General features: G+C 41.3%; 2 protein-coding genes and 3 pseudogenes across 2 annotated transcripts; 1 reads left to right on the forward strand and 4 right to left on the reverse strand.

The window, feature by feature from the left end:
- Nucleotides 1,065-1,997, reverse strand: LOC102169678 (olfactory receptor 1L8-like). Its single transcript, XM_005687104.2, has one exon. It carries the CDS (start codon nt 1,995-1,997, stop codon nt 1,065-1,067), a length of 933 nt encoding a protein of 310 aa, XP_005687161.2.
- Nucleotides 15,086-16,018, reverse strand: LOC102169970 (olfactory receptor 1L8-like). The gene has a single exon (XM_018054779.1). The coding sequence runs from the start codon at nt 16,016-16,018 to the stop codon at nt 15,086-15,088; it is 933 nt and encodes a 310-aa protein (XP_017910268.1).
- LOC102170244 lies at nt 26,053-44,832 on the reverse strand (annotated as a pseudogene).
- LOC102170527 lies at nt 46,269-47,196 on the reverse strand (annotated as a pseudogene).
- LOC102170794 lies at nt 58,289-59,229 on the forward strand (annotated as a pseudogene).

Consider the following 72,089-nt stretch of genomic DNA (forward strand, 5'->3'; position numbering starts at 1 on the left):
CAGATATAAAATAAAGTATAAAATCACTGAGTAATAATAGAGAATAAAGGAAGAAACAGAAGTGAACAGTATAAAGTCCTTGCCTAGCTGACTCTACTTCTCAGAGCACTCAGTATGTCTCTGAATGGTTCCAGAAGTTCCTAGTTATATCTGCCTTTAATGTTCACATGTGAGTTTTTATACTCTCCTTGGAGTCATTAATTCTAAGTACATAGAATTAATGTATGTACTTTCTCTGGGAAGCAGACAGATCTGGATGATTATGATGGTGGCAATAGGGGAATCTCTAAGGGGAACTAAAGCTAAGAGAGGGAACAAGACCAGTGCCTTGAGGCATATTTGAGGGACCAGATGACCAGGGTAGAGACCCAGAAGCAACTCAGCCTCATGCATACTGGCCTGATAATCAGGGCAGTTGTGTGCTGAACTACTAGGTCACCTGGCTAAGCGGGGCTAAGAGCTGGGCTTTTGTTCACTACAGAGCCTAGAACATTGTGCTGTCAAAAATATGGAAGAAGGAAGAGGCACAATTCCTGGATAACTGTTGCACTAGACACACTCCTCGCTTGGTGGAAGTTTCAGTTTCTTAAGAGTCTCAATCCTGTCACTCTCTCTCTGCTTCTCCTTTTCTGAACAACTGCAATGACTTTCAGAAAGCTAGTTTATTACAGAAACTACAATGAGAGCCAAATTATATTAAGGGAATCAAAAGTTATTGAACAGATATATGTTAAGTTCTAGGAAATTTTGTGGAAAACAAAGGTTTCAACAGCATTTGGAGCAATGAAAATGATGTGGTTTCCTGGAAAAGAGGAAGACAGGAAGAGAGATGCTCATACATGAAAACTGGAAGCCAAGACTTTGGTAGACCTGGAGCCTATTCCTGAATCATCATAAAGTCTGCATGGTTAATAGTTGTATGTGTAAAGAAATGGACACTATCCAACATCTGTGACACATGTGAGTCATTTCTGTTGACCAACAAGAGTTTATTATGTGTATCAGGAACTAGCAGAAACAGCATCTAGAGCCTCAGAGAAACCCATGAACATATCCCCAAAAGGCTAGGATTTCCTCCTGGCCATCAGCTTCCCCAGACCTCTCTTCATGTCTTTGTTTCTCAGACTGTAAATGAAAGGGTTGAGCATGGAGGACAGAACCGTGTAGACAAGTGTAGCCACTCGGTCCTGAACAGTGTAGCTGGACAAGGGCTGTAAATAGACATAAAAGATGCTTCCGTAAAACAGGATCACCACAGTAAAGTGGGAGCCACAGGTGGAGAAGGCTTTGCGTTTCCCTGCAGCTGAGGGGATCCTGAGAACTGCTACGAGGATTTGCACATACGAGAAAACAATGCATAGGAAGGGGGTCACCCAAAACACCAGCCCTTCTGTCTTTAATGTGAGATCATTGACAAATATGGAGGAGCAGGACAATTTCAGCAGAGGGTTGATGTCGCAGAGGAAGTGGTGGACAACATTGGAGTCACAGAAGGTGAGCTGATTCAGCAGAAGTATGTGTAGGAGTGAGTGGAGGTGAGGCAATGAGAAAGAGATGGCCACTAGCAGGACACAGCGGTGGTGGCTCATGATGGTGACATAGTGGAAGGGATCACAGATGGCCACATAGCGGTCATAGGCCATGACTGCCAGAAGGCAATTATCAGTGTTGCCCAAGGCATATATGAAATACATCTGGGTCAGACATCCAGCATAGGAGATGGTCTTCTTCTCTGACAAGAAGTTCACTAGCATCCTGGGGACAATGGTTGTTGTATACCAAATGTCAGTGAAAGACAGGACACTCAAGAAGACATACATGGGGGTGTGCAGTTGGGGGTCAGAGCGGATGGCCAGGATGATGAGCAGGTTCCCTGTTATGGTGACCAGGTATATGATGAGGAAGAGGATGAAGAGTGGCTTCTGGTCCTCAGGCCGGTAGGAGAGTCCCAAGAGGATGAACTCAGAGACACTGCTGGTTTGGTTGAGTCTTTCCATTGACTTGGGTCTAGTTAGATACAAGAAGGTTTGTTATTTATCATGCTTCAGTTCCACAGCCCAAATCACAAGAACCCAGCAAGTCTTTGTTTCCTCTGTTTGGTCGCTATTGGCAGCTGTGCTGGGAAAGCTTGTTACCCTCGTGGTCTTTGATGTGGTCCTCTGTTCCCAAATCCATGTTATCATAAGCGTCTTATGTTGAAACCAGGAGGAAGAGAAGAAGAATTTTCGTTTAGAAACCTCTAATTCAAGTTCCTTAGTTCCTAGTCTGGGAAATCTAGGAAGTTCCTATTGCTGGGAATACAGCAATAGAACAGAAATTCTTGCCTTTATGTAATTCATGTAGCTTGGCTGATAGGTCAGATTATTACAGTGTATGTAATATAATATCAAATAATAATACATTTGTTAAAAAATAGGCTATTAATAGTGTAAGAGATCATTGAGGGTGGGGAGTATTTTAGATACTGAAGTCATAGGACCCTCATTCTTTATCAAAGCAAATTCAGTTGTTATAAAATTAAACTTTATCTTTGCATGTCTTCAATAGAAATAAGCATTTGCCAAAATAATCAGCAGGGAATATCTGAGAGGAATGTTGAACCCAGTTCAACACTGTTTCTTTCCTTGTCTGGACACAGAATGAGAGGTTCACCCTCCTTATCTCACGGCATGCCGTCATCAGTCTGTGCAAGGCTCCCCTCTTTTGTAAATCGTTTTTCCTTTCATTAATCCCCTGTCCTAAACCACATTTGTACAGAAGGGCATCCGTTGTTAACTATTCAATTCATGTTTTAAAATTTCTTCTCTCACATATTTATTCAAAGATATCTTTGAGAAACATGTAAGTATGTGTTTTGCAGTCATACCCAGTTACCTAATAATGGACATCAAAATTGCCTCTCTTTCTTGCTACTACAAAATACTCTATAATGATAGATCTTACATCAGCAAATGTTCTTTAAAGAAATTTTTTAGAGCCAGCATATTCATCCATACTATGTGAATTACATATTACATCGGAAGTTTCAAACATTTTGAGACATTGGTTATTTATAAATTCTTGGTTACCACAAAAATCCCTACAATGAATATACTTATATCATTAAAGTGTTTAAACTAATTTTCAGAGGCAGTGCATTCTCTAATACATTTTAAATGGACATATTGCACTGGAACTTTAAGGCATTTTAAAGCCTTATGTGCGTGTGTGTGCTCAGTCGTTCAGTCATGTCCAACTCATTGAGGCCCCATGGACTACAGCCGGCCAGGTTCCTCTACCCATGGGATTTTCCAGGCAAGAATATTGGAGTGAGGTGCTATTCCCTTCTCTGGGAGATCTTCCCAGGGATTAAATCCACGTCTCTTACACCTCCTGCACTCACAGGCAGATCCTTTACCACTAGCAAAACCTGGGAAGCCCTAAAAGTCTTATATATTAATTTATTTAACATTGTTAAATTAATATGTTGCTTCATTTACAATTAACTGCTCTTATTCTAAGTTATCAAACATCTTTAAACTTAAAATACTTCATGTATAACATTGGACTCAAATATTCACATTCTCACGAAGATTTAGTGAAATAACACATGAAAACACTTAGAAGAGAGACAAGCATATTGTCAGCATGCAGGAGAAGCTCTTGATCCTCATCAGTCCCTGTGTCACCTTGCTTTATCTTCTATTTCTTGATGTTCTCAAAATCAATTAATTTATGTACATAAAGTATCACATCTCTCACTGCCAAATTGTCTGGCTAATTTCAGGATTTTGCAAGTTTTTAATGGAAGGAATATTTGTTTATGCATTGAATAATTGGATTAATTGGTAATTAAAGTTAATAATAATGACCAATATTTGTGAGTAAGTATTATGTACCAAGTTTATATTAAGTAACCTACTAAATCCTAAGGAATTATGAAGCATTTTAAGAGACTGAGGCTTACAGCGTTGAAGTGGTTTGCTGAAGTTCACTAAGGACATTAAGGCTCCCCTGATAGCTCAGTTGGTAAAGAATCCACCTGCAATGTGGGAGACCTGGGTTCAATCTCTGGATTGGGAAGATCCTCTGGAGAAGGGAAAGTCTACCCACTCCAGTATTCTGGCCTGGAGAATTCCATGGACTGTACAGGGTTGCAAAGAGTCAGACATGACTGAGCGAATTTCATTTTCACTTTCAAGGATGTGAAGAGCAATCAGTATTTGAACTCCAAGCTGGCTCACTGTAGGTTTATGCTCTCCAGTATTATGCCACCCCTCCTCTAGGTTTGATATGCAAATTGTCTATAACAATCAACATAGGCACCATTTTAATTGTTTGACAATTTCCTACACAGTTTGCCCTTCTATCCTCCTTATCTGACACACTTTCTTCTCCCATATTCAGAATTTATCCTTGTATTTGCTAGAGAGGTGGCCTATCTTTCTGTGTTGTAGTGTAATTTGAAAATAAGAATATCCATGATTAACTAGCCAAATCGGGTGGAAAAAATTGGCCATGTATGACTGGGGCATGTCTGGTGTGTGGAGCTGGTGTCGTGCAGTGGACAGTGCCCTCTGGTGAAGACAAAAAGTGAGGGGTTTGATTCATCCTGCATCACCTGCTCATAAGCTGGTTCCTGATGTTTTATGAATAACAAGGGAGACACTATGCCTGTAAAGCAGTACATCACACACAGATCAATATTCAAAAGTGAGTCATTTGTGAAAGGGCTGCCTGGGGAATGTGCAATACAAAAATTAGCGGAGATTTGGTGAATTAATGGGATTGGTTGCTGTAGGTCAGAGAAGTGAGGAGCACCCAGGTTGAAGACAAGAAAAGAGGAGGAAAGTTTTTGACTTGAATATTCTAAAAGCAGAGGGTGAGTGGATCAGGCTGAGACTTCAATCTTTTTTTTTTTCTCTTTCTACTGCTGAGGTTTTGTTTTCATAAAAACGAATGGTATATATGGCCTAGAAGTCCAAATGGATTGACTTAAAACCAAATTCCAGAAGGGAGTTTTACCTCCCTGGACCTATGACTTCTCAATCCATGAAATATTTGGAAGTATCAGGGAGAAAAGAGTAAGGTACCAAACTGGGCTGGAGTAGCCAAGGGAGTGGCCGGCTTCTGAAGCTCACCTCCACATCCCGATGCTTTTGTTTCCTTCCCAGCCTCTGCAGAAGATGATGTGCACCACGTCTGTTAATCAGGTCAAGTCTGCTTCTCAGCCAAAGTTCAGCTTCCTCATAAGTCTCCCATGAACTTCTGGACTGATTGACAAGGAGACAAGCAGAGATGGAGGAGGATATTATATACTACTCCAAAGGGGTAACATGTTTTCCTTCCCTGACCTCAACCCCCACTTCTTTCCTAACACTTGGTCCCTAGCTCGCTATTGCTTCTGCCAGCTCCAGATCTCAGAAGGCAGAGATGCTCTGACTCAAGTGGGAGGACTCTCCTGATTGAGGAAGCCCAGCCAGCTTCTCATGAGTCTGAGGTCTACTCTGCTGGCCTCTGGGGTGCTTGTTAGGCTGAGGGAGCTGAGGTGTGATGACCTCTCTGGAGAGTTTGTCCTGGGATCTCTGTAGGCAGAGAAAGCAGAATGGTAATCACAGCCAGCACTGCTGACTCCAAGGGGACGCGGGACCTTTGAGATTTCCTGTTCAGATGTTGGGACTAATCTCAGATCTTCTGAACCTCAGTGCACTATTTCATGGGCCTGTTTCAGTTTCCCCAACTGATATGCTTTATCAAGGATGGACAACTACTCATTGGGGTGAATATTTATTTGTTTTAATTGGAGGCTAATTACTTTACAATATTGTATTGGTTTTGCCATACATCAACATTCAAATGTGGACCAAAGTGTATTCTAGATCCTGGCAGGTCATAGGTTAATATATTGGAAGGTTAATGCTTTTGCGGAATGCACTGGTAGATCTATGTGCTTTCAGTGTCTGTGCTTTCCAATATCTGGGTTGGCATGTGGACTAGACATTTTTCCATGTGGTATGCAGTTAATATTTATGTATGTTTAAAACCCAGAGCCATGCAAAGGATATTGTCATATGTAGCAAATGGATGTTGGATAAAAATGCATGTGTTTTCAGAGTTTAGTCTCAGAGCACTGTTTGAAGTTTAGTGTTGAGGAAAATAGATATTTATTAGAATACTGCCCTTTTCTCTTAGTTGTTACATTTAAAAAGTTACTTAGCCTTTTGAAGCCTCAGGTTCTTCCTTTACTAAACGAGGGAAAAACTGCTTCTTGGCATGAAAATTGAAGAGAAAATTAACTTTTGAATTTTATTCAGAAAATATTGTGTATTTTGGTAAACATCATCCACAGTAAAGTTATAGGAAAGAAGGTACGAAAAAAAAAAAAAAAAAAGAAGAAGGTACATTTGGCTACCACCCTCAAAATAAGCTGCTGCCTCAGGCAATACCCATGGGTCCTTTTCCTTTGTGGTGAATTTATTTTTAAACTTTCGTCTACATATCAAGAATAAATAATGTAGAGACAGAAACTCCTGGCTTTGGATTTTGTCTCCTCCACTTACTATTCATGTGTCTGTCTTTCTATTCATTCATCCTCTTGACAAGTGTTATTTATTTATTCCAGCTTTATTGAGATATAATGGACATACGACACTGTTTAAGGTGTCCAACACAATGATTTGATAGATGTTTTTTATTACAAAATGATTACCACAATAATGATAGTTAACATGCATAAGAGTTGGGTTTTTGTTCACTACAGAGCCTAGAACATTCTGCTGTCAAAAATATGGAAGAAGAGAGGGGAGGGAAATATGGCGGAGGAATAGGACGGGAAGACCACTTTCTCCCTCACAAATTCCTCAAAAGAACATTTCAACGCCGAGCAAACTCCACGAAACAACTTCTGTAGGCTGGCAGAGGACATCAGGCAACCAGAAAAGCAGACCATTGTCTTCAAAAACAGGTAGGAAAAAATATAAAAGACGAGAAAGGAGACAAAGGAGGTGGGGAGGGAGCTCCTTCCTGGGAAGGGAATCCCTTCCCGGGAAGGGAATTTTAAGAAGAGAGATTTCCAAACACCGGGAAACACTCTCCCTGCCGAGTCTGTGGTGAGCCTTGGAAACACAGAGGGCAATATAACAGGAAGGAAAAATAGATAAATAATTAAAACCAACAGATTACAAGCCCAACAGTAACTCCCCCAGTGGAAAAGCAGCACAGACGCCTGCATCTGCCATTGGGAAGTGGGGGCAGGGCAGGGAGGCGTGGGAGGCGCGGGCTGCAGAGCTTTGGAAGAATCGGGCAGGAACGCCCCACGCGCAACCAGAACGATCTAACTTGGGCTAGCAAACCAGACTGTGGGATAGCTACCACGTGGAAAGCTCGAACATAAGACATCGCCAGGACTGAGCACAGAACAAAGGATGGAATGGAAAAAGCCGGCTGCAGACCATCCCCCGCTGGGGACAGGCAGCCAGAGCCGCAAGGACTGGAAAGGGGCAATTGCAGACCGGGAGAGACTTTACGTACCTAACTGCAAGCAGGCTCCTTTGCTAAGACTTCTGGGGGTGCTGGACAGTCACAATCTGCCTCACGGGGTGGGCCAGCAGTCCACCCAGAAAGCTGAGCAGCAGCGGCAGAAAAGGTGACAAGCCGCGGCGATCGCGCTCGCCAAACTCCTGAGCTACTCGGACCTGGGAAGGGCACAAAGCGCAGTTCCAGCCGAATCTGTGCCTCTGAGGGCTGCCTGAGCGCCGAACCTGAGCGGCTTGGACCGGGGAAGTGCACGCAGCCTAGGGCCGGCCCCAGACGGTTCCCGGCTGAGCATCCTAGAGCCGGAGCGGTTTGTGCGCTGTGAGAAAGGACAGGTCAAGCGGGGCTGAGACACTGTGTGCACATGACAGTGCTATTTGTTTGCAGCATCCCCCCTCCCCACAGCGCGACTGAATTAGTGAGCCTAAAAAACCAGCAAACAGAAGAAGTTAAACAGAGGGAACCACCTTGGAAGTGATCCCACACGGCCCATAACATCAGAGAAGGGCCAGATATATTTTTAATATTTTTAAGATCATTCCTTTTTTTTTGTTTTTTTGTTTTTTGCTTTTTTTTGTTTTTTTTTTCTTTATTCTTTTTTTTCTAACTTTTTTTTAATTGTTAAGTCTTCTATTTCTCCTCTAATTTTTATTTCTATAACCTATTATTACTATTTAAAAAAATACTTTTTTTTTTTTAAGGCAAACACCATATATAGTCTTTGGATGGTTGTTGGTGTTTTTTTTGTTTGTTTGTTTTTGTTTTTTAATAATTCTTTTTTTTCTTTCTTTGTTCCTTTTTCCTTCTGCTTTTCTTTAATATTGTATCTTTGAAAATCCAACCTCTACTCTAGATTTTTAATCTTTGCTCTTAGGTTTTTGTTGTCAATTTTGTACATTTAAAAACCCAAACTTCACTACCCAAGTTTACCTGAGAGCGAGATTACTGGCTTGACCACTCTCTCCTCCTCTGGACTCTCCTTTTTCTCCACCAGGTGGCCTCTGTCTCTTTTCTCCCCCATCTCTTCTCTATCCAACTCTGTGAATCTCTGTGTGTTCCAGACAGTGGAGAACACCTAAGGAACTGGTTACTGGCAGGACTTGTCTCTCTCCTACTCATTCCTCTCTCTTATCCTCCTGGTCACCTCTGTCTACTTCCTCCCTCTCCTCTGCCCCGTATAACTCTGTAAATACCTCTGAGCGGTCCAGACTATAGAGCGCACATAAGGAAGTGACTACTGGCTAGCTTGCTCTCTCCTCTTTTGATCTCACCGCATCTCATTCCAGTTACCTCTAACTACCCCCTCCATCTTCTCTTCTCCTTGTAACTCAGTGAACCTCTCTGTGTCCCTCAATGTGGAGAAACTTTTCATCTTTAACCTAGATGTTTTATCATCGGTGCTGTATAGATGGAGAAGTCTAGAGGCTACTGTAAAAATAAAACTGAAAATCAGAAGCAGGAGGCTTAAATCCAAAGCCTGAAAACATTAGAGAACTCTTGAATTCAGGGAACATTAAGCAATAGGAGCTCATCAAATGCCTTCATACCTACACCGAAACCAAGCTCCACCCAAGGGCCAACAAGTTCCAAAACAAGACATACCACGCAAATTCTCCAGCAACATAGGAACACTCCCCTGAGCTTCAATATACAGGCAGCTCAAAATTATCCCAAAACCTTTGATGTCTCATAACCCATTACGGGTCACTCCACTGCACTCCAGAGAGAAGAAACCCAGCTCCACCCACCAAAACTCCAACACAAGCCTCTCTAACCATGAAGCCTTGACAAGCCACTGATAGAACCTCACCCAAAGTGAGGAAGCTCCATAATAAAGAGAACTCCACAAACTACCAGAATATAAAAAGGCCACCCCAAACGCAGCAATATAACCAAGATGAAGAGACAGAGGAATACTCAGCAGGTAAAGGAACAGGAGAGTTGCCCACCAAACCAAACAAAAGAGGAAGAAGTAAGGAATCTACCGGAGAAGGAATTCTGAATATTGATAGTGAAAATGATCCAAAATCTTGAAATCAAAATGGAATCACAGATAAATAGCCTAGAGACAAGGATTGAGAAGATGCAAGAAAGGTTTAACAAGGACCTAGAAGAAATAAAAAAGAGTCAAAATATAATGAATAACACAATAAATGAGATCAGAAACACTCTGGAGGCAACAAATAGTAGAATAACGGAGGCAGAAGATAGGATTAGTGAAATAGAAGATAGAATGGTAGAAATAAATGAATCAGAGAGGAAACAAGAAAAACGAATTAAAAGAAACGAGGACAATCTCAGAGACCTCCAGGACAATATGAAACGCTCCAACATTCGAATTATAGGAGTCCCAGAAGAAGAAGACAGAAAGAAAGATCATGAGAAAATCCTTGAGGAGATAATAGTTGAAAACTTCCCTAAAATGGGGAAGGAAATAATCACCCAAGTCCAAGAAACCCAGAGAGTTCCAAATAGGATAAACCCAAGGCGAAACACCCCAAGACACATATTAATCAAATTAACAAAGATCAAACACAAAGAACAAATATTACAAGCAGCAAGGGGAAAACAACAAATAACACACAAGGGGATTCCCATAAGAATAACAGCTGATCTTTCAATAGAAACTCTTCAGGCCAGGAGGGAATGGCAAGACATACTTAAAGTGATGAAAGAAAATAACCTACAGCCCAGATTACTGTACCCAGCAAGGATCTCATTCAAATACGAAGGAGAAATCAAAAGCTTTACAGACAAGCAAAAGCTGAGAGAATTCAGCACCACCAAACCAGCTCTCCAACAAATTCTAAAGGATACTCTCTAGACAGGAAACACGAAAAGGGTGTATAAACCTGAACCCCAAACAATAAAGTAAATGGTAACGGGATCATACTTATCAATAATTACCTTAAACGTAAATGGGTTGAACACCCCAACCAAAAGACAAAGACTGGCCGAATGGATACAAAAACAAGACCCCTCTATATGCTGCTTACAAGAGACCCACCTCAAAACAAGGGACACATACAGACTGAAAGTGAAGGGCTGGAAAAATATATACCACGCAAATAGACACCAAAAGAAAGCAGGAGTGGCAATACTCATATCCGATAAAATAGACTTTAAAACAAAGGCTGTGAAAAGAGACAAAGAAGGCCACTACATAATGATCAAAGGAACAATCCAAGAAGAAGATATAACAATTATAAATATATATGCACCCAATATAGGAGCACCGCAATATGTAAGACAAATGCTAACAAGTATAAAAGGGGAAATCAACAATAACACAATAATAGTGGGAGACTTTAATACCCCACTCACACCTATGGACAGATCAACTAAACAGAAAATTAACAAAGAAACGCAAACTTTAAATGATACATTAGATCAGTTAGACCTAATTGACATCTATAGGACATTTCACCCCAAAACAATGAATTTCACCTTCTTTTCAAGTGCTCATGGAACCTTCTCCAGGATAGATCACATCCTGGGCCATAAATCTAAACTTGATAAATTCAAAAAAATCGAAATCATTCCAAGCATCTTTTCTGACCATAATGCATTAAGATTAGATCTCAATTACAGGAGAAAAACTATTAAAAATTCCAACATATGGAGGATGAACAACACACTTCTGAATAACCAACAAATCACAGAAGAAATCAAAAAAGAAATCAAAATATGCATAGAAACGAATGAAAATGAAAACACAACAACCCAAAACCTGTGGGACACTATAAAAGCAGTGCTAAGAGGAAAGTTCATAGCAATACAGGCATACCTCAAGAAACAAGAAAAAAGTCAAATAAATAACCTAACTCTACAACTAAAGCAACTAGAAAAGGAAGAATTGGAGAACCCCAGAGTTAGTAGAAGGAAAGAAATCTTAAAAATTAGGGCAGAAATAAATGCAAAAGAAACAAAAGAGACCATAGCAAAAATCAACAAAGCCAAAAGCTGGTTCTTTGAAAGGATAAATAAAATTGACAAACCATTAGCCAGACTCATCAAGAAGCAAAGAGAGAAAAATCAAATCAATAAAATTAGAAATGAAAATGGAGAGATCACAACAGACAACACAGAAATACAAAGGATCATAAGAGACTACTATCAGCAGTTGTATGCCAATAAAATGGACAACGTGGAAGAAATGGGCAAATTCTTAGAAAAGTACAACTTTCCAAAACTGAACCAGGAAGAAATAGAAAATCTTAACAGACCCATCACAAGCACGGAAATTGAAACTGTAATCAGAAATCTTCCACCAAACAAAAGCCCAGGTCCAGACGGCTTCACAGCTGAATTCTACCAAAAATTTCGAGAAGAGCTAACACCTATCCTCCTCAAACTCATCCAGAAAATTGCAGAGGAAGGTAAACTTCCAAACTCATTCTATGAGGCCACTATCACCCTAATACCAAAACCTGACAAAGATGTCACAAAAAAAGAAAACTACAGGCCAATATCACTGATGAACTTAGATGCAAAAATCCTCAACAAAATTCTAGCAATCAGAATCCAACAACACATTAAAAAGATCATACACCATGACCAAGTGGGCTTTATCCCAGGGATGCAAGGATTCTTCAATATCCGAGAATCAATCAATGTAATTCACCACATTAACAAATTGAAAAATAAAAACCATATGATTATCTCAATAGATGCAGAGAAGGCCTTTGACAAAATTCAACATCCATTTATGATAAAAACTCTCCAGAAAGCAGGAATAGAAGGAACATACTTCAACATAATAAAAGCTATATATGACAAACCCACAGCAAACATTATCCTCAATGGTGAAAAATTGAAAGCATTTCCCCTAAAGTCAGGAACAAGACAAGGGTGTCCACTTTCACCGCTACTATTCAACATAGTTCTGGAAGTTTTGGCCACAGCAATCAGAGCAGAAAAAGAAATAAAAGGAATCCAAATTGGAAAAGAAGAAGTAAAACTCTCACTGTTTGCAGATGACATGATCCTCTACATAGAAAACCCTAAAGACTCCACCAGAAAATTACTACAGCTCATCAATGAATATAGTAAAGTTGCAGGATATAAAATAAACATACAGAAATCACTTGCATTCCTATACACGAATAATGAGAAAGTAGAAAAAGAAATTAAGGAAACAATTCCATTCACCATTGCAACGAAAAGAATAAAATACTTAGGAATATATCTACCTAAAGAAACTAAAGACCTATATATAGAAAACTATAAAACACTGATGAAAGAAATCAAAGAGGACACTAATAGATGGAGAAATAGACCATGTTCATGGATTGGAAGAATCAATATAGTGAAAATGAGTATATTACCCAAAGCAATTTACAAATTCAATGCAATCCCTATCAAGCTACCAGCCACATTTTTCACAGAACTAGAACAAATAATTTCAAGATTTGTATGGAAATACAAAAAACCTCGAGTAGCCAAAGCAATCTTGAGAAAGAAGAATGGAGCTGGAGGAATCAACTTGCCTGACTTCAGGCTCTACTACAAAGCCACATTCATCAAGACAGTATGGTACTTGCACAAAGACAGACATATAGATCAATGGAACAAAATAGAAAGCCCAGAGATAAATCCACACACATATGGACACCTTATCTTTGACAAAGGAGGCAAGAATATACAATGGAGTAAAGACAATCTCTTTAACAAGTGGTGCTGGGAAAACTGATCAACCACTTGTAAAAGAATGAAACTAGATCACTTTCTAACACCCCACACAAAAATAAACTCAAAATGGATTAAAGATCTAAATGTAAGATCAGAAACTATAAAACTCCTAGAGGAGAACATAGGCAAAACACTCTCAGACATAAATCACAGCAGGATCCTCTATGATCCACCTCCCAGAATTCTGGAAATAAAAGCAAAAATAAACAAATGGGATCTAATTAAAATTAAAAGCTTCTGCACAACAAAGGAAAATGTAAGCAAGGTGAAAAGACAGCCTTCTGAATGGGAGAAAATAATAGCAAATGAAGCAACTGACAAACAACTAATCTCAAAAATATACAAGCAACTTATGCAGCTCAAATCCAGAAAAATAAACGACCCAATCAAAAAATGGGCCAAAGAACTGAATAGACATTTCTCCAAAGAAGACATATGGATGGCTAACAAACACATGAAAAGATGCTCAACATCACTCATTATTAGAGAAATGCAAATCAAAACCACAATGAGGTACCACTTCACACCAGTCAGAATGGCTGCGATCCAAAAATCTGCAAGCAATAAATGCTGGAGAGGGTGTGGAGAAAAGGGAACCCTCCTACACTGTTGGTGGGAATGCAAACTAGTACAGCCACTATGGAGAACAGTGTGGAGATTCCTTAAAAAATTACAAATAGAACTACCTTATGACCCAGCAATCCCACTTCTGGGCATACACACCGAGGAAGCCAGAATTGAATGAGACACATGTACCCCAATGTTCATCGCAGCACTGTTTATAATAGCCAGGACATGGAAACAACCTAGATGTCCATCAGCAGATGAATGGATAAGAAAGCTGTGGTACATATACACAATGGAGTATCACTCAGCCGTAAAAAAGTATTCATTTGAATCAGTTCTGATGAGATGGATGAAACTGGAGCCGATTATACAGAGTGAAGTAAGCCAGAAAGAAAAACACCAATACAGTATACTAACACATATATATGGAATTTAGGAAGATGGCAATGACAGCCCTGTATGCAAGACAGGAAAAAAGACACAGATGTGTATAACTGACTTTTGTACTCAGAGGGAGATGGAGAGGGTGGGATGATATGGGAGAATGGCATTCTAACATGTATACTATCATGTAAGAATTGAATCGCCAGTCTATGTCTGATGCAGGATACAGCATGCCTGGCGCTGATGCATGGGGATGACCCAGAGAGATGTTATGGGGAGGGAGGTGGGAGGGCGGTTCATGTTTGGGAACGCATGTAAGAATTAAAGATTTTAAAATTTTAAAAATAAAAAACTAAAAAAAAATAAAATTAAAAAAAATATGGAAGAAGGAAGAGGCACAATCTCTGTATAACTGTTGCAATAGACACGCTCCTCGCTTGGTGGAAATTTCAGTTTTTTAAGTCTCTGTCTTGTCACTGTCTCTTTAATTACTGCAACGATTTTCAAAAAGCTAGTTCATTAAAGAAATTACATTGAAACCCAAATTATATTAAGAGAATCAAAAGTTATCGAACAGATGTATGTTCTAGGAAATTTTGTGGAAAACAAAGGTTTCAACAGCATTTGGAGCAATGAAAAATTGTGGTTTCATGGAGAAGAGGAAGGCAGAAAGAGAGTTGCAGATATATGAAAACTGGAAGCCAAGGTTTTGGTAGACCTGGAGCCTATTACTGAATCATCATAAAGTCTCCACGGTTAGTAGTTGCATGTGTAAAGAAGTGGGTGCAACCGAACATCCATGACCCTTTGAGTCATATCTACTGACCTACAAGAGTTTATTATGTGTATCAAGAACCAGCAGAAACAGGATATAGAGCCTCAGAGAAACCCTTGAACATATCCCCAAAAGGCTAGGATTTCCTCCTTCTAGCTAGGATTTCCTCCTGCCCATCAGCTTCCCCAGGCCCCTCTTCATGTCTTTGTTTCTCAGACTGTAAATGAAAGGGTTGAACATGGAGGACAGGACTGTGTAGACAAGTGTTGCCACTCGGTCCTGAACAGTGTAGCTAGACAGGGGCTGTAAATAAACATAAAAGATGCTTCCATAAAACAGGATCACCACAGTAAAGTGGGAGCCACAGGTGGAGAAGGCTTTGCGTTTCCCTGTAGCTGAGGGGATCCTGAGAACTGCTACGAGGATTCGCACATATGAGAAAACAATGCATAGGAAGGGGGTCACCCAAAACACCAGCCCTTCTGTCTTTATTGTGAGATCATTGACAAATATGGAGGAGCAGGACAATTTCAGCAGAGGGTTGATGTCACAGAAAAAGTGGTGGACAACATTGGAGTCACAGAAGGTGAGCTGATTCAGCAGAAGTATGTGCAGGAGTGAGTGAAGGTGAGGCAATGAGCAGGAGAAGGCCACCAGCAGGACACAGGGGCGGTGGCTCATGATGGTGACATAGTGGAAGGGGTCACAGATGGCCACATAGCGGTCATAGGCCATGGCTGCCAGAAGATAACTATCAGTGTTGCCCAAGGCATATGTAAAATACATCTGGGTCAGACATCCAGCATAGGAGATGGTTTTCTTCTCTGACAGGAAATTCACCAGCATCCTGGGGACAATGGTTGTTGAGAAGCAAATGTCAATGAAAGACAGGAAACTCAAGAAGAAATACATGGGGGTGTGCAGTTGGGGGTCAGAACGGATGGCCAGGATGATGAGCAGGTTCCCTGTTATGGTGACCAGGTATATGATGAGGAAGAGGATAAAGAGTGGCTTCTGGTCCTCTGGCCGCGAGGAAAGTCCCAGGAGAATGAACTCAGAGACACTGCTGGTTTGATTGAGTCTTTCCATTGATTTTGGTCTAGTTAGATACAAGAAGGTTTGTTACTTATCATGCTTCAATTCCACAGCCCAAAGTACAAGATCCCAGCAAGTCTTTGTTGTCCTCTATTTGGGCACTATTAGCAGCTGTGCTGGGAAAGCTTGTTACCCTCTTGGTCCCTTGATGTGGTCCTCCCTTCCCAAATCCATGTCATCACAAGGGCCTTATGATGAAACCTGAAGGAAGAGAAGAAGGGTTTTCCTTTAGAAACCATCACAGCTGGACCCCTTGATTCAAGTTCCTTAGTTCCTTGTCTACAGAATCTGTGTGCCTGTGGGAATACAGCAATAGAACAGAAATTCCTGCCTTTGTGTAATTCATGTAGCTTGGGTGATAAGTCAGATGATCACAAACAGTATATGTAATACAATATCAGGTAGTGATAAATACACGTAGCGGTACAGAATACATTAAGGATGTATATTGTCACCCAGCTTATTTAACTTATATGCAGAGTACATCATGCAAAATGCCGGGTTGGATGAAGCATAAGCTGGAATCAAGATTGCTGGGAGAAATATCAATAATCTCAGATACACAGATGATACAACCTTTATGGCAGAAAGTGAAGAGAAACTAAAGGGCCTTTTGATGACATTGAAACAAGAGAGTGAAAAAGCTGACTTAAAACTCAACATTCAAGAAATTAAGATCATGGTATCCAGTCCCATCACTTCATGGAAAATAGATGGGAAAACACTGGAAACAGTGACAGACTTAATTATCTTGGGTTCCAAAATCACTGCAGATGGTGATTGCAGCCATGAAATGAAAAGATGGTTGTTCCTTGGAAGAAAAGCTATGACTAATCTAGACAGCGTATTAAAAAGCAGAGATATTACTTTACTAGGTCCACCTAGTCAAAGGTATTGTTTTCCCCGTAATCATGTATGGATGTGAGAGTTGGACTATCAAGAAAGCTGAGCACCAAAGAATTCATGTTTTTGAACTGTGGTGTTGGAGAAGACTCTTGAGAGTCCCTTGGACTGCAAGGAGATCAAGCCAGTGAATCCTAAAGGAAATCAGTCCTGAATATTCATTGGAAGGACTGATGTTGAAGCTGAAACTCCAATACTTTGGCCACCTGATGTGAAGAACTGACTCACTGGAAAAGACCCTGATGCTGGGAAAGATTGAAGGCAGGAGGAGAAGAGGACAACTGAGGATGAGATGGTTGGATAGCATCACCAACTGGATGGACATGTGTTTGAGCAAGCTCTGGGTGTTGGTGATGGACAGGGAAGCCTGGCGTACTGCAGTCTATAAGGTCGCAAAGAGTTGGACATAACTGAGCAACTGAACTAAACTGAACTGAGTGATACATTTGTTAAAAAATAGGGTATTATTAGTATAAACAGAGAGATCATTGGAGGTGGGAGTATTTTATTTTATTTTTCACTTTCTTTTTTTAATATAAATTTATTTATTTTAATTGGAGGCTAATTACTTTACAATATTGTATTGGTTTTGCCATACATCAACATGAAGGACCCCCATTCTTCACCAAAGCAAATTCAGTTTGCTTTGCATTTCTCCTATTGAAATAAGCATTTGCCAAAATAATCAACAGTGAATATCTGAGAGGAATATTGAATCCAATTCAACAGTGGGTTTTCCTTGTTTGGACACAGAATGAAATGTTCTTAACCTTTCAAAGGTTAAACCCTCGTTAACTCATGGCATGCTATCATCAGTTTGTGCAAGTCTCCCCTGTTTCGTAAATCATTCTTCCCTTCATTAATACCCTGCCCTAAACCACTTTTGTACAGAAGGGCATCCTTTGTTAACTATACAATTCATGTGTTAAAATTTCTTCTCTATTTATTCAAAGATTCCTATGAGAAACATGTAAATATGTGTCTTCCAGTCACACTCAGGACATCCAGTCTTATGTGTGTGTGTGTGCTCGGTCGCTCAGTCATGTCCAACTCACTGAGGCCCCAAGGACTGTAGACTGCCAGGCTCCTCTGCCCATGGAAATTTCCAGGCAAGAATACTGGAGTGAGGTGCCGTTCCCTTCTCAGGGAGATCATCCCAGGGATTGGACCCACGTCTCTTTCAACTCCTGCACTCGCAGGCAGATCCTTTACCACGAGTGCAACCTGGGAAGGCCTTAAAGTCATATATTACACACTAATTTATTGATATATTAATGTATTTAACAGTGTTAAATTAATATATTGCTTCATTTACAATTAGCTGCTCATATTTTTATATGTAATTAAATATCTTTAAACCTCAAGTACTTCATGTGTCATGTAGGACACAAATATTCACATTCTCATGAAGACTTAGTGAGATAATGCCTGAAAACACTTAGAAGAGAGAAAAGCATATTGTCAGCATGCGGGAGAAGCTGTTGATCCTCATCAGTCCCTGTGTCACCTTCCTTTATCTTCTATTTCTTGATGTTCTGAAAATCAATTAATTTATGTACGTCAAGTATCACATTCCTCACTGCCAAATTGTCTGGCTTATTTCAGGATTTGGCAGGTTTTTATGGAAACAATATTTGTTTATGCGTTGAAGAATTTGATGAATCAGCAATTAAAGCTAATAATAATGACCAATGTTTATGAGTAAGTATTATGTACCAAGCTCATTCTAAATATGCCACTAGATCCCAAGGAATTATGAAGCATTTCAGGAGACTAAGGCTTACAGAGGTGAAGTGGTTTGCTGAAGGTCACTAAGGACATGAGAAGCAATCAGGTTTGAACTCCAAGCTGTCTTACTCTAAGTTTATGCTCGCCAGTGTTAAGCTTCCCCTCCTCTAGTTACGGTATGTTAATTGTCTATCACCATCAACATAGGCACTGTTTTTATTGTTCTAAAAATTTCCTACTCGAATTACCCTTGTACCCTCTGACACACTTTCTTCTCCCATACTTAGAATTTATCCTTGTATTTGCTAGAGAGGTGGCCTATCTTTCTGCGTTGTAGAGATAGCGGAATTTGAAAATGTGAATATCCATGATTAACTAGCCAAATCGGATGGAAAAAATTGGCCATGTATGACTGGGGCATGTCTGGTGTGTGGAGCTGGTGTCGTGCAGTGGACAGTGCCCTCTGGTGAAGACAAAAAGTGAGGGGTTTGATTCATCCTGCATCACCTGCTCATAAGCTGGTTCCTGATGTTTTATGAATAACAAGGGAGATACTATGTCTGTAAAGCAGTACATCACACACAGATCAATATTCAAAAGTGAGTCATTTGTGAAAGGGCTGCCTGGGGAACGTGCAATACAAAAATTAGTGGAGATTTGGTGAATTAACGGGATTGATTGCTCTAGGTCAGAGGATTGAGGAACACTCAGGCTGATGACTAGAAACAAGGAGGAAGATTGCTGATTGGAGAATCAGGAAGAACATTCTACAAGCAGAGGGTGAGTGGATCAGGCCAAGACTACAATTGTTCTTTTTCCTCTTTTCTTTCTACTGGTATGGTTTTGTTTCCATAAAAGCAAATGCTATATATGGCCTAGAAGTGCAACTGGATGGACTTAAGACCAAATTCCAAAAGAGAGTTTTACCTCCCTGGACCTATGACTTCTCAGTCCATGAAATATTTGAAAGTATCAGGGAGAAAAGAGTAAGGTACCAAACTGGGCTGGAGTAGCCAAGGGAGTGGCCGGCTTCTGAAGCTCACCTCCACATCCCGATGCTTTTGCTTCCTTCCCAGCCTCTGCAGAAGATGATGTGCACCACGTCTGTTAATCAGGTCAAGTCTGCTTCTCAGCCAAAGTTCAGCTTCTGCATGTGTCTCCCATGAACTTCTGGACTGATCGACAAGGAGAGAAGCAGGGGTGGAGGAGGAGCTGAGATACTACTCCAAAGGGATAACACGTTTCCCTTCCCTGACCTCAACCCCCACTTCTTTCCTAACACCTGGTCCCTGGCTCACTGCTGCTTCTGCCAGCTCCAGATCTCAGAAGGCAGAGATGCTCTGACTCAAGTGGGAGGACTCTCCTGACTGTGGAAGCCCAGCCAGCTTCTCACGAATGTCAGATCAGCTCTGCTGGCCTCTGGGGTGCTTGTTAGGCTGAAGGAGTTGAGGTGTGATGATCTCTCTGGAGAGTTTGTCCTGGGATCTCTGTAGGCAGAGAAAGCAGAAGAGGAATCACAGCCAGCACTGCTGACTCCAAGGGGACAGGGGACCCTTGAGATTTTCTGTTTAGATGTTGGGACTAATGTCAGATCTTCTGAATCTTAGTGCACTATCTCATGGACATGCTTCAGCTTCCCCAACTATGTTTTATATGGACAAATACTCATGGGGATGAATATTTTTATTTTAGGAGATTCAAATGTGGACCAAGCTGTATTCTAGATCCTGGCAAGTCATAGTTTAATATATTGGAAGGTTAAAGCTTTCAGGGAATGCAGTGGTAGATATACGTGCTTTCAGTGTCTGTGTTTTCCAGTATCTGGGTTGGCATGTGGACTAGATATTTTTCCATGTGGTATGCAGTTATAATGTGTATGTATGTTTAAAGCCCAGAGCCATGCAAAGGATATTGTCATATGTAACAAATGGGCACTGGATAAAAATGCATGTGTTTTCAGAATTTAGCCTTAGAGGAGTGTTTGATGTTTCAGTTCAGTTCAGTTCAGTTGCTCAGTCATGTCCAACTCTTTGCGACTCCATGAATCACAGCACGCCAGGCCTCCCTGTCCATTACCAACTCCCGGAGTTCACTCAGACTCGCGTCCATCGAGTCAGTTATGCCATCCAGCCATCTCATCCTCTGTTGTCCTCTTCTCCTCCTGCCCTCAATCCCTCCCAGCATCAGAGTCTTTTCCAGTGAGTCAACTCTTCGGATGAGGTGGCCAAAGTACTGGAGTTTCAGCTCCAGCATCATTCCCTCCAAAGAAATCCCGATTTTTAGTGTGGAGGAAAAGAGACATTTATTAGTATACTGCCCTTTTCTGTTAGTAGTTACGTTTAAGAAGTTACTTAGCCTATAGAAACCTCAGGTTCTTCCTTTACTAAATGAGGATAACATGGCTTCTTGGCATGAAAATATGAGAGAAAACTTCCTTTTGAATTTTATACAGAAAATCTGGTGTATTTTGGTGAACATCATCCATAGCAAAGTTACAAGTTTTGGCTACTGCCCTCAAAATAAACCACTGCCTCATGCAATACCCATGTGTACTTTTCCTTAGTGGTGAGTTTAGTTTTAAAACTTGAGTCTACATATTAAGAGTAAATGATGTAGAGACAGAAAGTCTTGGCTTTGGGTCTTGTCTCCTCCACTTACTATTCATGTGTCTGTCTTTCTTTCTATTCATTCATCCTCTTGACAAGTATCATTTATTTTTTCCAGCTTTATTGAGATATAATGGACATATAACACTGCTTAAGGTGTCCAACACAGTAATTTGATACATGTTTTTATTACAAAATGATTACCACAATAATGATAGTTAACATACATAGTTATGATTTTTGTAGTGACAACTTTTAAAATCTATTGTCATAACAACTTCAAATATATAACACAGTCTTGTTAACCCGAGTCACCACATTGTATCTTTATCTATACTACAAAGATGATAACAAATTGTTTTGCAAATTGACTGCACCAGTTTATATTTCTACTTGCCTGGTGGATCATATGGTAAAGAATCTGCCTGCAGTGCATGAGACCAAAGTTCAATCCCTGGGTCAGGGAGATCCCCTGGAGAAGGGAGTGGCAACCCACTCCAGTATTCTTGCCTGGAAAATTTCATGGGCAAAGTAGACTGATGGGTTACAGTCCATGGGATCGTGAAGAGTTGGAACGACTGAGCAACTAACACACACACATACTAGAGCACAACTTTATATTTCTAAATATTTTTTAAACCCTTAATAGTATCCTCAGAATTCTAATTTTTGTAATCTATTGGTGTGCAATGGCTTCCCATTGTGATTCAATTTTAATTTCTCTGATTATTAATGAAATGTAGCATCTTTTCATGATTATTGGTCATTTAGATTTCCTTCTCTTTTGTGAAATGTTTATTCAATTCTTTTCATGGATGCCCATCCCCCCTCAACTCCTGGCTCTGCCTGCTTTTCTTGCTGATTTCTTGGGATATTTATATACTCTTAATCTGAGTGTTTTGTTGGTTTTGTGAATTTCAAATATAATTTACTGTTCTGTTATTTGTCTTTTTCTTCTATGATGTCCTTTGGTTTTAACACAGTTTACTATTTTTTTTTTATGGTTAGTGCTTTCTTTCTGTTTCTTATTGAAGAAACATTTTCCTATCTTAAGAAGACAAAGATAGTCTCCTATATTATATTCTCAAAACTAATAGCTTCACTGCAGATGGTGATTGCAGCCATGAAATTAAAAGATGCTTACTCCTTGGAAGAAAAGTTATGACCAACCTAGACAGCATATTCAAAAGCAGAGACATTACTTTGCCGACTAAGGTCTGTCTAGTCAAGGCTATGGTTTTTCCTGTGGTCATGTATGGATGTGAGAGTTGGACTGTGAAGAAGGCTGAGCTCTGAAGAACTGATGCTTTTGAACTGTGGTGTTGGAGAAGACTCTTGAGAGTCCCTTGGACTGCAAGGAGATCCAACCAGTCCATTCTGAAGGAGATCAGCCCTGGGATTCCTTTGGAAGGAATGATGCTAAAGCTGAAGCTCCAGTACTTTGGCCACCTCATGCGAAGAGATGACTCATTGGAACAGACTCTGATGCTGGGAGGGATTGGGGGCAGGAGGAGAAGGGGACGACCGAGGATGAGATGGCTGGATGGCATCACTGATTCGATGGATGTGAGTCTGAGTGAACTCCGGGAGTTGGTGATGGACCGGGGGGCCTGGCGTGTTGCGATTCATGGGGTCGCGAAGAGTTGGACACGACTGAGTGACTGAACTGAACTGAACTGAACCTTCACATGTAAGTTTGTAGTTCATCAGGGGTTAAGTTTTGCATATGGTGTGTGCTAGAAATCCAGTTTTATTTTTCCATGTGAATGTCCAACACTCTTAGCTCCATTCATGAAAAGATGCTCTTCGGTGCCTCCTTCACAAGTCAAGTGTATACCAACGTGTGGGTGTATTTCTGGGTTCGCGATCATATGCTAGCTGTCTTGTCTGGCCCTTCACCAGTATCCACAGAGCCTTAATTGCCATAGGTATATGGTGAGCCTTGATGTCTGGCAGACTAGTGATTCTCACGGTATTGTTTCTTAGTATGTCACATCACCTGAGGACTTGTTAGAAATGAACATTCTTGGACTTCACTCAAACTGATGCAAGGGACATAGTCATAGGTCCATGGTCATGCTTAGTCTTGAAGAAAAATGTGAAGATCAAGATTTTCTCTTCCAAAGCCAAAGTGTTGATGCTGATAACTCTACATTGTGTGAGTTGTGATTGCTGCATGCACCAAGTGTTTCATCTTTATTTAGTTCCTCCCAGTATGAGAATCAGGACACTGAATGGAGGGTCCCTTTACTGATCTGACTTCCTTTATATCTTCTCTTTTCTATGCTGGCATGACATTACTGCTGTTTAAGCAAAATACAGCAATAAATACTACAAAGATACAGTCATCAAGACAGTATGGTCCTGGCACAAAGACAGAAATATAGATCAATGGAACAAAATAGGAAGCCTAGATATAAATCCACTCACTCATGGACACCTTATCTTTGACAAAGGAGGCAGGAATATACAATGGAGAAAAGACAATCTCTTTAACAAATGGTGCTGGGAAAACTGGTCAACCACTTGTAAAAGAATGAAACTAGAACACTTTCTAACACCATACAGAAAAATAAACTCAAAATGGATTAAACAAAATAAAAATGATGAAGATGAACAGAAGAGCAGCAGATTTTGTTACAATTGTCTTAGTGATTAATGCTTTAATTAGACAAAAAATACATGTCCCTTCAACAAATTCCAACAATACAAATATGCATGAACTAAAAAGCAAACATTATTAGTCCATTGTTCTTCCCTAGATTTAAATATTTTATTAAAAAATTTAATGCAGGTTATTAATTTACTTTTTATCCAGAAATAGGGAAACAATATATTCAAACATTAAATCCAATAACATACCTCATACACAATTTTATGATGTTGAGTTAACTATTTTTAATGGGATGATTTTTTCTTAATATATTAATAGCATATATTAATAATCTCACCAGTAACACAAACATATCCACTTATATATACTCAAGTGTATATACACATTCATATATATTTATCTTAGCAAGCTTCTCTTAAACATTTTGTTTTGTATTCATAAGAGCTTTTCAGGTCAGTAATAGATATACATCTCATTATTTGTAACTATTACATCTTCTTTCTATGGAAAAAGGACACCATTATTTATCTAATTCCCTATTGATGGACATCTGGTTGTTTCTAATTTTTCTAATTTTTTACTTTCATAAACAATGCTGGAAGCAGTGAGTGTCTCTTTACATGTAGCTTTATACAGTTCATAGAGTATTACTAGAGGCATGGGTTTAAGAAATTTGAACAATGGGACATAAGGAGTGATCAGAAATTTTCAGTTATGAAGCTTCTCACAAAAAGACCAGTTTAGAGTTTTCCTTGGTGGTTCCAGTGGTTGAGAATCCACCTGCCAAAGCAGGGAACATGGATTTGAGTCCTTGTCCAAGAAGATTCCACACGCTGCAGAGCAACTGAGACCGTGCTCTACAATTACTGAACCTGAGTGCTCCTAGAGCCCATGCTCTGCAACAAGCGAAGCCCCCACAGTGAGAAGCTCCTGCGCAGAGGAAGAGTAGTCTTGTTCACAGCAACTGGAGAAAGCCCATGCAGCAATGAAGACCCAGCACAACAAAAAATAAACAAATAAAATAAATACAACTTAAAAAAAAGTCCTGGTTAGTTTTCTCTAGGAGTTGCTTATTAAAGTGCAGATTCACAAGCCCCACATGTGACCTACTGAATAATAACCCTGGGAAGAAAGTAGGAGAATAGTATTAATAAATGATAAAATACTGTTATGAAATAAAGCCTAACATCACAGAGTAAATAATGGAGAATAAAAGATGAAACAAAAATGAAGAGAATAAAGTCCTTGCCTAGATGACCCTCTACTTCCCAGAGCAGCCTAATATATCTCTGCATGGTACTGGGAGCTCTTAGTTATATCTGCCTTCAGTGTTCACATATGAGTTGTAAGTCTCTGCTCAAAAGCTGCTGAGAATAATTCTAAGTACATACAACTCTTTCTGTGGGAAGCAGACAGATGTGGATGGTTATGATGGTGGCAATAGGGGAATCTCTAAGGGGAACTGAAGCTAAGAGAGGGTCCAAGACCAGTGCCTTGAGGCACAGATACCAGATGACTAGGGAGCCAGAGGCAACTCAGCCTCATGCATCCTGGCCTGATTATCAGGGCAGTTGTGTGCTGAACTAATAGGTCACTTAACTAAGCAGGGCTAAGAGTTGAACTTTTGATCACTACAGAGCCCAGAACATCCTGCTGTCAAAAATATGGAAGAAGGAAGAGGCACAATCCCTGTATAACTGTTGGACCAGACACATTCCTCACTTGATGGAAGTTTCAGTTTTATAAGATCTCAGTCTTGTCACTCTCTGTCTAACTGCTTCTTTTTACTAAATCACTGCAATGATTTTCAAAAAATTAGTTCATCACAGAAATTTCACTAAAAGCAGAAGGATATTAAGGGAATCAAAAGTCATTGAACAGATGTAAATCAGTCACAGGAAATCTGGGGTAAAGACAAAGGTTTCAACAGCACTTAAAGCAAATAAAGATGTGGTTTCCTGAAGAAGAGGAAGGTAGGAAGAGAGATGTAGATATATGAAAACTGGAAGTCAAGATTCTGGTAGACCTGGATCCTAATACTGAATCATCATAAAGTCTCCATGGTTGATTGTTGTATGTGTAAACAAGTGGGCACGTTTCAACATCTATGCCATGTGTGAGTCATACCTGCTGACTTACAAGAGTTTGTTGTGTGTATCAGAAACCAGCAGCAAAACCTATGAACATGTCCAGAAAGATTCTGGATAGGATTTCCTCCTGCCCATCAGCTTCCCCAGGCCCCTTTTCATGTCTTTGTTTCTCAAACTATAGATGAAAGGGTTGAGCATGGAGAACAAGACCATGTTGACTATTGTAGTTACTCGGTCCCGAGCAGTGTAGCTGGACATGGGCTGTAAATAGACATAAAAGATACTTCCATAAAACAGAATCACCACAGTAAAGTGGGAGCCACAGGTCAAGGCTTTGCATTTCCCTGCATCTGAGAGGACACTGAGAATTGCTACAAGGATTCGCACATACGAGATACCAATGCAAAGGAAGGGGGTCACCAAAACACCAGTCCTTCTGTCTTTATTGTGAGATCATTGACAAATATGGAGGAGCAGGACAATTTCAGCAGAGGGTTGATGTCGCAGAGGAAGTGGTGGACAACACTGGAGTCACAGAAGTTGAGCTGATTCAACAAAAGTATGTGTAGGAGTGAGTGGAGGTGAGGCAATGAGCAAGAGATGGCCACCAGCAGGACACAGCGGTGGTGGCTCATGATGGTGACATAGTGGAAGGGGTCACAGATGGCCACATAAGGGTCAAAGGCCATGACTGCCAGAAGGCAGCTGCCAACCAAGCCAGACTTCAGCAATATGTGGACCGTGAACTCCCTGATGTTCAAGCTGGTTTTAGAAAAGGCAGAGGAACCAGAGATCAAATTGCCAACATCTGCTGGATCATGGAAAAAGCAAGAGAGTTCCAGAAAAACATCTATTTCTGCTTTATTGACTATGCCAAAGCCTTTGACTATGTGGATCAAAAGAAACTGTGGAAAATTCTGAAAGAGATGGGAATACCAGACCACTTGACCTGCCTCTTGAGGAATCTGTATGCAGGTCAGGAAGCAACAGTTACAACTGGACATGGAACAACAGACTGGTTCCAAATAGGAAAAGGAGTACCTCAAGGCTGTATATTATCACCCTGCTTATTTAACTTATATGCAGAGTACATCATGAGAAACGCTGGACTGGAAGAAACACAAGCTGGAATCAAGATTGCCGAGAGAAATATCAATAACCTCAGATATGCAGATGACACCACTCTTATGGCAGAAAGTGAAGAGGAGCTAAAAAGCCTCTTGATGAAAGTGAAAGAGGAGAGTGAAAAAGTTGGCTTAAAGCTCAACATTCAGAAAACGAAGATCATGGCATCTGGTCCTATCACTTCATGGGAAATAGATGGGGAAACAGTGGAAACAGTGTCAGACTTTATTTTTTTGGGCTCCAAAATCACTGCAGATGGTGACTGCAGCCATGAAATTAAAAGACGCTTACTCCTTGGAAGAAAAGTTATGGCCAACATAGATAGTATATTCAAAAGCAGAGACTTTACTTTGCCGACTAAGGTTCGTCTAGTCAAGGCTATGGTTTTTCCTGTGGTCATGTATGGATGTGAGAGTTGGACTGTGAAGAAGGCTGAGCGCTGAAGAATTGATGTGTTTGAACTGTGGTGTTGGAGAGGACTCTTGAGAGTCCCTCGGACTGCAAGGAGATCCAACCAGTCCATTCTGCAGGAGATCAACCCTGGGATTTCTTTGGAAGGAATGATGCTAAAGCTGAAGCTCCAGTACTCTGGACACCTCATGCGAACTGACTCATTGGAAAAGACTCTGATGCTGGGAGAGATTGGGGGCAGGAGGAGAAGGGGACGACCGAGGATGAGATGGCTGGATGGCATCACGGACTCGATGGATGTGAGTCTGAGTGAACTCTGGGAAATGGTGATGGACAAGGAGGCCTGGTGTGCTGCGATTCATGGGGTCGCAAAGAGTGGGACACGACTGAGTGACTGAACTGAACTGAATGTCACCAAAGGCATATATAAAATACATCTGGGTCAGGCATCCAGCATAGGAGATGATTTTCTTCTCTGATCGGAAGTCAACTACCATCTTGGGGACAATGCTTGTTGTGAAGCAAATGTCAGTGAAAGACAGGACACTCAAGAAAAAATACATGGGTATATGAAGTTGGGGGTCAGAGCCGATGGCCAGGATGGTGAGCAGGTTCCCTGTTACAGTGACCAGGTACATGGTGAGGAAGAGAATGAAGAGTGGCTTCTGGTCCTAAGGCTAGGAAGAGAGTCCCAGGAATATGAACTCAGAGACACTGCTGGTTTGGTTGTCTTTCCATGATCATGGAGCCAACTAAAACAGAGAAGATTCCTACAATGTAACACACATCTTCGTGACTGAAAGCATCAACAAGCCAACAAGCCTGTGCTGCTTCCTACCTTCACTTTCTACCTATAGGGTTGTGACTAGCTGCCACATAGGCAACCTGTCACTTTTGTGGTCCTTGAACTTGCCCTTCCTTCTCAACTCTAAGACTTCTCATGCTTCTTGTGCTGATAGCAAGAACTTTTGTGGAAGAGCATAGTTGAACCTTCATTAGTTTACTTTTTAAAAAATATAAATTTATTTATTTTAATTGGAGGTGAATTACTTTACAGTATTGTATTGCTTTTGCCATACATCAACATGAATCTGCCACAGGTATACACGTGCTCCCCATCCTGATCCCCCTCCCTCCTTAAATCTAGAAACAACTGATTACTGAAGATGTATTCTGCAAAAATATTCTGGGAGTGGGGAAACAATTGTGAACATGACATAGTCAGACCTGTTTGTGGGCCTGGCATTCTAATGGAAGATCTATCTGTCTGCATATCCATTTATCTTTCTATCTATCTATGGATCTATCTATCTGTCATCAGCTAGTTCTGCATTTTATAAAGAGAAATAAAGCCACATAGGGTATAGAGATAGACAGAAATAAGGAGGGGAATTTATCATTTCAGATAAGGTGGTTTGATTTTTCTCTATATATAAAATTAACTTTTCAGTAGTGGCACATTAAAATTTATCTTTGAATTTCCTTTCCAAAACGGGGGCTTGATAAAAATAATCAACAGGGAAATCAAAGGAATAATAGACCTAAGCCAACAAAGTTTTACTGTTGGGCTTGTTTTACCCTCAGAGGCACTTATTTAGAAGCTAATACTTCCTAGTGAACATCAAATTATACACCAGTCCATACAAACCTTTATTCTTATATTGATTTTGTTACTTAATTTTCCCTCAAGCTCCTTAAACTTAATCATGTTCCCACATCTTGTGCCTCTAACTGTTAAGCAAGCACGTCCTATAATGCCATCAACCGCTTGTTTCTTGATCTGTGTTTATAGCTTGAAAGGGCTTCCCTAGTGGCTCAGAGTGTAAAGAATATGTCTGCAATGCTGGAGATGAAGGAGATTTGGATTTGATCCCTGGGTTGGGGAGATCCCCCAGCGGAAAAAAAATGGCAACCCATTCCAGTGTTCTTGCCTGGGAAATGCTACAGACAGAGGAGCCTGGTGGACTACAGTCCATGGGAAATGCTACAGACAGAGGAGCCTGGTGGGCTACAGTCCATGGGAAATGCTACAGACAGAGGAGCCTGGTGGGCTACAGTCCATGGGAAATGCTACAGACAGAGGAGCCTGGTGGGCTACAGTCCATGGGAAATGCTACAGACAGAGGAGCCTGGTGGACTACAGTCCATGGGATTGCAAAGATTCAGACACAGCTGAAGCAACAGAACACACATGCAGGCATCTCCTTGAAAAACATACACTATTGCTTTACGTGTGGGCTTTTATTCCATTTACTTTAATAATGCTGTGGCATGTACCTCATTCTGTTTTTCTCTCTTTACACACTTATTTTTTTGAGAACTATCTATGTTCTGGTTCTTTAATTAAGGCTTTTTCCATTGCAGATATGCAGCACACTTGATTTAACACGTTTCTCTAGATGTCCTCTAGGTTTATGCTACTGTGAACAATATTGATTCAAATACTCTCATGTTCACAAAGTGTTTCAAATTTTTCATCCAGAAAGTGAGAAAGGGCTCATTGGATAGGTATTTTTTTAATAGCAGTTCCAAGAATCATCCATCCATCCATTTCATTCATGCAACAATTAAGTGCTTACTTTCGAGCTGGCTATTATCAGGCAAGTTATTAAATATCTTGAAACTTCAGTTTTCTCATCTGTAAATAGAGCATACTAATATTTACCCTGTGGATCTCCCAGGTGGTGTTAGTGGTAAAGAATCTGCCCACCAATCCAGGAAGTGCAGGAAATGTGGTTTTGATCCCTGTGTCAGGAAGATTCTCTGGAGAAGGAAATGGCAACCCACTCAAGTATTTTTGCCAAGAGAATCCCGTGAACAGAGGAGCCTGGCTGGCTACAGTCCATGGGGTTGCAAAGAGTTGGATACAACCGAACATCTGAGCACACAGAACAGTAGTTACTCTATACGATTTTTATGAGGTTTTCACAATAGCTTGTGCTTAAAGCACTTAGAATGGTGCCAGGGACACAGCAAACATTTGATGCCACTGTCTTCTCCCCAGTATCTTCATTGCCAGTGACTTTTTCCTCAACCAAGCATTTGTTCATGTTCTCAAAATCAATGAATCTGATAATTAAAACAACTCTAGCTCTCATACTCTAATGCTCTAATCATCAAATAAGCTTGGTTTTAAGTTTACAACACCTTTTTAGATGGTACTTTTGTCCATGCTTTGAATAATATGAGAGTGAACTGTAATTAAGCACTTCCTTCATATAGGATGTACTTTAATTCTCATGACAACCTTGTCAGGCTAAACTATCATTCTTCTCATTTTGTTTCCAATGAGGAAACAGATATAGAGGCAAATAGGCCATACATCAAGTATATAGGAGACACAGGAATCAAACTCTAAATTAACTCTAAGTCTCAAAACTTAACCACTATGCCATTTTTAAAATATTTTCATAAAACTAAATTGATAAGGGCCTACATGGGAGCTCATTGTTAACATGGTTCATTATGTTGACCTTGCAAACAAAGAATAAAATCACAGTGACCCTTGAGACTGACCAAATTGCCCAAAGGACATTCTGTTTTCCCACTGGCGGCTCCCTTCTCAAGGCTATGAGACCACCAGATTCCAAACCTCTGGCTAAGTGAGTGCAGGACTCAGCTAGCTACAGGCTAAAAATTAACCATCCCTTCAGAGAATTTTTCATTGGCGGGGTATAAGAAAGACCCCATCAGAAAGGGAGGACGCTGGTTCTCCTCAAGGGCCAGTCACCCTCTCATTTCCCTCTAATCAATTTCCATTTGCTTGCCTGACTACCTGGCTCGCTTTCTGTTTCTCCACACTCACCAAGTATATATCTGAAACAATCATGCTGAAGATCTATTTTTCCCGGTTTAGTTATTTTCTATTTTGACATATACACATATTTTTTTTCTTTAAATGTGTTTCGTCCCACATTAAGAACATACCTTTGCTGTTGCAATGGGAAATCTATGTTTTCTGTGTTGGACAGATTGTAGAATTTGATAATTCTAATAGGCAAGATTCATTGGCAACAATAAGGGAGAATTTGGTCTTTGATGGCTGGAACATTAAATGTGTATGTGATTGAGAGTTTAGTAGAAAGTGCACTGAGCTTGGGAGCAGAACGTGGGGGCTTGTGCTGACTTTCATTACTTGATCACTGAGCAATCTTAGGTATTCTAAAAAGATAATAAAATAGCATGTATAAGTGTGGTTTATAAAACATACATCCTCAAAAAACATTGTTCATGAAGGGAATGCCTGGGGACTGTGAGATGAAGAAGATTCAAAATGGTGAAGTAAGATTGGGTCTCCTGTGCTCATCTACACTGAGTACTTTAAAAAAATGGAATGAAATTTTGAAAATGAGTGGCGGATTCAGGTTTATGTATGGCAAAAGCAATCCAGTATTGTAAAGTAATTAACCTCCAATTAAAATAAATAAATAAAAAACCAATACAATATTGTAAAGTAATTAGCCTCCAATTAAAATAAATAAATTTATATTTAAAAAAAAGAAAAAAACAATTCTAAAAAAAAAAGAAAATGAGAATTTGAGGAAATCATTCTAAAAACCTGGGATGTGTCTGTGAGCAGAAACTTTTTTCTTTTCTACTGAGTTCCCCCTATCCACTCACTGGGGACCTGATTCCTCAAGAACCATGGGATAACAACATACCCTGGCCCAGTAGTCAAATAGGGTGGTCATTACACACAAAGTTAGTCTTACATGTTAGGCTGAACTGTGTTTTATACAGTGTCCATGTGATTTTTTGGAATGGAATTAAATTCAAAACTGAATATTGAGGCTGAAATAAGTACCTGATTGAGGTGACTGTTTAGGTGGGTAGTCAGTCTACTGATCACTTTTCATATCCAGATATCTTCTCATCTTGCCCAGTTTTTTTTTTAATCTGTTCTTCTTCCTATACCTAATTGGTTAAGTTCACGTATCAGAAAGATGATCTTTTTGAACTTTAGCCAGTTATATGCAACGAGAGTTGAGAGGAAGGACAAAGAGCAGGTTGCTCTAGGTTCTAAATGGGTCAAGCGTTTTCTTGATACTGCCTCACATCCCTGTTTCTTTCTCAACCTCTGTCTCAGTACTTTTTTAATATAAATTTATTTATTTTAATTGGAGGTTAATTACTTTACAATATTGTATTGGTTTTGCCATACATCAACATGAATCCACCACAGGTATACACATGTTCCCCATCCTGAACCCCCCTCCCTCCTCCCTCCCTGTACCATCCCTCTGGGAGAATGGCATTGAAACATGTATAATATCATATATGAAATGAATCGCCAGTCCAGGTTCGATGCATGACACTGGATGTCTCAGTACTTTTCAATTTTTCTCTGTTTCTCATAGTAGAAGGCAGAACTGCCCGCACTCACTGCGGCAGGAACTCTCTTGGTTGGGGAAACCTGTCTGCTAGCTTCTCAGGGGTTTGAGCTCAGCTCTCCGGACCTTCTCTGGGTCCTTGCTAATGAGGGAGCTATGATGTGGTTATTACAACCTGCCCCCCTATGAGTTTGCTCTGTGACTTCTCTAGGTACAGAAATCACGGTGTGGCAGCAAAATTGAGTGCAACTGCCCTCAAGGGGGCAGGGGACTCCTGAGGAGCCCTTCTGAAGACAGAGGCTATTTTCAGAGCCTTTTAAGCTTAGCATGAAATCTCCAGGACATGCTTTAAGTAAAGTGTTAGTCACTCTACCATCTGATTCTTTACTCTCTGAGCCACCAGAGAAGCCCATAGTTTCCTCAACTGTGGGTAATCAGAGGTCATATAATATTGTGTATGTGTGTGTTTGGTGAATAGGAAATGGGTTATGTAGGAAGGAGAATTTGAGATGGAGATTAGCATGCAGAATGTTTATTTGGGTGTGCTTTTGGGTGGGGCTTTCCAGGTGACGCAATAGGAAAGAATCCAACTGCCAGTGCAGGAGATGTGAGTTCAGTTCCTGGGTTGGAAGATCCCTTGGAGGAGGAAATGGCAACCCACTTCAGTATTCTTGCCTGAAAAAATCTAATAGAGGAGCTGGTGGGTTACTGACTATGGAGTTGCAAATCATTGAACACAACTGAGCGACTGAGCATGCACACTCTTGCTTCAGCTTTTTAATCTTTTCTTGTGGCCACACCACATGGCATGCAGAATCCTAGTTCCCTGACCAGCGATGGAACTGGCATCCCTGCAATGGAAGCAAAACGTCATCCGGTGGACCACTAGGGAAGTCACCTGGGGGTGCTTTTGGGATCAATATCTGTGGTTGAGTAGAGGGAGAAGTTGGGTTGTGATGAAGTCCCACTGAAGAGCCCAGCTGACCCCACTGGGAGCTGTGGAGCTTTGATGTTAAGGAGTATGGTTCTTTATACCCCCATGCTGCTGACTGGATGTAGGCTGTACTGGAAGGTAGCGTTTTCTTTGGTGAAGACGTTTCTTTTAGCCAAGATCGTCTCTGGAGAAAGCTTAAAGTTGAGGACTCTCTTACAAAGCGACCTTTGATGAGCTACAGCACAGTCAGTGTTCATTTTTGACTTGCCCTTACACGGCAAGCTGACCCACTTGTAAATGATATTCAGGCTTTCTTCTCCTGTGTCAACTGGTTATAATTACTCTCTGCAGCCATAACTTTCTGATTCCTCTCTTAGATCATAGGCCTGAAAAATGACACTGATGTGAAGTGTTCCCCTTATTTTCATAGTGCTTTATCTCCCACCTTCAGGATTGTATGTGTCTTGCTAAAGCTCCAAAGTGTTAGCAAATTCCTGGTTTTCTGGCCTATTACCATGGTGTCAGTGATACAGTGGGACAATACTATCTTCTGCATAATGTCCAGATTGTCTACATCTTTTCAAAGTATATAGGATATATAATATATGTGTTGCTGTTGTTCAGTCACTAAGTCATGTCTGACTCTTTGCAATCCCATGGAGTGCAGCATTTCAGGTTTCCCTGTTCTTCACCATCTCCTGGAATTTGCTCTAACTCATGTCCATTGAGTCGATGATGCCATCCAACCATCTAATTTTCTATTGCCCCCTTCTCTTCTTGCCCTCAGTCTTACTCAGCATAGGGTCTTTTCCAAAGAATCAGATCTTCACATCAGGTAGCCAAAGTATTGGAGTTCAGCTTCAACACCACTCCTTCCAATGAATATCCAGGGTCAGTCCTTTAGGATTGACTGGTTTGATCTCCTTGAAGTCCAAGGGACTCCCAAGAGTTCTCCAACACCACAGCTCAAAGGCATCAATTCAAAGTCCCTCAGACTTGTTTATGGTCCAACTCTTACATCCATACATGACTACTGGAAAAACCATAGCTTTGACTATACGGATTTTTGTCGGCAAAGTGATGTCTCTGCTTTTTAATCCACTCTCTAAGCTTGTCATAGCTGTTCTTCAAAGGAGCAAGCATCTGTTAATTTTGTGGCTGCAGTCATTGTCTGCACTAATTTTGGAGCCCAAGAAAATGAAATCTGACACTGTTTTCACATTTTCCGTATCTATTTGCTGTAAAGTGATGGGACCAGATGCCATGAACTTCATTTTTTGAATGTTGAGTTTTAAGCCAGCTTTTTCACTCTCTTCTTTCTCCTTCAACAGGGGGCTCTTTTTCTTCACTTTCTGCTGTTAAAGTGGTATCATCTGCATATCTGAGGTTATTGATATTTCTCCCAGCAATCTTGATTCCAACTTATGATTCATCCAGCCCAGCGTTTCGCTTGATGTACTCTGCATATAAATTAAATAAGCAGGGTGACAATATACAGCCCTTACTTACTCCTTTCCCAATTTTGAACCTGTCCATTGTTCCATGTCTAGTTCTAACTGTTGCTTCTTGTCCTGCATACAGCTTCCTCAGGAGGCAGGTAGAGTGGTCTGGTATTCCCATCTATTCCCATCTCTTGAAATATTTTCCACAGTTTTTCACAATCCACAGTTTCAAAGCATTAACATAGTCAGTGAAGCAGAAGTAGATGTTTCTTTGGAATTCCCTTGCTTTTCTTTTTCTTTTTAAATTTTTTAAAATTGGTTTTAATTCCCTTGCTTTTCCTATGATCCTGCATATGTTGGCAGTTTGAGCTCTGATTCCTCTTCCTTTTCTAAATCTAGTTTGTACACCTGTAAGTCTCTTGCTGGCATGTGAAATGAGTGCAGTTGTACAGTTTTTTGAACATTCTTTGGCATTGCCTTTCTATGGAATAGAAATGAAAATGGATCTTTTCCAGTCCCGTGGCCACTGCTGAATTTTCCAAATTTGCTGGCATAATGAGTGCAGCATGTTAACAGCATCATCTTTTAGGATTTGAAATAGCTCAGTTGGAATTCCATCACCTCTGCTAGCTTTGTTCATAGGAATGCTTCCTAAGGCCCACTTGACTTCACAGTCCAGGATGTCCGGTTTTAGGTGAGTGAACACACCGTCATGGTTATCTGGGTCATTAAGAGCTTTTTTGTTCAGTTCTTCTGTATTCTGCCACCTTTTCTTATTCTCTTCTGCATCTGTTGGGCCCTTGCCATTTTTGTCTTCTGTTGTGCCTATCTTTGCATGAATTTTTCCTTCAGTATCTCCAATTTCCTTAGAGAGAACTCTAGTCTTCCCCATTCTATTGTTTTCCTCTACTTTTTTTACATTGTTCACTTAAGGCTTTCTTACCTCTTTGCTATTCTCTGGAATTCTGCACTCAGCTGGGTATATCTTTCCCTTTCTCCTTTGCCTTTTGCTTTTCTTCTTTCTAAGCTATTTTTTAAAATATAAATTCATTTATTTTAATAGGAGATTAATTATTTTATAATATTGTACTTGTTTTGCCATACATCAACATGAATCCGCCACAGGTATACACGTGTTCCCCATCCTGAACTCCCCTCCCCCCTCCCTCCGCGTATCATCCCTCTGGGTCATCTCAGTGCACCAGCCCCAAGCATCCAGTATCATGCATCGAACCTGGACTGGTGATTTGTTTCATAGATGATATTATACATGTTTTAATGCCATTCTCCCAAATCATCTTACCCTCTCCCTCTCCCACAGAGTCCAAAAGACTGTTCTATACATCTGTGTCTCTTTTGCTGTCTTGCATACAGGGTTATTTTTAAGGCCTCCTCAGATGACTGCTTTGCATTCTTCCATTTCTTTTCCCTGGGGATAGTTTTGATCATCACCTCTTATGCAATGTTATGAACCTCCATCCATAGTTCTTCAGGCACTCTGTGCACCAGATCTAGTCCCTTGAATTTATACATCACTTCCACTGTATAATCATAAGGGATTTGATTTAGGTCATACCTGGATGGCCTAGTGGTTTCCCCTACTTTCTACAATTTGAACCTGAATTTTCCAATAAGGAGCGGATGATCTGAGTCACAGTCAGCTCCAGGCCTTGTTTTTACTGACTATATAAAGCTTCTCCACCTTTGGATGCGAAGAATATAATCAATTTGATTTCGGTATGGACCATCTGGTGGTGTTTACATATAGTCGTCTCTTGTCTTGTTGGGAGAGTGTGTTTGCTATGATCAGTGCATTCTCTTGGCAAAACTCTGTTAGCCTTTGCCCTGCTTTGTTGTATACTATATAGATGATAGCAAAGTTTCCCAAATTGACTGTACCAATTTATATTTCTACTAACAGCATAATTTTATATTGCTTCATATTTTCTTAAGCCCTTAATATTTATTCCCAGAACTTTAATTTTTGTTATCTGTTGGTGTGCGGAGGCCTCCCATTGTGATTTAATTTCAATTTCTCTGATTATTAACATAACACAACATATTTTCGTATGACTACTGGTCATTTAGATTTTCTTCTCTTTTGGGAAATGTTCATTGAATTCTTTTTCAGAGAGCCTCATTTCCTTCAACCCCCTGCTTTGCCTGTTTTTCTTACTGATTTCTAGGGATCCTTATATTCTCTTAATCTGAGTGTTTTGTTGGTTTTATGAATTTCAAATATCTTTTACTCTTCTGTTACTTGCCTTTTTCTCCTATGATGTCTTTTGATATTAACATAGTCTAATTTATAATTTTCCTTTATGGTTAGTGCTTTCTGTTTTTTATTAAGGAAATTCTTTACTATCTTAAGGAAAAAGAGATATTCTTCTATATTACTTCCTAAACCCTGTTAGTTTTTGTTTTTCTGATGTAAGTTTGTAATTCATCAGGAACTAATTTTTGCATATGATGTGTGGTAAGAATCCAGTTTCATTTTTCCATGTGAATTTTCAACTGAGTTAGCTGCATTCAAGAAAAGATGTCTCTCATTCATAAGTTAAGTGTATAACAATGGGGGGCAGAGTGTGTGTGTTTCTGGGCTCTCTGTTTATGGCAGCTGTCTTGTTTGTCTAGTCTTTCACCAATATCCATATAGCCTTAATTACAATAGGTTTATAGTGGGCTATTATATCTAGTAGACTAGCGATTCTGAAAGTATTGTTTCTTAATCAGTATGTGGCATCACCTCAGGACTTGTTAGGAATGAAAATTCTTGGACCTTGCTCAGATTGACTCAAGGCACATAGCCTTGGCCATGGCCAGTATTAGAAAAAAGTGTAAAGATCGGAATTTTCTCTTCCAAACCCAAAGTGTTAATAGCAATAACCCTACGTTATGTAGATGTGGGGTTGCTTCATGCACTGACTGTTTCCTCTTTATCTAGCTTTTCTCCAAAATGAGAATCAGGGCATTCAATGGGAGGGTCTCACTGGTGATATGATTTCCTTTATATCACCTCTTTACTATAAACACATGATATTATTCCTGCTTAAACAAAACAAAACTCAATGATGGTCAGCAGAGCAAAAGATTTTATTACACTTTTTTTAGCGATTGTTTTATTTATACAAAAAAAAGTCCCTGTCTAACAAATTCTGATGTTACAAATATGCACAAAACATTTTGTGCAAGATATTTATAGTTTGTTGTATAAGAACATATATATATATGTGTGTGTGTCTCCAGCTGCATGGCAATGGAGCGGCTGTGAAGAGATACCCCATGTCCAAGGTCAGAGAAACCCCAGTAAGATGGTAGCACTGGAATGGCTGTGAGGAGATACCCCACACCCAAGGGCAAAGGAGAAGCCCCAGCAAGATGGTAGGAGGGGTGAATTCTCATTTACACTCAAACCCCATTCCCACAAGAGATGCTCAGAGGGCTCAAACAAGCCTTGTGTGCACCAGGATCCAGGGACACCATAGAGAATGAGACAGAACTGTGTTTGAGCATCTCCTATGGAGGTATGGGTCAGCAGTGGACTGCTCTATGCCACAGGAACAGGGGCTCTGGGTACAGCAGACTTAGGTATGGCATAAGCCCTCTTGGAGGAGTTTGCTATTAACCCCACCACAGAGCTGCCGGAACTTAAACAGGACTGGGAAATAGACTCTTGGAGGGTACAAGGACCCAGGAGAAAGGAGCAGTGACCCCGCAAGAGATTGACCCAGACTTGCCTGTGAGCATCAAGGAGTCTCCAGTGGAGGTGTGGGTCAGTGATGGCCTGCTGCAGGGTTGGGGGTACTGAATATAGTAGTACATACTTGGGATATTTTGAAGACTGTCACCATTATCTTCATTACATCCTCCATAGTTTAGTGAGTGAAGTGAAGTCACTCAGTCATCTCTGACTCTTTGTGACCCTGTGAACTGTAGCCTACCAGGCTCCTCCATCCATGGGAATCTCCAGGCAGGAATACTGGAGTGAGTTGCCATTTCCTTCTCCAGGGGATCTTCCTGACCCAGGAATCGAACCTGGGTCTCCCGCATTGCAAGCAGATGCTTAAACCTCTGAGCCACCAGGGAAGCCATAGTTTGGCCCCAGATAAATAGCAGGGAGGGAATGCAGCTCCACCCATCAACAGAATATTGGATTAAAGAATTACTGAGCATGGCCCAACATGGTTTACAGAACTAAAGAGCTAGAGCAGCGAGCGGTGGCTGCACGACACTGGAGCAGCCAGCGGCCAAGAGGACATACCCCACGTCCAAGGTCAGGAGTGGTGGCCACGAGGAGATAAGTCATATCCAAGTTAAGGAGCAGTGGTTGTGCTTTGCTGGAGCAGCCATAAAGAGACCCAAAGTCCAAGGTAAGAGAAACCCCACTAAGATGGTAGGTGCTGAGAGAGGGCATTAAAGGCAGACAGACTGATACCACAGTCACAGAAAACTAAGCAATCTAATCACGTGGACCACAGCCTTGTATAACTCAATGAAACTAAGCCATGCCATGTAGGGCTACCCAAGACGGACAGGTCATGGTGGAGAGTTCTGACAAAATGTGGTCCACTGGAGAAGGGAATGGCAAACCACTTCAGTATTCTTGCCTTGAGAACTCCATGAACAATATGAACAGTATGAAGGAAGCAACAGTGAAATCAGATTGATTATATTCTTTGCAGCCAAAGATGCAGCCAAAGCTCTATACAGTCAGCAAAAACAAGACCGGGAGCTGACTGTGGCTCAGATCATGAACTCCTTATTGCCAAGTTCAGACTTAAGTTGAAGAAAGTAGGGAAAACCACTAGACTATTCAGGTATGACCTAAATAATACCCCTTATGATTATACAGTGGAAGTGAGAAATAGATTCAAGGAACTAGATCTGATAGAGTGCCTGATGAACTATGGATGGAGGTACCTGGCATTGTACCGAAGACAGGGATCAAGACCATCTGCAAGAAAAAGAAATGCAAAAAAGCAAAATGGCTGTCTAGGGAGGCCTTACAAATAGCTGTGAAAAGAAGAGAAGTGAAAAGCAAAAGAGAAAAGGAAAGATAGAAGCATCTGAATGCAGAGTTCCAAAGAATAGCAAGAGAGATAAGAAAGCCTTCCTCAGTGATCAGTGCAAAGAAATAGAGGAAAACAACAGAATGGGAAAGACTAGAGATCTCTTCAAGAAAATTAGAGATACAAAGGGAACATTTCATGCAAAGATTGGTTCAATAAAGGACAGAAATGGTATGGACCTAACAGAAGCAGAAGATATTAAGAAGAGGTGGCAGGGAACACAGAAGAACTGTACAAAAAAATCTTCATGACCCAGATAATCATGATGGTGTGATCACTCACCTACAGCCAGACATCCTGGAATATGAAGTTAAGTGGGCCTTAGAAAGTATCACTACAAACAAAGCTAGTGGAGATGATGGAATTCCAGTGGAGCTGTTTTAAATCCTGGAAGATGATGCTGTGAAAGTGCTTCACTCAATATGCCAGGAAATTTGGAAAACTCTGCAGTGGCCACAGGACTGGAAAAGGTCAGTTTTCATTCCAATCCCAAAGAAAGGCAATGCCAAAGAATGCTCAAACAACTGCACAATTGCACTCATCTCACATGCTAGTAAGGTAATGCTCAAAATTCTCCAAGCCAGGCTTCAGCAATATGTGAACCATGAACTTCCTGATGTTCAAGCTGGTTTTAGAAAAGACAGAGGTACCAGAGATCAAATTGCCAATATATGCTGGATCATGGATAAAGCAAGAAAGTTCCAGAAAAACATCTATTTCTGCTTTATTGACTATACCAAAGCCTTTGACTGTGTGGATCACAAAAACTGTGGGAAATTCTTTAAGAGATGGGAATATCAGACCACCTGAATTGCCTCTTGAGAAATCTGTATGCAGGTCAGGAAGCAACAGCTAGAACTAGACATGTAACAACAGACTGGTTCCAAATAAGAAAAAGGAGAACGTCAAGGCTGTATATTGTCACCCTGCTTATTTAACTTATATGCAGTGTACATCATGAGAAATGCTGGGCTGGATGAAGCACAAGCTGGAATCAAGATTGCTGGGAGAAATATCAATAACCTCAGATATGCAGATGACACCACCCTTATGGCAGAAAGAGAAGAAGAACTAGACAGCCTCTTGATGAAAGTGAAAGAGGAGAGTGAAAAAGTTAGCTTAAAGTTCAACATTCAGAAAACTAAGATCATGGCCTCCAATCCCATCTCTTCATGGGAAATAGATGGGGAAACAGTGAGAGACTTTAATTTTTTGGGCTCCAAAATCACTGCAGATGGAGACTGCAGCCATGAAATTAAAAGACGCTTACTCCTTGGAAGGAAAGTTATGACCAACCTAGAGAACATATTAAAAAACAGAGACATTACTTTGCCGACAAATATCCATCTAGTCAAGGCTATGGTTTTTCCAGTAGTCATGCATGGATGTGAGAGTTGAACTATGAAGAAAACTGAGTGCCCAAGAGTTGATTATTTTGAACTGTGGTATTGTAGATACCCTTGAGAGTCCCTTGGACTGCAAGGAGATCCAACCAGTCCATCCTAAAGGAAATCAGTCCTGAATATTCATTGGAAAGACTGATGTTGAAGCTGAAACTCCAGTTCTTTGGCCACCTGATGTGAAGAACTGACTCATTTGAAAGACCCTGATGCTGGGAAAGATTGAGGGCAGGAGGTGAAGGGGATGACAGAGGATAAGATGGTTGCATGGCATCACTGACTCAATAGACATGAGTTTGAGTAAATTCCAGGAGTTTTTGATGGACAGGACTGCCGTGCTGTAGTCCATGGAATTGCAAAGAGTTGGACATGACTGAGTGACTGAACTGAACTGTGTGTTTATAAGGGTATATTTTCTTACTTGGTATATAATTTCACCAGATACACAAAAATGTACCCTCACACACATACACAGACACAGACACAGACACACACACACACACACACACATATATATATATATATACACTTTTATTTATTTTTTTACCATATAGGTTTACTTATAAACATTTTGGTGTATATTCATAATGCCTTTTCAGGTCAGTGCTAGAGATATACCTCCTTATTTGTACCTATTATATGTCATTTCTTTCTATGGAAAAACTGAACCACTGTTTATCTATCTCTCTATTGATAGGCTTTTAGATTATTTCTAACTTTTCTAATTTTTTCTATTATGAAAAATGCTGCAATCAGTGAGTATCTGTATACATGTAGATTATAGGATTACTGAAAGCATAAGTCCAGAAATACAAAGAGCAGGACGTAGAGAGTGGTCAGAAATTTTAAGTCATGCAGTTTCCCACAAAAAGTCCAGATTAGTCTTTCTAGGAGGTGCTCCTTAAAATTCAGATTCACAGGCCCACATGAGACCTATTGAATAATAGGTTCAGGAAGAATAATAAATGATAAAATATTCAGATTAAAAAATAAAGTCTAAAATCACTGAGTAATAATAGAAAATAAAGGAAGAAACAAAGCGAACAGAAAAAAGTCCTTGCCTAGATGACTCTACTTCTCAGAGCACCCCAGTATGTCTCTGTCTGGTTCAAGAAGCTCCTAGTTTTGTTTGCATTTAACATTCACTTCTGAGTTTTAATATTTTCCTTAGAATAATTAATTCTAATTTCATACAACAACTCTTTCCTGGGGCACAGGAAGATCTGGATGGTTATGATGGTGGCAATAGGGGAATCTCTAAGGGAAACTGAAGCTAAGAGAAAGGATAACACCAGTGCCTGGAGGCACAAATACCAGGTGACCAGGTTAAAGGCCCAGAGGCAACTCAGCCCCATGCACCCTGGCCTGATTATCAGGGCAGTTGAGTACTGAACTACCAGGTCACTTGGCTAAGTGGGGCTAAGAGTTAGGCTTTTGATGACTACAGAACCCAGAACATTCTGCTGTCAAAAATATGGAAGAAGGAAGAGGCACAATCTCTGTGTAACTGTTACACTAGGCACATTGCTCACTTGGTGGAAGTTTCAGTTTTATAAGAGCCTCAATCTTGTCTCTATCTCTCTCCTTCTCTCTTTCTGAATCACTGCAATGACTTTCAAAAAGTTAATCACAGAAATTACACTGAAAACTGAAGGATATTAAGGGAATCAAACGTCATTGGTCAGATATAAACAAGTTCCAGGAAATTTTGTGGGAAGACAAAGGTTTCAACAGCACTTAGAGCAAATGAATAAAGATGTGGGTTCCTGGAGAAGAGAAAGGTAGTGAGAGTGTGAAAGCCTTGGTAGGGAGTCTGAAAAGGTTGGCTTAAAACTCAACATTCAGAAAACTGAGATCATAGCATCTGGTCCCAACACTTCATGGCAAATAGATGGGAAAACAATGGAAACAGTGACAGACTTTATTTTTGGGGCTCCAAAATCACTGTAGATGGTGATTGCAGCCATGAAATTAAAAGATGCTTCCTCCTTGGAAGAAAAGTTATGACCAGCCTAGACAGCATATTAAAAAACAGAAACATTACTTAGCTAACAAAGGTCCATGTAGTCAAAGATATGATTTTTCCAGTAGTCATGTATGAATGTGAGAGTTGGACTATAAAGAAAGCTGAGTGCTGAAGAACTGATGCTTTTGAACTGTGGTGTTGGAGAAGACTCGTGAGAGTCCCTTGGACTACAAAGAGATCCAACCAGTCAAGGAAATCAGTCCTGAACATTCATTGGAAGGACTGATGCTGAAGCTGAAACTCCAATACTTTGGCCACCTGATGCGAAGAACCGACTCATTTGAAAAGACTCTGATGCTTGGAAAGATTGAAGGTGGGAGGAGAAGGGGATGACAGGATGAAATGATTGGATGGCATCACCAACTCAATGGACATGCGTTTGAGTAAACTCCGGGAGTTGGTGATGGACAGGGAGGCCTGTCTTGCTGTGGTCCATGGGGTCGTAGAATCGGATACAACTTAGTGACTGAACTGAACTGAGGAAGACCAGAGGTCCCCAAGAGGCTGCTGCTGCTGCTGCTGCTGCTAAGTCGCTTCAGTCGTGTCCGACTCTGTGCGACCCCATAGACGGCAGCCCACCAGGCTCCCCCGTCCCCAGGATTCTCTAGGCAAGAATACTGGAGTGGGTTGCCATTTCCTTCTCCAATGTATGAAAGTGAAAAGTGAAAGTGAAGTCGCTCAGTTGTGTCCAACTCTTCTTGATCCCATGGACTACAGCCTACCAGGCTCCTCCATCCATGGGATTTTCCAAGCAAGAGTACGGGAGTGGGGTGCCATTACCGTCTCTGCCCCAAGAGGCAGGAGGAAACAAACTGCAAGTGGCAGATATTTTTTTTCCTCCTCTACACAAAATTAAAGAAATTTCTTTTAATTCTGTGTTGCGACACAGAATTGGTTCCACCTGAACCACCTGAACCATTGGTTTCACCATGGCGATGACCGGTTCCACCTGAACTTAACTTTATCTCAAACCTTGAGCTAACCAATGCGTTTTTCTCATGTAAGTGTCTTTCCTTAGCTTGTTAATAAACTATGTATTTTCTTAGAAGTCTGCCTTTCTTCAAGATTCATATCAATTGTTTTATGGCTGGGGATGACTCACCTTGTGCCAACGCTATCTTAAAATGCATGTTGTGGGTGAGAGGCCTGGTGCAACTCTCTCAGTTTTGAGGTGTTTCCTCTCTCTTATTAGCAGCTTGTTAATAGGTGTATCAGTTCAGTTCAGTCGCTCAGTCATGTTTGACTCTTTGTGACCCCATGAATTGAAGCACGCCAGGCCTCCCTGTCCATCACCAACTCCCGGAGTTTACCCAAATTCATGTGCATGGAGTTGGTTATGCCACCCAGCCATCTTATCCTCTGTCGTCCTCTTCTCCTCCTGTCCCCAATCCCTCCCAGCATCAGAGTCTTTTCCAATAAGTCAACTCTTCACATGAGGTGACCAATGTATTGGAGTTTCAGCTTCAGCATCAGTCCTTCCAATGAACACCCAGGACTGATCTCCTTTAGGATGGACTGGTTGGATCTCCTTGCAGTCCAAGGGACGCTCTAGAATCTTCTCCAACACCACAGTGCAAAAGCATCAATTCAATTCCTTTATTGTAAAGTAATTAACCTCCAATTAAAATAAATAAATTTATATTAAAACAAAACAAAACAAAAATCAGCTGACTGACAAAAAAAAAAAAAAAGCATCAGTTCTTCGGCACTCAGTTTTCTTCACAGTCCAACTCTCATATCCATATCTGACTACTGGAAAAACCATAGCCTTGACTAGACAGACCTTTGTTGGCAAAGTAATGTCTCTGTTTTTGAATATGCTGTCTAGGTTGGTCATAACTTTCTTTCTGAGGAGTAAGCTTCTTTTAATATCATGGCTGCAATCACCATCTGCAGTGATTTTGGAGCCGCAAAAAATTAAGTCTGACACTGTTTCCACTGTTTCCCCATCTATTTCCCATGAAGTGATGGGACCAGATGCCATGATCTTCGTTTTCTGAATGTTGAGCTTTAAGCCAACTTTTTCACTCTCCTCTTTCACTTTCATCAAGAGGCTTTTTAGTTCCTCTTCACTTTCTGCCATAAGGGTGGTGTCATCTGCATATCTGAGGTTATTGATATTACACCCCTTTGCTAAAAACTAACAAGGGGGCACTCTTTCTGACTCCTTCTGATGTCTATGTCAGAAGCTTTCTCTATCTCTTTCATACATTAGTAAAAGTTTATTACACAAAAGCTTCTAGTGATCAAGCCTCATCTCTGGCCCAAGATTGAATTCTCTCCTCCAGAGGCATGAGTCCCAGCATCGCACATGGCTCGTAGCATGTGCAACCTTTCAGTAGGAAGAGAGATGTAGATATATGAAAACTGGAATCAGGACTTGGGTAGAACTTGAGCTTATTACTAATCATAATAGAGTCTCAGTAGTTTATAGTTGAACATTAAAGAAGTGAGCACAATCAAACATCAATGACACATGTGATTTATACCTGCTAACTTACAAGAGTTTGTTGTGTATATCAGAAACCAGCAGAAACACCCATGAACATGTCCAAAAAGCTTCTGGCTAGGATTTCCTCCTGGCCATCACCTTCCCCAGGCCCCTCTTCATGTCTTTGTTTCTCAGACAGTAGATGAAAGGATTGAGCATGGAGGAAAGAACCGTGTAGACAATTGTAGCCACTCGGTCCTGAACAGTGTAGCTGGACAAGGGCTGTAAATAGACATAAAAGATGCTTCCATAAAACAGGGTCACCATAGTAAAGTGGGAGCCACAGGTGGAGAAGGCTTTGCGTTTCCCTGCAGCTGAGGGGATCCGGAGAACTGAAATGAAGATTCGCACATACAAGAAAACAATGCAAAGGAAGGGGGTCACCAAAACACCAGCCCTTCTGTCTTTATTGTGAGATCATTGACAAATATGGAGGAGCAGGACAATTTCAGCAGAGGGTTGATGTCGCAGAGGAAGTGGTGGACAACACTGGAGTTGCAGAAGGTAAGCTGATTCAGCAAAAGTATGTGGAGGAGTGAGTGGACATGAGGCAATGAGCAGGAGAAGGCCACCAGCAGAACACAGCGGCGGCGGTTCATGATGGTGACATAATGGAAGGGGTCACAGATGGCCACATAGCTGTCAAAGGCCATGACTACAAGAAGACAGCTGTCAATGTTAGCCAAAACATATATAAAATACATTTGAGTCAGACACCCGGCATAGGAGATGGTCTTCTTCTCTGACAGGAAGTCAACTAGCATCTTGGGGATAATGCTTGTCGTATACTAAATGTCAGTGAAAGACAGGACACTCAAGAAGAAATACATGGGGGTGTGCAGATAGGGGTCAGAGCAGATGGCCAGGATGGTGAGCACGTTCCCTGTTATGGTGACCAGGTATATGATGAGGAAGAGGATGAAGAGTGGCTTCTGGTCCTCAGGGAGGAGAGTCCCAGGAGGATGAACTCAGAGACACTGCTGGTTTGGTTGAGTCTTTCCATGATCATAGAGCCAACTAAAATAGAGAAGACTCATATAATGTAACACACATCTCCATGACTGAAACCATCAACAAGCCAACAAGTCTGTGCTTCTTCCTACCTTCACTTTCTACCAATAGGGTTGTGACCAGCTACCACATAGGCAACTTGTCACCTTTGTGGTCCTTGAACTTGCCCTTCCTTCTTAGCTCTAAGACTTCCCATGCTTCTTATATTGATAGTAAGAAGTTTTGAGGAAGACTAGAGTTGAATCTTCCTTGAAAATGAAACGTGAAAGTGAAGTCACTCAGTCATGTCTGACTCTTTGTGACCCCATGGACTGTAGCTACCAGGCTTCTCCGTCCATGGGATTTCCCAGGCAAGAGTACCGGAGTGGGTTGCCATTTCCTTCTAGGGGATCTTCCCAACCCAGAGATTGAACCCAGGTCTTCTGCATTGCAGGCAGATGCTTTACCTCTGAGCCGCCAGGGAGGCCCAGAAATCTTCCTTAGTCAGTTTAATTTTAAATCTAGAAATAATTGTTTACTGAGCACCTATTCTGTGAAAAATATTCTGGGAGTGTGGAAACAATTGTGAATATGACATAGTCAGGACTGTTTGTGGATTTTGCATTGTAATAGAGGATCTATCTATCTATGGATCTATCTATCTATCATCAGCTAGTTCTGCATTTTATAAATAAAAATAAATCTACATAAGAGTATAGAGAGGGCTTCGCAGGTGGCACTAGTGGTAAAGAACACATCTGCCAATGCAGAAGACTAAGAGACCTGGGTTCAAGACTCGGGTTTGATCCCTGGGTTGGGAAGATACCGTGGAGAAGGGCATGGCAACCCATTCCAGTATTCTTGCCTGGAGAATCCCATGGACAGAGGAGACTTTCAAGCTATGGTCCATAGGGTCCCAAAGAGTCGGACACGAATGAAGTGACTTAGCACAACACGGCATAGCACAAGCATATAGAGATCAATAGAAATAAGGTGGCAAATTTATTTCAGATGATTTATTTATTTCAGAATTTATTTATTTCACAAGCATATGGAAATCAATAGAAATAAGATGGCGAATTTATTTATTTCAGATAAGGTGGTTTGATTTTTCTCTGTATATCAGAACAAATGTTCAGTGGCGGCATGTGAAAGTGTGTCTTTGAACTACCTTTCCAAAAAGGGGACTTGATAAAGTAATCAGCAGAGAAATCAAAGGAATAATAGACCTATGTCAACAAAGTTTTACTGTTGTGCTTGTTATACTTTCAGAAGCACTTATTTAGAAAGCAATAATCATTTGTGAATATCAAATTATACTACCACTCCATGCAAATCTTTATTTTAAAATTTAATTTGTTACTTAGTTTTCCCTCTAGCTCCTTAAACTTAATTATATTCCCAGATCTTTGTTACCCAACTGTTAAGCAAGCACATCCTTCAATACCATCATTCGTTTATTTACCTGTGTATATATCCTTGAAGGGGCTTCCCTGGTGGCTCAGATGGTAAAGAATCAGTCTGCAATGTAGGTGACGCAGGAGATATAGTTTTAATCCCTGTGTCGGGAAGGTCCCTTGGAAGAAGGAAATGGTACCACACTCCAATATTCTTGCCAGGAGAATCCCGTGGACAGAGGAGACTGGCAGGCTACAGTCCATGAGGTTGCAAACAGTCCAGTATGACTGAGCTTCTGAGCACACAGAACATTTATAAGATTTTCATGAGGTTTTCACAATAGCTTGTGCTTAAGCACTTAGAACAGTTCCAGGATAGAGTAAACATTTGATACCACTGTTTCTTCTCCCCATTATCATCATTGCCAATGACTTTTTCTCCATCAAGTATTTCTACATATTCTCAAAATTAATGAATCTGATTAAAATGACTCTAGTCTTCACACTCAAATACTCTAATGGTCAAATTAACTTGGTTATCAGTTTACAACACTTTTTTAGATTGTACTTTTGTCTGTGCTTTGAATAATTTGAGAATGAACTGTAATTAAGCACTTACTTTGTATAGGTTGTACTTTAATTCTCATGACAACCTTGTAAGGTGTAGACTGTTATTCTTATCATATTTTTCTGATGAGGAAACAGATATAGAGGAAAGTAATGGGTCATTCAAACTCAGTTAAACTAATTCTAAATCTCAAGATTTACCCACTCTGTCATCTTGTCATATTTTCATAAAGCTATAAAAGTATATATCTGAAGCAATAACTCTTAGGATCTATTTTTTCCCCATTTATTTATTTTCTATTTAACATACATATTGTTTTCTTTAAATGTGTTTAATGTCACATTAAGAGCAGAACTTTGTTATGTACAATGGAAAATCTGTATTTTCTGTGTTGAATAGATTGTAGAATTTGAAAATTCTAATAGGCAGGATTCACTGGCAACAATAAGGGAAAATTTGGTCTTTTGGGGGGACATTAAAAATATATGAGATTGAGGGTTTAGTGGAAAGTGCACTGAATTTGGAAGCAGAAGGTGAGGGTTTGTGCCTGACCTTCATTTCTTGCTCACTGAGTGATCTAAGGAATTCTAAAGAGATAATAAAATGGCATGTATAAGTGCAGCTTGTACAACATACATCCTCAAAAAGGTTATTCATGAAGGGAATGCCTAGGGAGTGTGAGATGAAGAAGATTCAAAGTGGTCAAGTAAGGCTGGATTTCCTGTGCTCATCTATGATGAGTACTTGAAAAAATGGAAGGAACTTTTGAAAGTGAGAATCTGAGGGCATTATTCTGAAAGCCTGGGATGAGTCTGGGAGTGGAAATATTTTTATTTTCTACCATGTTCCCACTATTCACTTATTGGGGACCTGCTTCTCAGGAACCATGGGATAACAACATACCCTGGCCCAGTGGTCAAATAAGGTGATCATAACATACAAAGTTAGTCTTACATGTTAGGCTAAACTCTGTTTTATACAGTGTCCATGTGATTTTTTTGGAACAGAATCAAATTCAAAAACTGAATTTTGAGGTTGAAATAAGTACCTGATTGAGGTGGATGGTTAGGTGGGCAGCCAGTCTACTGATGTTCAGTTTTCATATCCAGATATCTTCTCATCTTTCCTTGTTTATTTTTTTTAATCTGTTCTTCATTTTGTACCAAATCTGTTAGGTTCACATATCAGAAAGATGATCTTTTTGACCTTCTAGCCAGTGATAAGCATGAAGAGTTGAGAGGAGGGACAAAGAGCAGATTACTCTAGGTTTTAAAGGGGTCAACCATTTTCTTGATACTGCTTCACATCCCTGATCCTTTCTCAACTTCTGTCCCAGTACTTTTCTATTTTTCTCTGTTTCCCATCATAGAAGGCAGAACTGCCAAGACACACTGTGACAGGAACTCTCTTGAATGGGGAAACCTGTCTGCTAGCTTCTTAGAGGCTTGAACTCAGCTCTCCTGGCCTCCTCTGGGTCTTTACTGGTGAGGGAGCTATGATGTGCTTATTACAACCTGCTCCCTTTAGAGTGTTTACTCTATGACTTCTCTAGGTACAGAAATCACAGTGGCTAGCAAAACTGAGTGCAGCTACCATCAAGGGGGCAGGGGACTCCTGAGGAGGCTATTTTCAGCGCTTTTAAAACTTATCATGAAGTCTCCAGAACATACTTTGAAAGTGAAAGTGTTAGTCCCTCAGTCATGTCTGGCTCTTTGGGACCCCATGAGTCCCACACTGTAGCCTGCCAGGCTGCTGTGTCCATGGGACTCTCCAGGCAAGAGTACTGGAGTGGATTCCATTTCCTTCTCCAGAGATCTTCCTGACTCAGGAGATTAACCCAGGTCTTCTGCATTGCAGGCAGATTCTTTACTCTCTGAGCCTCCAGGGAAGCCCATAGTTTCCTCAACTGTGGGTAATCAGAGGTCATAGAACATTGTGTGTGTGCATGTGTGTTTGTGTGTGTGTGTGTGTGTGCGCGCACGCGTGTGTTTGGTGTATAAAGAATGGGTTCTCTAGGAAGCTGACTTTGAGATGGAGATTAGCATGCAGAATGTTTATTAGGTCTTGCTTTTGGGTTGGGCTTCCCAGGTGGTACACAGGTAAAGAATCTGCCTGCCAGTGGAGGAGATAAGAGTTCAGTCCCTGGGTTGGGAAGATCCCTTGGAAGTGGGAATGGTAAACCACTCCAGTATTCTTGCCTGAAAACTTTCATGGACAGAGGAGCCTTGTGCCTTATAGTCCATTGAGTTGAAAGAGTTGGACATGACTGAGTGACTGGGCATGGACATTCTTGGGATAACTTTTTTTTTTTGGCCCCACCACAAAACATGCAGAATCCTAGTTCCCTGACCAGGGATGAAACTGGCACCCCTGCAGTGGAAGGACAGAGTCTTACCCATTGGACCACCAGGGAAGTCCCCTAGGGGGTACTCTTTGGATCAGTATCTGGTTGGATAGAGGGAGAAGTTGTATTGTGATGAAGTCCCATTGAAGGTCCCAGCTGATCCTTCTGGGAATTCGGAAGCTCGAATGTCAAGGAGTATGGTTGACACTGCTGCTGACTGGAAGTAGGTTGACCTGGAAAGAAGCATTTTCGTTGGTGAAGCAGTTTCCTTCAGCCAAGATTATCTCTAGAGAAAGCTTAAAGCTAAGGATTCTCTTACAAAGCAACCATTATTGAGCTACAGTGTAGTCATTGTTCATTTTGACCTGCCCTTTCACAATGAGCTGACCCACTTGTAAACCATATTCAGGCTTTCCCCACCTCTGTCAGCTGGTTATAGGGAATATTCTATGCAGCCATAACTTTCTGATTGCTCTCTTAGATCCTTGGACCTAAAAATGAGACTGATGTGAAGGGGTCCCTGTATCTTTGTAGTGTTATCTCCCATCTTCAGGATTGAATGTGTCTTGCTAAAGCTCCAACTTGTTAGCAACTTCCTGGTATTCTGATCCAATTACCATGATGTCATTGATTTAGTGGGGCAATGTTACTTTCTGCATAATATCCAGATTGTCTGCATCTTTTCAAACTATATATTATATATAATATATGTATTGTTGTTGCTCAATCCCTAAGTCGTGTCCAACTCTTTGCAACCCCATGGCCTGCAGTACACCAGGCTTCCCTGTCCTTCAGCATCTCCCGGAGTTTGCTCAAACTCACATCCATTGAATTGGTGATGCCATCCAACCATCGCTGTCACCCCCTTCTCCTCTTGTCCTCTGTCTTTCCCAGCATCAGGTCTTTTCCACTGAGTAGGCTCTTCACATCAGGTGGCCAAATTATTGGAGCTTTAGCTTCAGCATCAGTCCTTCCAATGAATATTCAGGGTTGATTTCCTTAAGGATTGACTGGTTTGATCTCCTTGCTGTCTAAGGGACTCTCAAAAGTCTTTTCTAGCACCACAACTTGAAAGCATCAATTTTTCAGCTCTCAGCCTTCTTAGTCCAACCCTCAAGAAGATATTAAGAGGAGGTGGAAAGAATACATAGAAGAACTGTACAAAAAAGATCTTCATGACTCAGGTAACCACAATGGTGTGATCACTCACCTAGAACCAGACCTCCTGGAATGCAGTCAAGTGGGTCTTAGGAAGCATCACTACAAACAAAGCTATTGGAGGTGATGGAATTCCAGTTGAGTTATTTCAAATCCTGAAAGATGATGCTGTGAAAGTGCTGCACTCAATATGCCAGCAAATTTGGAAAACTCAGCAGTGGCCACAGGACTGAAAAAGGTCAGTTTTCATTCCAGTCCCAAAGAAAGACAATGCCAAAGAATGCTCATACTACTGCATAATCAGACTCATCTCACAAACTAGTAAGGTAATGCTCAAAATTCTCCAAGCCAAGCTTCAGCAATATGTGAACCGTGAACTTCCAGATGTTCAAGCTGGTTTTAGAAGAGGCAGAGGAACCAGAGATTAAATTGCCAACATCTGCTGGATCATCGAAAAAGCAAGAGAGTTCCAAAAAACATCTATTTCTGCTTTATTGACTATGCCAAAGGCTTTGACTGTGTGGATCACAAGAAACTGTGGAAATTTCTGAAAGAGATGGGAATACCAGACCACCTGACCTGGCTCCTGAGCAATCTGTATGCAGGTCAATAGGCAACAGTTAGAACTAGACATGGAACAACAGACTGGTTCCAAATAGGAAAAGGAGTACATCAAGGCTGTAGATTGTCACCCTGCTTATTTAGCTTCTATGCAGAGTACATCATGCGAAATGCCAGGCTGGATGAAACACAAACTGGAATCAAGATTGCCGGTAGAAATATCAATAACCTCAGATATGCAGATGACACCATCCTTACGGCAGAAAGCAAAGAGGAACTAAAGAGCATCTTGAAGAAAGTGAAAAAGGAGAGTGGAAAAGTTGGCTTAAAACTCAATATTATAAAGTAATTAACCTCCAATTAAAATAAATAAATTTATATTAAAAAATAAATTATTTTCTTTTTTTTCTTTTCATTTTTCATTTTTATTTTTACTTTATTTTACTTTACAATACTGTATTGCTGGAGAGGGTGTGGAGAAAAGGGAACTCTCTTACACTGTTGGTGGGAATGCAAACTAGTACAGCCACTATGGAGAACAGTGTGGAGATTCCTTTAAAAAATTGCAAATAAAACTGCCTTATGACCCAGCAATCCCACTGCTGGGCATACACACTGAGGAAACCAGAATTGAAAGAGACACATGTACCCCAATATTCATCACAGCACTGTTTATAATAGCCAGGACATGGAGACAACCTAGATGTCCATCAGCAGATGAATGGATAAGAAAGCTGTGGTACATATACACAATGGAGTATTACTCAGCCATTAAAAAGAATACATTTGAATCAGTTCTAATGAGGTGGATGAAACTGGAGCCTATTATACAGAGTGAAGTAAGCCAGAAACAAATTAAAAAAAAAAAAAAAACCCTCAACATTCAGGGGCCTGCAGACTCAGCGTATGGAGGCTGGGGCATGGGCCAGCGGCCAGCGACGGAGGGCTGACAAGGGCGCTGAGAGACCACGTTGTGGCCTTGCGCGTCCCTTTTGCGCCAGCCTGGCACTGCACCTGTTCGCAGCGGGGACCCGGCGGTGCACCGCAGACTCCAGGCCTCTTGGCGGCGGCAGGCAGCGCTGCCTGCTCTGGGGCGAAGCGCTGAGTGCACCGAGGGTCGACCGCAAGGGTGACAGTGGCATGGGGAGCACAGCCCATGAAGCTGGCAGGCCCTGGGCAGCTGGTGGGCCCCATTGCTGCTACTGCCATAGTTTCTGCAGGTGGTGGGGCCTGGGCAGCAGCTCCAGCCCGCCCAGCCCCGCCAGCATGGTGGCTCCAGGCAGGACGCAGTTCGAGGAGAGCCCACTGCCAGGGTTCAACCTGGACTACCCCTTCGGGATCACCCTGTGGATCCTGCTGGCCTCCCTGGCCAAGATGGATTGCTGTCCACTGTAGCCTTAGAAATAGTACAATCAGAAGTGAGAAAATGCATATTTGGCCATGTTGAATGATCCAGGTTTATGCTTTCGAGTTGCGGTGTTGGAGAAGATCTTGAGAGTCCCCTGCACTGCAAGGAGATCAAGTCAGTTAAGCCTAAAGGAAATTAACCTTGAATATTCATCGGAAGGGCTGATGCTGAAGCCAGAACTCCAATACTTTGGCCATCTGATGGGAAGAGCTAACTCACTGGAAGACTCTGATGTGGGAAAAGACTGAAGGCAAAAGAATGTGGAGCCAGAGGATGAGATGGTTGGATTGCATCACTGACTCAGTGAACATAAGTTTAAATAAACTCTGGGAGATAGTGATGGACAGGGAGCCTGGTGTGCTGCCGTCCATGGGGTTGCGAAGTCATACACAACCTAGCAACTGAACAACAACAACTTGATTATCAGGAACAATCAACTTTCTAGTGACTTGATCAAAAAGAAAGTTCTGTGGTTGAAAGTTTCCTAAAATGATGACGATACTGTTGTGTATATGTATGTGTGAAGTGGGTTAAGTAAATAAAAGAATGCTGCAGATTCGGTCCAACTTTGAAAAAAACAAAAACCTCAACATTCAGAAAACTAAGATCATGGTATCTGGTCCCATCACTTTATGGCAAATAGATGGGGAAACAATGGAAACTGACAGATTTTATTTTTGGGGACTCCAAAATCACTGCAGATGGTGACTGCAGCCATGAAATTAAAAGATGCTTATTCCTTGCAAGAAAAGCTATGACCAACTTAGACAGCATATTAAAAATCAGAGACATTACTTTGTCAACAAAGGTCCATCTAGTCAATGCTATGGTTTTTCCAGAAGTCATGAACGGTTGTGAGAGATGGACCATAAAGAAAGCTGAATGCTGAAGAACTGATGCTTTTGAACTGTGGTGTTGGAGAAGACTCTTGAGAGTCCCTTGGGTTGCAAGGAGATCCAACCGTCCATCCTAAAGGAAATCGGTCCTGAATATTCATTGGAAAGACCGATGTTGAAGCTGAAGCTCCAATAATTTGGCCACCTGATGAGAAAAACTATGTCATTTGAAAAGACCCTGATGCTAGGAAAGATTGAAGGTGGGAGGAAAAGGGGATGGCAGAGGATGAGATGGTGTCCATCACTGATGGACATGAGTTTGAGTAAGCTCCAGTTGTTGGTGATGGACAGGGAAGCCTGGCGTGCTGCAGTCCATGGGTTCGCAAACAGTCGGGCACAACTGAGTGACTGAACTGAACTGATTGGAAAAATCATAGCTTTGGCTATATGGACCTTTGTAGGCAAAGTGATGTCTTTGCTTTTTAATACATTGTCTAAGTTTCTCATAGCTTTTCTTCCAAGGAGCAAGCATCTTTTAATTTTATGACTACTGTAACCATCTGCAGTGATTTTGGAGCCCAAGAAAATAAAGTCTGTCACTGCTTATATTTTTTCCCTATTTATTTGCCATGAAGTGATGGGACCAGATGCCATGATCTTAGATTTTTGAGTGTTGAGTTTTAATCCAGCTTTTCCACAAAATATATATTTAATTTATATTTAAAATATATTTCAAACAGTGTATATAGTATTTATACACATGTACACAGTTTCAAGCATGTATGAATGTGTGTACGTATATAATACGAGGTTATCTACATCCCATTGGTTCTCTTTTCTGTAGAACTTTGACAGAGACCCAACTTTTATAAAAGGGATCCGTTTGGCTTCCTAAGGTTTGGGGTTGCTACTTAAATTCTGTCATTCTCATGCTGTCAGAGAGCTGAGTATCCTCCCATCATTCTTACTGATGAAGGAACAAGAGCCACTCCCAAAAGCAAAACATGAAAATGAAAGTCTCATGTGCCTCTCTCTCATCCACAGCCTGCTTTTGGTTAGTTACTATTATAATTTAAAATAAATAAAGACTTAGTTTGGTAGGTTACACAGTGATGGCAACTGGCCCGGTGACTAACGGGAATGTTTCATTTGGTAAATTGACCAGGTTATTAGTCCCCTAGACCAAATGGTTTTCAGGAAACTGGCTGGGCTTAGTGCTTTCACATACTGGATCTCATTTAACCCTCACAATAAGCTCATGAACAAGGTACTATTATCAGATCTGAGGAACAGGATCATCCTTGCTCAGGACACCCAGTGGGTGAGTGGCAGGAATGGTACTGATTTTGGGTCAGTCTGTGTCCAAGGCCCTTGGGATCAACCTCATCACCCTGCTTCTGTCTGAACAAGCCTCAGCCCCACTCTGCAGAGATGGTGAGACCTGTAAGCTCTCCCGGTGGTCCTAGAATATGTGCTCTAAAGGAGACTGAGGCCAGTGATGTGGGAATACACAAGGGCCAGGCTTCACTGTGTCTGGGTCATTCTGTGATGACCAGGGAGGCTAGCTCTATGCTGTGGGTCCTTCAGATGCCAAGGTGACCATGGTCACTTCTGCTTTCTAAGGCGTCAACATTAACATCAAGGTCACCTTCTCCTGGGACGCCTTTCTAAGGCGTCAACATTAACATCAAGGTCACCTTCTCCTGGGACTCCTGGGACTCAGCCCCTCGAATCTCTTCACAGTTACCTCTCCAGGGGAAGGCAGGAAATTAAGTCAATAGCTCAGGTAGGCTCCTTCTCTAATCAGAGCTCAGCGTTGTTTTCCTGCTGGTATTAACTTGGTTGGTGAATGGGGATATTCTTGCTCACTTTTCTGCTGCTCAGAAACAGGTATGAAACATTCAGAAGATCCTTAGGTCACGAGAACTTCTTACATAGCAAGTGAAGGCTCAGGAAACAGCCTTGAGCAGAGGTATCTGAGCTCCCCAAGTATTGTCACAGGTCAGAGGAAGATGGAAAATCATCTCTTGACACTGAATGTATATGCCCATGCAGGAATGTGTGTGCACATACGTGTCTTTGTATTTGTATAGCCCAGTGTATTCAGTGGGTAACTGAATTGTATATTGACTCTCTGTATGTAGGAAGGAATAGATAGAATATAAAGGGCTGAAAAAATCTTCCTGGTAGTGTGTGTGTGTGTGTGTGTATGTGTGTGTACATGCACAAGCTGCCTAGGTTTATGTTTGTGTGTTTTAATTGACTGCATGACTGCATGTGTATCTGTGTGTATATAGTATGTGCTTTTTTGTGGGTTGTGCTTTGTCTCAAGGCTAGGTGTGATGTTTATGTGTTTTGTTGTATGTATGTGTTACTTTGTTTGAAAGTAACACAAATCCTGACTGTTTTTAACCTAGAATGAGTATAGGTCATAAAGTGAACGGATGTTTGTCTCTGAGGTCTATGATTTGCGTGTGTGTGTGTGTGTGTGTGTGTGTGTGTGACTACATGTTATTTTCTGTTCTATTCCCAGTGTCAAGAATAGTGTCTAGCATATGGTTGAATAAATGAAGATATTTACATTAGTCTTTTTTGAAAGAAAGTCTCGTTTGCCACTGGAGATCTCATGCACTCCATGACCAGAAGGATGCAAATAAAAAATTCCAGCAGGAAAATATGCACTTTGTCTGAATTTTGATGCAGTCTCCAGGCAAAAAACAAACAAACAAACAAACACACACATGTCTGTAATGTACCCACGGTGACAACAATCACCATATCTCAGGCTTTGATATTTTCTACTCCCTTTATGCCCAGCAGGAGTAAGAAGAGAATGAGGAGGGAGAACCAGAGCAGCGTGTCCGAGTTCCTCCTCCTGGGGCTCCCCATCCGGCCAGAGCAGCAGGGCGTATTCTTCACCCTGTTCCTGGGCGTGTACCTGACCACGGTGCTGGGCAACCTGCTCATCCTCCTGCTCATCAGGCTGGACCCTCGCCTCCACACCCCCATGTACTTCTTCCTCAGCCACTTGGCCTTCTCTGATGTGTCTTTCTTATCTGTCACTGTCCCTAAGATGCTCGTGAACATGCAGACTCAAGATCAATCCATTCCTTATGCGGGGTGCATAGCACAGATGTATTTTTTTCTACCTTTTGTTTGTCCTGACAATTTCCTTCTCGCAGTGATGGCTTATGACCAGTACATAGCCATTTGTCAGCCACTGTACTACACCACCATTATGAGGGAAGGGTGTGTGTCTTACTGGCGGCTGGATCCTGGTTCTTCTCTTGTGTCCATGCCTTGCTGCATACTCTCCTTCTGTCCCGACTGTCTTTCTGTGCTGATAATAACATCCCCCATTTCTTCTGTGATCTCACTGCCCTCTTAAAGTTGACCTGCTCAGACACCTCCCTCAATGAGTTAGTTATCTTCATTGAGGGGGGTGTGTTTGCCTTCTTGCCATTGAGTGCTATTTTGAGCTCTTATATCCACATTGGGACCACCATCTTGATGGTCCCATCCATCAAGAGAATCTGCAAAGCCTTGTCCACCTGTGGCTCCCACCTCTTTGTGGTGATTTTGTACTATGGGACTCTTGCAATGATTTACTTCTTTCCTTCAGCAAACAATTCCAAAGTCAAAGACATAACTGCTTCAGTTATATATACTGTGGTGACACCCATGTTAAACCCCTTTATCTACAGCCTGAGGAACAGAGACATGAAACTGGCCCTGGGAATTCTTTACAGGAAGGGGATTATTTTTGCCAAGTAACAGTTACCCACTAAAGGATGCTTTCAGAGACATGTCCTGAAAAATTGTGTAGGTGACTGCAGTAGATTGCAAAAAGGGCCACAATATTTTGCAGCCCTTCCTTCCAAGTGAGAGTTTATTTCCCTACCCATTAAATCTGGGCAGGACATGTGACTTATTTTGATCAATGGATTCAGTGAAAGTGAGGTGTGAGTGTCCCAAGCCCAGGTAGATTGTGTTCCTGCCACTCTCAGAACCTTGAGATCTCCAGGTGAACCAGTCCAAGTTGGGCTGTGTGAAGATGTGGGACCACATGGAGGAGAAGCAAGGTGTTCCAGCTAGCAATCAGCCTGTTCCCAGGTGACCTGGCAGGTGACTGCCGAGGTATGAGTGAGTACTGATAGCTCAGTTGGTAAAGAATCCACCCACAATGTGGGACACCTGAGTTTGATTCCTGGGTTAGGAGGATCCCCTGGAGAAGGGAAAGGCTACCCATTCCAGTATTCTGGCCTGGAGAATTCCATGGACTATACAGTCCGTGGGATTGCAAATAGTTGGACACAACTGAGCGACTTTCACTTTGCTGAGAACAGTTGAACCTAGCCTAGACCAAAAGCACCATCCAACTGAGCACAGTTCCAGCCCAAATCGCCAGCTCATGGAAGTGTCATATAAACAAGTGATTGTTGTTTAAGTGACTAAGTTTTGGGATGGTTTGTTATGCAGCCAAAGCTAACTGATACTGATACTCCCCTTGTCTCTGGTACCCATCAAACTTTCCTTGATTTCAATGGTCCTTCCCCCTTTTTGGTTTCCTCTACTTGGGTTGTGTTCCCTGCCTATTTTTCTAGAACCCACTGACTTTACAACCTCATGGATATTGTAACTCATGGCCTTAGCTATAGGTATGTCTCTTGTCTTCACTATTTTAAATAACCTTTGGAATATGCCATTACCAGCAACTCTAATTTTGTTAAGTCAACATCTTAAATTGCTGCCTTATCTATTTGAATGACGTACTGTAGTATCGATACAGATGGACTTCCTTTTTCTGAGGAAAATATTACATATTATATATTTCCTCTCTAAGAAGGGAAGCAATCTTTGGCTATAATTAGAGGTCTGAAAAATATTGCATTTTTGTGTGTTATACCTACTTTCAGTTCAGTTCAGTCACTCAGTCATGTTCGACTCTTTGTGACCCCATGGACTGCAGCATGCCAGGCTTCCCTGTTCATCACCAACTCCTGGAGCTTATTTAAATTCATGCCCATTGATTCAGTGATGCCAACCAACCATCTCATCCTCTGTTGTCCCCTTCTTCTTCTGCCCTCAATTTTTCCCAGCATCAGGGTCTTTTCCAGTGAGTCAGTTCTTCACATCAGGTAGCCAAAATATTGGAGTTTCAGCTTCAGCATCAATCGTTCCAATGAATATTCAGGACTGATTTCCTTTAGGATGGACTGGTTGGATCTCCTTGCAACCCAAGGGACTCTCAAGAGTCTTCTCCAACACCACATTTCAAAAGCATCAAAACTTCAGTGCTCAGCTTTTTATAGTCCAACTCTCACATCCATACGTGACTACTGGAAAAACCATAGCTTTGACTAGACAGACTTTTGTTAGCAATATAATGTCTCTGCTTTTTAATGTACTGTCTAGGTTGGTCATAGATTTCCTTCCAAGGAACAAGCATCTTTTAATTTATGGCTGCAGTCACCATCTGCAGTGATTTTCAGTTCAGTTCCGTTGCTCAGTCATGTGTGACTCTTTACGACCCCATGAATCACAGCACGCCAGGCCTCGATCATCGCCAACTCCCGGAGTTCACTCAGACTCATGTCCATCAAGTCCGTGATGCCAACCAGCCTTCTCTCCTCTGTCGTCCCCTTCTCCTCCTGCCCCCAATCCCTCCCAGCATCAGAGTCTTTTCCAATGAGTCAACTCTTCCCATGAAGTGGCCAAAGTAGTGGAGTTTCAGCTTTAGCATCATTCCTTCCAAAGAAATCCCAGGGCTGATCTCCTTCAGAATGGACTGGTTGGATCTCCTTGCAGTCCAAGGGACTCTCAAGAGTCTTCTCCAACACCACAGTTCAAAAGCATCAATTCTTTGGTGCTCAGCCTTCTTCGCAGTCCAACTCTCACATCCATACATGACCACAGGAAAAACCATAGCCTGGACTAGACAGACCTTAGTTGGCATAGTAATGTCTCTGCTTTTTAATATGCTATCTAGGTTGGTCATAACTGTTCTTCCAAGGAGTAAGCATCTTTTAATTTCATGGCTGCAGTCACCATCTGCAGGGATTTTGGAGCCCAAGAAAATAAAGTCTGACACTGTTTCCACTGTTTCCCCATCTATTTCCCATGAAGTGATGGGACCTGATGCCATGATCTTCGTTTTCTGAATGTTGAGCTTTAAGCCAACTTTTTCACTCTCCTCTTTCACTTTCATCAAGAGGCTGTCTAGTTCCTCTTCACTTTCTGCCATAAAGGTGGTGTCATCTGCATATCAGAGGTTATTGATATTTCTCCCAGCAATCGTGATTCCAGCTTGTGTTTCTTCCAGCCCAGCGTTTCTCATGATGTACACTGCATATAAGTTAAATAAGCAGGATGACAATATACAGCTTTGACATACTCCTTTTCCTATTTGGAACCAGTCTGTTGTTCCATGTCCAGTTCTAACTGTTGCTTCCTGACCTGCATACAGATTTCTCAAGAGGCAGATTAGGTGGTCTGGTATTCCCATCTCTCTCAGAATTTTCCACAGTTTATTGTGATCCACACAGTCAAAGGCTTTGGCATAGTCAATAAAGCAGAAATAGATGTTTTTCTAGAACTCTCTTGCTTTTTCCATGATCTAGCAGATGTTGGCAATTTGATCTGTGGTTCCTCTGCCTTTTCTAAAACCAGCTTGAACATCAGGAAGTTCACGGTTCATGTATTGCTGAAGCCTGGCTTGGAGAATTTTGAGCATTACTTTACTAGCGTGTGAGATGAGTGCAGTTGTGCGGTAGTTTGAGCATTCTTTGGCATTGCTTTTCTTTGGGATTGGAATGAAAACTGACCTTTTCCAGTCCTGTGGCCACAGCTGAGTTTTCCAAATTTCCTGGCATATTGAGTGCAGCACTTTCACAGCATCATCTTTTAGGATTTGAAACAGCTAAACTGGAATTCCATTATTGGAGGCCCCCAAAATAAAGTCTCTCACTGTTTCCATTTTTTCCCTTTCTATTTGCCTTGAAGTGAAGGGATCGGATACCATGATCTTAGATTTCTGAATGAGTTTTAAGCCAACTTTTTCGCTCTCTTTCTCCTTAATTTATTGACACTGAGTTGTGGTTAGGACTCTATGTTTTCGCTGCCAAAAGCACAGGTTCAATCTCTGGCTGAGGAAAAAGAACCCACAATCTGTGGGGCACAGCTGAAAAAAAAAAAGAAAATAATTTTCAAATGTGATATGCTACTTTTCTTTTGAATAAAATTCCTTACATTTAAGTTAGATCAAGGTGTGTGGTGTATTGTTTTGGATAAATAAAGTCATAAAAATAGCTAAGATGAAATTTAATAATTCATAGTGTGTAATAATTCTCATGTGGAAATTATTAAAGAGCTGGAAATGCCAGACCACCTGACCTGCCTCTTGAGAAACCTATATGCAGGTCAGGAAGCAACAGTTAGAACTGGACATGGAACAAAGGACTGGTTCCAAATAGGAAAAGGAGTACCTCAAGGCTGTATATTATCACCCTGCTCATTTAACTTCTATGCAGAATACATCATGAGAAACGCTGGACTTGATGAAGCATAAGCTGAAATCAAGATTTGTTGGAGAAATATCAATAACCTCAGATATGAAGATGACACTACCCTTATGGCAGAAAATGAAGAAGAGCTAAAAAGCCTCTTGATGAAAGTGAAAGAGGAGAGTGAAAAGGTTGACCTAAAACTCAGTATTCAGGAAACTAAGATCATGGCATCTGGTCCCATCACTTCATGACAAATAGATGGGGAAACAATGGAAACAGTAAGGAACTTTATTTTGGGGGACTCCAATATCACTGCAGATGGTGACTGCAGCCATGAAATTAAAAGACGCTTACTCCTTGGAAGGAAAGCTATGACCAACCTAGACAGCATATTAAAAAGCAGAGACATTACTTTGTCAACAAAGGTCCGTCTAGTCACGGCCATGTTTTTTCCAGTAGTCATGTATGGATATGAAAATTGGACTATAAAGAAAGCTTAGCACCAAAGAATTTATTCTTTTGAACTGTGGTGTTGGAGAAAACTTTCGAGAATCCCTTGGACTGCAAGGAGATCCAACCAGTCCATCCTAATGTGGCAGATTCATGTTGATGTATGGCAAAACCAATACAATATTGTAAATTAATTAACCTCCAATTAAAATAAGTAAATTTATATTAAAAAAAAGAAATCAGTCCTTAATATTCATTGGGAGGACCGATGCTAAAGCTGAAACTCCAATATTTTGACCACCTGATGCGAGGAACTGACTCATTAGAAAAGGCCCTGATGCTGAGAAAGATTGAAGGCAGGAGGAGAAGGGGATGACAGATGATGAGATGGCAGGATGACATCATCGACTTGATGGACATGAGTTTGAGTAAACTCCAGGAGTTGGTGATGGACAGAGAAGCCTGGCATGCTGCAGTCCATGGGGTTGCAGAGTCAGACATGACTGAGAGACTTAACTGAACTGAACTGAGGTTAGGATAATAGCGGGAAAAGTAGTAAAAATTCAGTAGACTGTGATTAGCTGTAAGTTAGAGAAGGCAATGGCACCCCACTCCAGCACTCTTGCCTGGAAAATCCCATGATTGGAGGAGCCTGGTAGGCTGCAGTCCATGGGGACTGAATGACTTCCCTTTCACTTTTCACTTTCATGCATTGGAAAAGGAAATGGCAACCCACTCCAATATTCTTGCCTGGAGAATCCCAAGGACAGAGGACCCTGGTGGGCTGCCCTTTATGGGGTCGCACAGAGTCAGACACAATTGAAGCAACTTAGCTGCAGCAGCAGCAGCAGCAGGACCAACACAAGTTGTTGACTAATTGGAAATGAGAGGAGTATGAAAGATAGAGCCAAAGATGCCTATATTTGGATTTAACAACATGGAATTGTCACTACCTACAATGGTAATTGTAACTGTGAGCTTCCTAATGGTTCTACAGGTATAGACTCTGCCTGCAGTGTAGGAGACACAGGAGACATGGGTTTAATCCCTGGGTGGGGAAGATCCCCTAGAGGAGGAAATGGCAACCCACTCCAGGATTCTTGCCTGAAAAATCCCATGGACAGAGGAGCTTGGCAGGCTATAGTCCATGGGGTCACAAAGAGTTGGATATGACTGAGCATGACTGAGCATGAACAAATTGTGTATGCATGTGTGAGCACCTGAAAGTGATGTCTCTAAACAATAAAAAGATAATAAACAAAATGCCAGACAATGTGAGCGCAGATGGTAAAGCATCCGCCTGCAATGCAGGAGACATGGGTTCAGTCCCTGGCTTGGGAAGATTCCCTGGAGAAAGAAATGGCAACCCACTCCTGTATTCTTGCCTGGAGAATCCCATGGACAGAGGAGCCTGGCGGGCTACAGTCCATTGACTGTAGTGACTAAGTGACTAACACAGATAATGTTCTAAGAACATCATGCGCTTCAACTCATTTAATCTTTTAAACTACCTTAAGGGGGTGTTGGGGTTAGACTGTCACTCTTACTGAGCAATTTTAATGACAGAAATGGTGCCACCATGGCTTATCTAAACTGGAAGTGAAGATGAAAAAACACTGGCAAACATTACACAGAGACATCTCCACAGATAAATATTTGAGAGTTCGCAGATACTCCATAATTTTCACTAATGACCCAGTTGGCCAGACATTCTTATTTTTTCTTTCCTCTCTATGGGTATGCATCCTGTTTTTGCCATTTCAATGATAGCTGACCATTATTTTTTATTTCTTATATTTTTTAGCAGGCTTTCAAACTAAACCAAGTGTATCTGAATTATTTTTTGCTACCATTTAATGGAAGAGAAAAACATCTGATCTGATAGCCATATCTATAGGCCCCAATGATACTAATTGTAGTCCTAAAACTAACAGTTGCAGTTTGTTTTATATTCTAAATTTTTTTAAATTTTATAGATTTAAAAAATATAGAAATATTTTTAACCCATATCTATCCATATGATTTTGCTGGGCCCTAAGGTAGCAAAGGAGAAGGCAATGGCACCAGTACTCTTCCCTGGAAAATCCCATGGACGGAGGAGCCTGGAAGGCTGCAGTCCATGGGGTCGCTGAGAGTTGAACATGACTGAGTGACTTCCCTTTCACTTTTCACTTTCATGCATTGGAGAAGGAAATGGCAACCTACTCCAGTGTTCTTGCCTGGAGAATCCCAGGGACAGGGGAGCCTGGTAGGCTGCCATCTATGGGGTCACACAGAGTCAGACACAACTGAAGTGACTTAGCAGCAGTAGCAGCAGCGAGGTAGCAAAGGGGCTTCCCAGGTGGCACAGTGGTAAAGGATCTGCTTGTCAATCCCGGAGACCCAGAAGACATGGATTTGATCCCTGGATTGGGAAGATTCCCTAGAATAGGAAATGGCAACCTGCTCCAGTACGCTTGCCTGGAAAATCCCATGGACAGAGGAGTCTGGTCACTTGCAGTCTCTAGGGTCACAAAGAGTGGGACATGACTGAGCAACCGAGAACACACACACACTCAGAAGGTAGCAAAAATTAGCTACTGTCACTAAGAGGTCCCAGACCCCCCAAGAGACAGAAAGGATTTCAAGAAAAGGACGTGATAATGTTTTAGACAATATTTCCTTATAGAGCCTTACAGAACTTGTTTCTTGATTTGCTTAAGTACATCCAAGGTGCTTTTCCTTCATAATCATAAAGAGTCAGTTCATACCTATAAGTTACCATAGCAAGACGTTTGCGTCTCCTCAGTGTATAGCCCAAGAATTATTTCTATGTAATCAAATGACCTTCTTGTCATTACTGTATTTAAAAAAAAGAATTTACCTTTAGAGATATTCATGCCATTCTTCTCAAGTATTAAAAATAAATTCTCAGTTCCTCATATTTGATTAATAGCTCTGTGTGGTAACTGACCAGGAGGGCACTAGACACTAGTTCTGGCCATTGTATGGTGTTGTGCGCAGAATATATATGTTTAGGGACCAAGGTGTGGAAGTAGGTTTGGGCTGTCTACCATCACTCCAGTGGACACTGACATGAAACATAAAGATACAAACACTTTGTTTTCACTCTTAAGGGTCTTTTTTTTTAATGTAAGAAGCAGACATTTTGTAAAACAGCTTCCATGCAAATAATATAGCTAGCAGTCATAAGTAAGAATTAAGCTAAGAGCTTCCATTAGGTGCAGCCCAGTATATCCCAGGTCATCTGACTTAGTCTACTCTGTACCAATCCTTATGTTTCAGGGAAATTATATATTGGCATTGTCCATAAGGTACACACCCCAGTTTCCTAGTATTACTAGACTGATTATCCTTAGTATGATTTAATTGTTCACTACGTAGAGGAGGCTTTAAGCTTAAATTACCATAGCCTGGTGTTATTTACATAAATCCATCGCATAATTGTGGGAGATTTTATTCCTTGGCTGAAACTTTGCTTGTTGCTCTGATTGGGCTTGAGTAATAGAAGAAAATATTTTTATGGCCAGGGTCAGAGCAGGCATTATTAATCAGCCACGTGAAGGTAGTCCATTTAGTGATATCAACAGTGACTGGAACATGACTATAATTTTTCTTTTGAAGTAAATTTCCTCAGGGGCAACAAACTAGAGCCTTGGAGTGGAGATATTCACCAAGATAACCCAGAAGTGCTAGACACAGGTAATTGGTCACAAACCCAACGACTGGATTGATTTACAAAACTAGCATAGAATCATGCCTCTGATAGAAAAATATCTGATTCATGTGCAAAGATCTAAGAAGTCAAGAAGACATTATAAATGATCATATGAGTCATGTCAAGGATCTTGGGCAAGGTTTTTACCAAGAAGAATCGGATTAATAGATTAAATCAATTCATTGATCAGTTAATTCAGTCATCATTCAATATGAGTCCTATATCAGTGTCAATGATCCTAGATGTAGTTATATATTTTTGGAAGATACAGAGATAATAATGTCAAGAGCTGATGTTTATGGTGCACTTACAGTGTGCTTTAGCATGAATCAGCTCACTTAATCTCAATAATAACTTCAAGATGACGACACAGTTATTATCTGCACTTTACAGCTGATGAAGCAGGGCTGTACTTAATTTGCTTAAGGCCAACAGCCAAAGATGGAGAAGCTCTATACAGTCAGCAAAAACAAGACTGGGAGCTGACTGTGGCTCAGATCATGAACTCCTTATTGCCAAATTCAGACTTAAATTGAAGAAAGTAGGGAAAACCACTAGACCATTCAGGTATGACATAAATCAAATCCCTTATGATTATATAGTGGAAGTGAGAAATAGATTTAAGGGCCTAGATCTGATTGATAGAGTGCCTGATGAACTATGGACAGAGGTTCATGACATTGTACAGGAGACAGGGATCAAAACCATTCCCAGGGAAAAGAAATGCAAAAAAGCAAAGTGGCTGTCTGAGGAGGCCTTACAAATAGCTGTGAAAAGAAGAGAAGCGAAAAGCAAAGGAGAAAAGGAAAGATATAAGAATCTGAATGCAGAGTTCCAGAGAATAGCAAGGAGAGATAAGAAAGCCTTCCTCAGTGATCAGTGCAAAGAAATTGAGGAAAACAACAGAATGGGAAAGACTAGAGATCTCTTCAAGACAATTAGAGATACCAAGGGAACATTTCATGCAAAGATGGGCTTGATAAAGGACAGAAATGGTATGGACCTAACAGAAGCAGAAGATATTAAGAAGAGGTGGCAAGAATACACAGAAGAACTGTACAAAAAAGAGCTTCATGACCCAGATAATCATGATGGTGTGATCACTCACCTACAGCCAGACATCCTGGAATGTGAAGTCAAGTGGGCCTTAGAAAGCATCACTACAAACAAAGCTAGTGGAGGTGATGGAATTCCAGTTGAGTTATTTCAAATCCTAAAAGATGATGCTGTGAAAGTGCTGCACTCAGTATGCCAGCAAATTTGGAAAACTCAGCAGAGGCCACAGGACTAGAAAAGGTCAGTTTTCATTCCAATCCCAAAGAAAGGCAATGCCAAAGAATGCCCAAACTACCTCACAATTGCACTCATCTCACATACTAGTAAAGTAATGCTCAAAATTCTCCAAGCCAGGCTTCAGCAATACGTGAACCATGAACTTCCAGATGTTCAAGCTGGTTTTAGAAAAGACAGAGGAACCAGAGATCAAATTGCCAACATCAGCTGGATCATCGAAAAACCAAGAGAGTTCCAGAAAAACATCTACTTTATTGACTATGCCAAAGCCTTTGACTGTGTGGATCACAATAAACTGTGGAAAATTCTGAAAGAGATGGGAATACCAGACCACCTGACCTGCCTCTTGAGAAATCTGTGTGCAGGTCAGGAAGCAACAGTTAGAACTGAACATAGAACAACAGACTGGTTCCAAATAGGAAAAGGAGTACATCAAGGCTGTATATTGTCACCCTGCTTATTTAACTTATATGCAGAGTACTTCATGAGAAACGCTGGACTAGAAGAAGCACAAGCTGGAATCACGATTGCCGGGAGAAATATCAATAACCTCAGATATGCAGATGACACCACCCTTATGGCAAAAAGTGAAGAGGAACTAAAAAGCCTCTTGATGAAAGTGAAAGAGGAGAGTGAAAAAGTTGGCTTAAAGCTCAACATTCAGAAAACAAAGATCATGGCATCTGGTCCCATCACTTCATGGGAAATAGATGGGGAAACAGTGGAAACAGTGTCAGACTTTATTTTTGGGGGCTCCAAAATCACTGTAGATGGTGATTGCAGCCATGAAATTACAAGACGCTTACTCCTTGGAAGAAAAGTTATGACCAACCTAGACAGCATATTCAAAAGCAGACACATTACTTTGCCAACAAAGTTCTATCTAGTCAAGGCTATGGTTTTTTCCAGTAGTCATGTATGGATCTGAGAGTTGGACTGTGAAAAAACCTGAGCACCGAAGAATTGATGCTTTTGAACTGTGGTGTTGGAGAAGACTCTTGAGAGTCCCTTGGACTGCAAGGAGTTCCAACCAGTCCATCCTACAGGAGATCAGTCCTGGGTGTTCATTGGAAGGACTGATGCTAAAGCTGAAACTCGAATACTTTAGCCACCTCATGTGAAGAGTTGACTCATTGGAAAAGACTCTGATGCTGGGAAGGATTGGGGGCAGGAGGAGAAGGGGACGACACAGGATGAGATGGTTGGATGGCATCACTGACTCAATGGATGTTAGTTTGAGTGAACTCCGGGAGTTGGTGATGGACAGGGAGGCCTGGTGTGCTGCAATTCATGGGGTCGCAAAGAGTCGGACATGAGTAACTGAACTGAACTGAACCGACTGAACAGTTAACTGGCATAGCCCAGACCCAGTTCTTCTGAGTGATGAGCCTAAGGACTAAATCTCCTCCCCCTACACTCTCTTACAAAGGCTCCCCTCCATGCTCTGGAGTCTTTCCCAAGGGAGAGAAGATTCCTGCAGGATGTGAAGTCAAAGCTATGTTTGTGCTCACGTGGTAGCAAGTGTAAGTGGCACGGGGGGTTGCAGAAGCCAGAATTTCTATGCTGTTGGGAGAAGCTGACCCAGTGCATTGGCAGCATTAGTGTTGGAGGATGACTAAGCCATTCCAACTTCCCAGCTGGAACTTGGAGCAGGCAGAGAGGAGCCCAGGGAGTCCCTGTGGTCTGGGGCACCCTCTCAGGTGGCTTTAGAAGCTCAGCCCCTTCAGCCCCCGTGCAGGCTCCTCCCCAAGGTCTAGTAGGGATTGGAGGCAATTAGTCAACTCTGACTTTTTCCTCAACTGGGAGCTGAGAGACTTCTTGGAACCCTCCTTGAGGCTTGTAAAATGGTCTCCTTCTGTCTGTAGCTCTGGAGTTCAAGGACAGACACAGGGCGCTCAGGAGGTTATGGGCTCACAGAGGCTTCCTTCTTACTTTTTTGTTCCTGGTGTTCTCATCAGAAGCTCAAGACTTGGGAAACTGCTTGGATTGGAAGGTGCCTGAACTTACCTAAGGAGTGGCACAGGACAGAGGGAGCTGAATTCTAGGTGGGCAAGGTGTGCCTGTGCCTGGAAGTCTGGGTACCATACCTCATGGGTCTGTGCGGTATTTGTTTGCCCTTTAATGTGGATATGTGTATGTTTTCTTCATGAGTTGTATGTGTGTGTGTGTGTGTGTGTGTGTGTGTGTGTGTGTGTGTGTGTGTGGGCTTCCCTGGTGGCTCAGATGTTAAAGCATCTGCCTGCAATGTAGGAGACCTGGGTTTGCTCCCTGGGTTGGGAAGATCCCCTGGAGAAGGAAATGGCAACCCACTCCAGTATTCTTGCCTGGAGAATCCCATGGACAGAGGAGCCTGGTGGGCTACAGTCCACGGGGTCGCAAAGAGTCGGAAACGACTGAGAGAGTTCACTTTCACTTTTCACTTTTCCCTGGTGGCTCAGTCAGTAAAGAATTCGCCTGCAATGTGGGAGACTTGGGTTTGATTCCTGGGTTGGATCCCTGAAGGAGGGCATGGCAACCTACTCCAGTATTCTTGTCTGGAGAACCCCCCAAAACAGAGGAGCCTGGCGGGCTGCAGCCCATGGTGTTGCAAAGAGTCGGATATGATTGAGCGACTAAGCACAGCACAGCACAGTATCTATTGGGTAGTTTTTCTTAGTGAATGGAGCCTGAGTGCCTCACTCATTGAGTGCCTTCACCTGATTGGGTGTAGATCAGTGGAGGCTAAAAGTGAAAATCGCTCAGTTGTATCTGACTCTTTGCGACCCCATTAACTGTAGAACACCAGGCTCCTCTGATCATGGAAATCTATAAGCAAGAATGCTGGAGTGTGTTGCTGTTTTCTTCTCCAGGGGATCTCCCCTACCCAGGGATCAAATCTGTGTCTCCTGCTTGGCAGCCAGATTCTTATTATCCGAGACACCAGGGAAGCCTTGGAGCATTTCATTTTGCATGATGGTATATGTGTGTGACCATGTATGTTGTTTATTGCCTGACTGCGAAGAGGCCTGTCTGTGCCATGGTGTGCTTCTTATATGATTTCTGTGTGATATGTGTGACCTTGTGTTTTTTTGTTATTTAATATGTGTGTTTGCATGTATGACTCTATTCATAGAGTTTACATCTAATATGTGATTTTTATGAGTTACTGGTTGTTTTATGTTTGTGCTGAGATTATACACGTGTTTGTGTATAGTTATATGGATTATTTTGTGTGTACCATCTCACATATTCTTTGTGAATTTATTTTTATTAATCTTTGGGTAACTGATCTATAAGCCATAGTTACTGTCCTGTAAGTCACAGGTGGTAAGAAATCACAAATCAGTGTTTTAAGTGTGCACATGAATGTGTGTTTCATGTGCAAGTTATAGGGGCTTCTGATTCACCCCATGAGCCAAAATATTCCCTTAACTGTCTTTCAACAGTGGCCATATAACTGCAATGAATGGGGAAGGTTCACATTTCCAAAACCCGTGGGTAGTTGCCACACGCTAACGGGGTATGAGTTCAGGGTCTGCACTGTGTCAGACCAGAGCCTAATCCTCAGTCTGGCCCTTAAATATTTTTATGCTCTTAGGAAGTGATTGCAATTCTCTGAGGTTCAGAATCCTCCCTGGCAAAGAAGAAATAACTGTTCCTCCTTCACAGTGATATTTTGAGGATTAAAT

This window comes from Capra hircus, chromosome 11, assembly GCF_001704415.2.
Source record: "Capra hircus breed San Clemente chromosome 11, ASM170441v1, whole genome shotgun sequence".
Classification (NCBI taxonomy): domain Eukaryota; kingdom Metazoa; phylum Chordata; class Mammalia; order Artiodactyla; family Bovidae; genus Capra; species Capra hircus.

Coding starts and splice junctions, on each gene's coding strand:
- LOC102169678 (XM_005687104.2), bottom strand. CDS start 1,997: ATGGAAAGACTCAACCAAACCAGCAGTGTCTCTGAGTTCATCCTCTTG.
- LOC102169970 (XM_018054779.1), bottom strand. CDS start 16,018: ATGGAAAGACTCAATCAAACCAGCAGTGTCTCTGAGTTCATTCTCCTG.